The sequence below is a fragment of the Lutra lutra genome, chromosome 2 (genome assembly GCF_902655055.1).
Source record: "Lutra lutra chromosome 2, mLutLut1.2, whole genome shotgun sequence".
Lineage (NCBI taxonomy): Eukaryota > Metazoa > Chordata > Mammalia > Carnivora > Mustelidae > Lutra > Lutra lutra.
Genome location: NC_062279.1, coordinates 52,380,290 through 52,452,378, shown reverse-complemented (window position 1 = coordinate 52,452,378; position 72,089 = coordinate 52,380,290). Strand labels below are relative to the sequence as shown.

The window sequence follows — 72,089 nt, the reverse complement described above, 5'->3', positions numbered from 1 at the left end:
CCAAAGTCAAGGAACCACTTATACTGGGATTCCCTGTATAAAAAAAAAAATTCCTCAGTATGGGGCACCTGGGTGGCTCAGTGGGTTAAAGCCTCTGCCTTCGACTCAGGTCATGATCCCAGAGTCCTGGGATCAAGCCCCACATCGGGCTCTGTTCAGCAGGGGGCCTGCTTCCTCCTCTCTCTCTGCCTGCCTCTCTGCCTATTTGTGATCTCTGTCAAAAATGTTAAAAAAAAAAAAAAAATTCCTCAGTATAAATACTTGTCAGAGTCACTGGACTCCTAAAGCAATGGAGAAAGATGTAGGTGACTGCAATGCAGGGGCTGTTGTAAGAAACCCATTTTAACTTATCAGTAGGATTTTTCTGCCTTGTAAAGTACTCACTGTGTCTGAGAATTTACACCAGAACTGAAGTCATTTTTGATAAACAGAGCAAGATCAGTGAGTTTGTCCCACTGGAAAGTAACACAGGGAGCAGGATTGCCAATGTCAGTATGAAATGATTACATGAGTTCAAGTTTGAGGATTAAGAATGAATGCAGGTCTCAGTAGGGGTCGTGACCAGGAGACAATGAGTATTTGTCAACTGAACAAACCACTACTAGAACAACTTGGATCTCTTTTCTAGGGCAACAGGACCAGTAGCTAATTAGCAGAGAACCAAGAGAGCACTACAGAACAGGGCCTACCGTCAAGGAGCTGAAGACCAACTAGGAAAGCAGCTATGTGCTAAAGAGTATTACACTCATTTATAGTCCTGTCCCATAATGACGAATCTATCTGAGACTGGAGAGATCCAAGTGGACTCAAGTACTTAAGGAAAGCTTCAGAGAGGCTAAACCTGGATAGACCTTGAAGGATGGTATGATTTAGACCGTTGGATGAGGCCATGCCAACCGTGAACACATAAGTAACAGTCTAGTGGCAGAATTCAGCAGGTCCAGGCAGTTAAAGCCTTCCTCTGACACAGGTGCACCTACCCACAAAGCATGAACCAGTAACATCACTCAAATAGCTCCCTTACTTTGATTCAGCTATCAGCCAACCATTCTCTCAGGATGCTGAAGCTCTTTACAGACCCAATCGGTGACCAGGTCAATTTGGGAAAGATGAGCTTAAAAAAAAAAATCTTAAAATTTTATTTCCTGCAGGACTTTTCAGGGCTTCTAGCATACTTATGTGCCCTGTGGATCTCTGAGGGGGTGATAGGACATGCAACATTTTGCAACCTTACCAGCCCAAGAACCCTTTGTAACGGAACTCCCTTGGTTCACAGAGCACGGTGGTGGTACTGAATCCAGCCTGAGAGAGTGGGCTCTACTGCCAGCCTGGGTTTGAACTCTGGCCAGGTGACAGACAAGGCACTGAACTTTCCTAAGCCACAAGGTTTCTCATCTATAAAATGTCAGAAGGCTAAATTGAGAATTTAAACACACCTAGCAGAGGGCATAGCAAGAATTCAATAAAAGTTCCTTATTAGTATTTGTTCAATATTCACACTAGAATTCTGCTCCCACAGTGCTGACCTATTATGTTGCTATATACACGTTTAAACAAACAGAAGGTGTGTGCTTAAAAGAAGATTCAAGGAAAATAAAAAGCACAGTGACATAGTGAAGTCCAACAACACAATGACTAAAAAGAAAGGGCATAATTTTCATCTTTAAATATGAAAATGGAACACAATATTTAAGAAAAATCCAGGAATGGCTGAGTTGAATTTGCAAGAAGAAAACTTGTTTTTCACAACACAGAGACAAAAGGAACAAAGTTAATAAAATCAAGAAAACAATGTATTTGCCACACCTCATAATTAACCCGATGGCAGTGACTTGGCTTTCTTAATACTTACTCACTAAGCAGAAGTTTAAAAGCTCTGGAATGTTCCACAACCACAACTCAACATTAAGTTGGGGACTAGGCTTCTGGGAAAAAGAAGGAAGAGTGAAAATAAGTAGCTTCAATAGTTGCTCTCCCAGTTTTGTTCTCCCTCAAATCACTTGTTTTACTCCATTTAATGGGTACGTCAGCCAGAGGTACCCAAAATTATTTTAAACAGCAAAACTTGGAGTCAGACCTATTTTTTTTTTTAAAGGGGCAGGTGGGAAAACAATTTTGCACATATGGTGTACACAACAATTTGGAATCTGTAATTCCAGCACACCAGTACTTTTTTTTTTCCTTCCTAAAATCCTCTTCCCTTAAACCAACTCCATGCCTAATCAACCAGACGCTAAAAGGTGAGTTTACAAGACAATGTAGGTCCTAAAAATAATATATAAATTAAGATATTTCTAGAATAAAATAGAAAAGGCAACCCACAAAGTCGTGTATATGTAGTCTAGGTCTACCCTTAAATTTGGACAAGAAATACAACAAACAGATTATAATTAGCTTTGAGTAAAATGAATTACAGGGGATTTAATTGTTTTTTACTTTTTAAAAAAAAAATTTATTTATTTATTTAACATTGAGAGAGAGAGAGAGAGAGAGATCCCAAGTAGGCAGAGAGAAAGGCAGAGAGAGAGGAAGGGAAGCAAGCTCCCCGCTGAGCAGAGAGCCCGACACAGGGCTTGATCCCAGGACCCTGAGATCATGACCTGAGCCTAAGGCAGAGGCTTAATCCACTGAGCCACCCAGGTGCCCCTGTTTTTTTACTTTTTAATATTTTCTACAATGAATACATATTTATATACAGGAAAAAAGTATATATTAAAATACGTTATTTATTTGAAAGAGTGAGATGGCACACATGAGCAGGGACAAAGGCAAAGAGAGAAGAGAGAATCAGAGTCCACCACAGAGCTCAATTCCAGGATCCTGAGACTATGACTTGAGCCAAAATGAAGAGTCAGCCACTTAACTGACTGAGCCACCCAGGCACCCTCCAAAAGAGTATATTTTTAAAGTAAACAAACAATAGCATTTTCCTTTTTCCCTATTTTAGAACATTGGTTCCTCGAAAAGACCTAACTTTTAAGGCAAAAGTCACAGTCTAGGAGAAAGACTCAGCCCCCTTCCATGAATTCATAACAAATTCGTGTATTTTTATTCTTTTAAGCACTCTTGAAACTATGTACAAATCATTCTACTCATCCAAGAATCAAGAGAAGGAAGGGGCGACAACAGGTGTAAAATTGGAAGTCAAATGCTTTCCTAGGAGCTCTGGTAACCTCACCCTAAGGCAAACACAGGAACAGTGCCTTATCTCCTTTACAGAAGAGGGAAAGGGGGCTCAGGGACGTCAAGTCACTAGGCCAAGCTCACTGAAGCTAGTAACAGTATTTATAACAGGACTCCAACTCCTGTCAGAGTCCATGTGGACTTTTACTACACAAGGACATCAGCTTTTTTTTTTTTTAATCCACCTTGTTCTTGAGGAGCTACATGCCACAAAGTAATTTTAAACATAATAAAATGTCCCCAGGATATTTCATTATTTATGGAGATTACTATTCAGTTATCAACCCGATTACTTTTTTAAAAGAAAAAAACAGGTATGTGGTTTAAATCCCTGTCTTTCCTACTCCCCACTGCCAACATGAATGATTGGTCCAAACCATGACCTTGTACTGTACAAGGCTCCTCCTCCCTTTAGACGGCACACCTTCCTTCCTCCCACACCTTCAAGCTCAAACTCCCTGCCCTTCCTAGTAAGGAATACTGTAAACAACTTGAATGTACCTTCTCTAGGAATCTTAATTATGGACTTACGCAGGCTTTTCAAAATCTCAATGAGACAGTGTCAAAAAAAACCACTAAAATATCAGATTATTCCAAAACCATGAGGTTGCTGAATCTCTCAAACCTAAACAGAGTTTCTGCCTCTTACTTGACTAGCAGGCAATTTACAGAACAACAAAAACTATCACAGTTCACGAAACAGCAAAATCAAAGATGGGCAGGCTCTAAGGCTCACTCAAGGGAATAAAAAACGTTCCCAGGCAGCAGATATGACCTCTGCTACTTCCTGATATCTGGCCTACAGGATGAAATTCTACATTGCGTATTCCTGAGCTCTAGCATATGCTAAATATCTGTGCATTTTAATTCATTACACTGCCTGAGACAGGAAGCACTGAAGTAATTTGTAAAATCATACAAATATAGTATCTGTATTCTTAGAAGATCAAGGAATTCTCTCAGTGAAGAAACCTGTAGTAATCCAGATCCAAGAGGACATTAGCTACCCCTCCCCAAAAGGAATTTTTTCCATTTTTTCTTATTGAGACTTACTCATCTTCACTCTTAGCAATAAATTAAGCATATAAGAGACACTGTCCTTTCAAGATTCCAGGTGCCACTAAGTGTACCAGTCACTCTCTAACATATTTCATGAAGGCATGCACACTGCCACATGCTTTCACAGAACAGGGAAGAGAATTCAGCCAATCTGCATCTTTTCTGGGCAAGGCAAAGGTGATTTCCAAGCAATGATAAGCAGACTGAAACACAGCAAATTTCTCATGCTTTCTGCTTCACCATAAACCAGCTAAAGCACGACAGTTTGGGCTATGTTTATTGTCTTACTTTTTTGAGTGTCAGCCATCTATTACAACTATCTTTAAGTGTTTTTATTTAAGATATCCCAAGAGTACAACTATGAATACCAGGACTGGCCCATGAATTTAGGAAACAAGTAAATCAAATCTGTATCTAAATGGAAGATACTAGAAATAAACAGGAACCTGACTTCATAAGGCACTGCATATTTTCTGATTTTTTTTTTTTAACCATTAAACTCTGACAAATGAACCAGTGTCTACAGTCACCGGACGAGAGATGGAAGGAATGGAAAGGAGGTGGAAACTTCAACTTTAGAACAGTAGCATTTCAAAATCTCAACATCACTATCCTAAATCTTTTTCCCAAAAACATTATCAGGAAGATGTTCTACACAATATTTTAAATTTGATTTGATCTTCATCACTGCATATAGGAGGCAATTTTAAATTAGGCCCATGCCAACCAAGGAAAAGCTGCAGTCTCTGACAGAAAGCAATCTCCTGCAAGAAAATCAAAACTCTAATTTTTCTTCCATTCCTAGTCTGTATTCACAGGATGTAACAGCTTCTTAGAGCATTTTCTTAAAGTGAGACGTATAAGAGGAGTTGTGGGTAGGGGTGTATAGAGATTACAGAAAGAGTACAAAGTTCTTTTTAAAAAAGTTAGTTTTATCTCTCTTTTAGCAATGAATTTTTTTTTTCATTAGTGCTGATTCACCACAAGAGTTACAGGTATGATAAAGGACTATGAAGGTTTAGTTGTCTTTAATGAAAAACAATGGGGTATATTCAGAAATGCAACCTCTGTGTTAGAAAATTGGGAGCAAGCTGCTGGCTTCACCATTCGGAGACAATGCACTTCGTGCCCAAACGGCAGTCGGTTCTTCCAGCTACCTTGAGGTCAATAAACTACATGGCTGACCTTTCTAACCTTGAAGGAATCATTCTCACATTTAGCACCCACTGGGACAAAAAGAAACTGACCAACTGCTTAACAAATGTCTCACAATCAACAAAAGGAATCCCAAGAAAGGAAAAAAAACAGATTTCAGTGTTTTTCATGATTTGAAAAAAATAGTAGGAATGTTATCACATTTCATTAGAAAGCACAAAACATATATATATACACACACACACACACACACACATATATGTAACACACATATGTGTGTGTATATACACACATTCTATATATACATTGCCTTTACTATTACTGTAAGTTTCTGATATTTTATACTAAAAATCTATTCCTTAATTTCCACTTACAATTTCCTTTAACTCTTTCATTTCATCAGCCCTTCTGAGTCATAAATCATTGTGCAAAACATACTTGCTTTTGAACACAAGCACCTATTTAAGCTAGAGAAGTAGAGGCAAATGAGTCCACATTTCAAGCCATTCACTTAATCTTCCAGAAGTGACTTTTTGTTGCCAAGGTGTAATAATGATTTTAACATTTACTTTTCTCTTTGTGTTACCAGTTAATTGAGCAGAGGTCAAGGAGGATACCTGCCTCTTATGAAACGTGACTGAACCACAGTGAAACTACTTATTAGATTCTCTGTCTGAGATTTTCTTCAGGTTAGTCACAGGAATAGGCTGCTCGAGCAAAACTCCTGCCGCGCTAATTCATGGAAAGTGAAATGAAGTCCCGGTTCATTGAAACCTTCCTCAGACGTCAAAGAGGACGCTGAAAAAAAAAAAAATAATCTGAGAATATCCATGTAGTACAGACGTATTTTGACCATACTGCAGATACCAGTTATTTTCTTAAACTAAGAGAAGAGCAGGACCTGGGAAGAGGTGCGGTGTTCGGGGCTCTACTATCTTTGCAGGTTTGACAGCACTTTTCAAAATTTTCAGTTAACAACTGTGATCACATGCACACTACATTTATTTTAAAATAGAAGTTATATGTGCCAGGATTTGCAGCCTAAATGTTAACCATGAAAAAAGAATAGAGTTCTCCTAATTTCATACAGAAAATGTACTTCTTTGAATACCAAGGCATTTGGAAATCACCGTATTTAGCACATTTTTAGAAGAGAGAATTTCGGAGAACTATTTGCTAGAAGTATTTTTCTCTTTGCCACCCACCAGGATCTCCCTGAACTGTATAAGCAAATTTATTTTAATTGACCATCACAATGCAACACTCTCCTCCAACCTTCTTTTACAAACAGTGGACTTCAAATTTCCTAAGGCCATCACACAGAGAGCAGCGGTAAATGAAACCACATGCCTGTATTTCTGCCTTCCACCAATCCTTTGCTTAAATGTTAAAATGTAATTATATATTTTAAATGATCAAAATTTCCAATTTTGACAGTGATCTTTTAGCTTAAACGAAACACTCAACAATAGGAGAAAAATCTGCATGTGCGAAGTAGTAAGATTTCAGTCATTTCCATTCCATTACTCTTAAAAGCACTTTGTAGTCATTTATTCCGTACCATAATTGGGAGCTTATTTGCCAAAAATCTAATGGATTTTTTATTCATTTTAAATCACGCTGGTAAGAGTTAGCAGACTTTTGAACAGACTTTTCTCCTGCTTTCTTTCAAAAGAAAAGATGTAAAACACTGCAAACAGATTGTAAAGGTAACAAATACTGACTTCCATGGAAGACACCTCACTGTATTAGAGATTAAAAGACTAATTTTGTCGGATTAAATTTTAAGAAGCATAATGATTAAATTGTCTAATAAGAATTACAAAGCAAAATATTCAATTGCCAGAGGAAATATTGGGGGAAGAGGTTTGGATTTAAGTTCTCCCAAGTAAGCATAATTGAAACCTATAGCTAATAAGTCAACTATTTCAGAAAATATCTTAAGACAGGTTTTAAAATGGCTATTTAAAGTGAATCTTTGATTTCATAGGTAAATGAGCTGTTGACAAAAAACTCCAGTTGGTATAATATACTGTATGGCAAATTTTTCTAGGTATGTGTCAAAGCTGCATTTAATAATCAACAAATAAAAATTTAATTGATTTAACCCTATTAGAAGTTTCCTGAGTCATTTTTGAAATGTTTATACAATTGACTAATAAACTACATATCTCAACAGAAATGGAGTCTACATTTCCTGCTACTTCCCAGTTTTCTGTATCTGAACATCTTTTTATCTATTATATCTGTCTTTGATCTAAGACTGGTAAAACTAAACTTACATGACTCACTTCAGTATACTGATCATTTGTTTTTTTCCAGGGTTTTAAGGGAACTATTTTTCCAATAACAGATGTTAAAAAAAATGCACATAAAATATTTACTTTAAAATTCAACAGGATAAAATTATTTAAAATGCAGAAATGCTGACAAATAAAGAACCCTTAGAGAACTTCAAATATCATGACTTAAGGACTATTTTTTATAATGTAAATTGCACCGTATTCTATTTTTTTCTCTTTAGCTTTTCTAGAGAATTAAAGAAATTCTCAGAAGCATAAAAATTATATTGAAATTACGATATTACTTCAACAAGTGTTAGTTCTTAAAATTCTATAAAACTGTGCAAAAGTGTCTCTTATACTCCACTGTGAACCTGAGCCTACTGTCTCACTTCAATAGCTAGCCTCAATGGCTTGGTTTGAAATCAAGGGTTCCAGCTGGAGGAGTTAGGCATTCACACAGTTGTAAAAGCTATTTGCAAACCATGCTCACATCAAAGAGTATTGTATCACAGAGTGTGTGTGTGTGTGTGTGTGTGTGTGTGTGGTATTTCTATTAAAAGGAAAATCAAGAGTCAAGGATAATTACAGACAGTCTAAAAAACAAATGCTGGCACACCCACCTTCTTGTAAGAGTGATTAAAAAAAAAAGCTTTTGCAATTTCTCAGTTAATGTCTATTTAAGACTTACTCTTATTTTATTTAAATTCAATTACCTAACATAGTATATTATTAGTTTCAAAGGTAGAGTTCAGTGATTCATCAGTTGTACAGAACACCCTGTGCTCTTAACTCTTCAACACCAATTCTTCTTACAAGGTGTACCCATTACTACTGAATATGCAGTAGCTTTCGAAGTACTTCAATACTGAAGTGCTAACACATATAGCAAAATATTTTATAAAGAACTACAAATGCTAAAATTACATTTAAGCCAGATAATCATTAAGCATGTAAGTTTACTATTAAAAAAAAAAGTAGATACCTCTTGAGGCCCAGATGTATTCTTAAACCCAGGGACTCAATAAGAGATTAAAGATTAAAAAATGATTAGGTCATTTATTTTATTCTCATACAGAACTGCTCCCACAAGTATGTGATTTAATTTTAATCCATCCAGTTTAAAATATTCTTGGTAATAACAAATTCCAATTGCTTTGCTTGGAAGCCTATTAGCAGACTAGTTGGTATTGATATTATACAGCAGTTAATTGTACCTTCTAGATTTGGGAAACCAGGCTGCTCTGTAGCAGTTCTATAAACCTAATTAGATAATGCAAAGTTAATTTTTTTCCTCAAGTTTCAGAGTACCAGTTCTTATATTCAGTGAACCAAATCAGGTCTCCCGGTTGGCATGTTTAAATGTTTCTTAGGAGTAACGCTTTAAAATGCTACCAAGCCCAGAAGGGAATTTATAATGGAGCAGAAATGAGAACATTTCTCATTTTGAAATATTCAGGACTCTTAGCAAAAGGAAGCACCTGGAAGGTAGTCCTTCCCTCTCCCAAACAGACTTAAGGCCTGGAAAACTGCAGTTCACGCTGCCTCAGCATTGCTTTCAGGATCCCAGGAAGGGATCTAGAGCTAGAATGAAACAGTGGACCCCACTGTCAAAAAACCAACATCACCTGAAATGCTGAGCAGACAATTTTGCTACTCTGGTTCTTCCTGTAATTACAGGTCAGGCAAATTAATGTGCTAAAAACTAAAAACTGCCTAATATTCTGCGGATAAAGTTTCTTTTCCAACTTCAAATATTAAAATGTTGTTCTGGTCACGGCTTCTTATAAGCTACTGGATTTCAGACCAAGAGAGCGCAAAAAAATGCCTGCCATGAATTCTAATCGTTTTAACAGAACGTATGTATAGCATATGAAGTATATATTACTACACTCACATGATTACGGTTTAGCTTAAAATGTACAGATGCGTCTATATACACACATGGGGGAAGGGTGCAGAGAGGCGCCTAATTAAGGCGGAACAGATAGAATCCAACATGTGTTAAGTTCCCCTTTGATAGTTAAGTTCTCTAAAACCCTTCCTCTTCTTGTATTTTTATCTGGTGAAGGTGATTATTCACCACTTGAACTTCTTTTTCTTCTAGCCGGTTCCACTGGGTCATCCCACTTACAGGGATGCCAGTGAAGATGCCACTATGTCCCTCCCAGGATCCAGGTGCTATGGGTTCATCTACCAGCAAGCTTCTGCAGCCACTTTCCAGATCCCTAATGGTGACCAACTCTTGCTCAAATGCTGGAACATCCAATACTGCTGATGGCCCTGCCCTTAAATTATCTTTGCCCACGTTTTCTACAGGGCAATAGGCTCCAAATCTTCTCCTTCTGCCTATGCTCCTTTCATCTCTCCCCTGCCCGGCACCTGAAAGGAGGCATTTTCCGAGTTTCAGTTTTCCTACCCACACTTTCCTCCTCTATCCATACAGAGTTCCTTCATTTACCAAGCCGGTCCTCAAGCTTCAGACATATTCCTGCCAATGATTTGCACACTTTGCATCCAGTACTGATTTGGTTATGAGCTCCACCTACCCAGTAGACACGGTCTATAAAATGTGACATGCCCCCCCCCCGACTAAAAAAAAAAAAAAAAGTCTACATGCCCAAGCCAAGCCAATGTTTTGTTTTACAGCCCCCAAATCTCCCCATCCCCCAAACCAGCACTTCTCAAAGTAGGATCCCTGGACCAGCAACCTGGGAACCAGTTATAAATGCCAATTCTCTGCCCCACCTCGGACCCACTGAATCAGAGATTCAAGGCATGAGGCTGGAGTACTTTGTTTTAACACACTCTCTAGGTGACTATGAGGCCTACTGAAGTTTGAGAACCTCAGCTTTAAACAGTTCTGTTCCTTCTAAGGCATCAGCATCCTCCCCTTCCAGTTCCATCCAGAGGGTTCCTCCACCTACACTCCACACCAGCTAATTCTACTTTCAAAATCTCGCTCTCCTCATATTCACAGTCTTGGTCCTCCTAGCTTTTAGGCCTCGTCATATCCTAGGAGGCATTTCTCTCCTCACTGAAATCCAGCCTGCACTGCTTCCAGATTATTCCTGATAGCCCAGCTCTGGCCATTCATAGTATTCAATCTTTCAGGGCTCAGACTCTGTCTTTCTAGGGTTTGTTCTCCCCTTCTTCCACTCCCCAATCCCACCTTCCAGCCATGCAGTCCCCGGGATTTGCTATAATCCTTCATGACTTTGCACATACCACTCTTCTGTCCTCACACACCTGTCCCTCCAATACATGTTTTCTAAAGAGCTCTTGATGGCACTCAGGCCCTACAGACTAGATGCTGCCTTCTCTGTCCCACAGGACCCAGTAGACTTAGCTAATACAGTTCTTGCCTCATCACTACGACAGGTCGTCAAAAAAAAAGTCATTACTCATTTTGTTTATCTTGGACCCTACATAGACGACTATACAATTTATCATCCAACCCAGGGCCCCATTTATATCTGCAAGCTTATCAAGTACTATATTTACTCCAAACTCATCAGGCTCTAGTCATCCCGGCCCTCTATTTTTCAAACATTATAGCCTTTCATTCCACATCAGGGGCTTTGCACTTTCTGTTCCCTCTGCCTGGAACACTTATCCTTCAGAATTGCATTACAAGGTTATACTCATTCTTTGGGTCTCAGCTCAACCACCGGCCCCCTGAACTTCCCTGCATGGTCCCCACTGCCCCTTTCTCCTTCATGTTACTCTGTACTGTCTTCAGTGTTAATATTTGAAATTACTGCTCTATTGTCTCTATGTTCCTTTCAATGTAGCCTGCTTGAGCACACCTACTTGTTAAAATCTATAGTGTTTGGTCAGCGCCAAGTTCAAGTCCAAATACAGGAGACAATTCTGGCTCTACCACTTAACTATAAGTAAATGACCTCAGGCAAAGAGTTCACCTCATCTATAAAGTGACAATTACATCAGACTTGCATTACAGGGTTGTTGTTACCATTAAACAACATACTATATGTAGAATGCTCTCGTGGCAAAGAAGAGTCAAGGTATTTTATCTCTTGCATGTTGTTATCATCGCTATTATTATTTACTGCTCTAGAGCATCTCCAATGCCTACAGCAATGGATGGTACTTAGTAGACACTCAATAAATATTTGAAATACTTGAGCAAATTACTGAATCAAGAGTTGATGATTAATGGATGTCACCACTCCCTCAACTCTACTTCAGAAGCTTCCAAAAATCTTCTCTAAGTGCTGACTTAATAAAACCCCAACCCAGTTCCTTGGCCTATCATTTAATTCCCTTCAAATTGTGGCCCAAGCTTACTTTCTCAATCTTAATTTCCAACAATTTGTTCTAGTAGAAAAAGACTTTTTCTGGTCTCACCTTATTCTGTTAGTGTAGACTGTTCTTCCTTGCATCCCTCCTGGATCCCACGGACACTCCAGGACTAGCCAAATGTCATGCTCTTGCCTCTGAACATCCACCTCCTACAGCTGTGCAAGAACCTCCTTTTTAGGGGTGCTTGGGGGGCTCCATCAGTTAAACATCTGCGTTTGGCTCAGGTCATGATTTCAGGGTCCCAGGATAGAGCCCCTCATTGGGCTCCTTGCTTAGCGGGGAGCCTGCTTCTCCCTCTGCCCCTGCTGGTGCTCTCTCAAGTAATTAAATGAAATCTAAACAAACGAACAAAAAAAAAAAACAAAACTCCTCCTTTTTACAACCGTTCCTATTGCCAAACAGATCATCTCACTTACAAAAGGAGCTCCAAGTCTGTGTCCTTGCCATCTCTGCATCTCCAGTGCCCAGCCCAGTGTCTTGCGGAAAGCAAGCCTCGATATGTTAGTTGGAGCAAATGGAAGGTTGGAGGTTGGGAGGTATTATAAAAAGGGCCAGCTTTATATATCAAAGAAATCTGCAATATGGACACAACACCTACTGTGCAGTTGTTAGGTAGAAACCTGAGTAACACATTATGTCAACAGTTTTTATCTCTTCCACTGTCCAGTACAGCATCTCCAATGCCTAGAGCCACGGATAGCATAGTAGTAAACACTCATCTGACACCTGTTGAGTAAACATTTCATGCCTTTTTTTTTTCCTTTTTAAAGATTTTATTTATTTTTGAGAGAGAGAGACACAGCAAGAAAAGGAATCAAGCTGGGGGAGTGGGAGAGGGAGAACAGGCTTTCTATTAGCAGGGAGCCTGACGCAGGCCTCAATCCGGGGACTCTGGGATCATGACCTGAACCAAAGACAGACACTTAATGACTGAACCACCCAGGCACCCAATGATTCATGCTTTTAATAAAAATATATCTCCAAATTCTTACAAAGAATTCTGTTCACATTGTTAAGGCATAGTTCACCCTCACACCCCTCTCCCTTTTCCACCATGCAAAACCCAACAATAAAAATCACTCCTTTCATAGACTCAAGCTATGTCCATTTTACTCTAGAGATTATAAATTCTTAATCACTTCTCCTTCTGTCAGATTGTACATTCATTCTTCAGGGATGAAAATTAGAATTCAAAACACGAGCAAAGACAATGATCTAGGTTGAAGTCAGATAATCACAATCATTTTCCTACATTCAAGAGCCGCTCAAATCTTGCTGACCAACTCTTTTTTTTAGAACTCTGGAGTTAGAATTTACAAATGTTCTGTTTACAAATGGTCCACACTCAGAATTCTGATTTTCATTCATGTTGCATTATTTTCTCTCTCCTCCTGTCTCCAAGTTAGGACTGATTGATCTAACGCAGCTTATACTAAAACCAAATTGTTACAGCCTACGCCTTATCTCCTATTCCACGCAGCCAGCCTCGATCACAAAATAGGTATCCAAATTCAACCTGCTCTTGAACAGTTTTCGTTCCTTCCTTATGAATAATTGTGCATTCCCTGAATGGCTGTTCTCCACCTTCTCCACCTCTGGATTTGGCTCTTGACAAAACATTCTGTGACAGCTCAGTGTTTCCTTATTGCTATGTGGATTAAGGAAGAAAGGAACGAACCCCATGCCCTGTGAGTATTGCATCTCTTCAACTAGGATGAGATCCCTTTAAAGCGGGGACTTCTACTTGAGGTTTTCTTAGTACTCTACAATGGGGTCTTCCTGGGAGGGACGTGAAGAGGCATGGTTGTAACAAGTTTGATGCCTTTGACCTTTGACCACTGGCTGGGCAACACTTCTGCAAAATCCACAGATTTTGAATTCTTAGGAACATTTGCATTTCTGGGGTGTCCAGACCTAAGGGGGCGACATGAATGAATGCTTCAGCACCCTGGTAGATGGGGGGGATAGTCCATGAGCTACTCCAAGAAACCTAAATCCTGCCTTCAAAGGACTCAGTCAGTGGCTTACAGTGAAATGAGAAAGCTTCTGATTCTCTCCCCCCAAGAAAGCACATTACATAGAAGTCTGCATTAATTTCAGGAGGTCTGTAATGCCCGGAGTTCATAGACTTGGAGTTTTTCATTACAGGTGTGAGGGAGGACAGCAATACATAACAAAAACAAATCCCAAGGCATTTCAACTGGGGAAGTGAGACAATCTTAAGTGACCAATCTTAAGTGACCACTTAAGACACTACGCTTTTGATAAGTGATAGCTCTATTCCTAATATCAATGGAGCTTCCATTTGAAATAAAGTATTAAGGTCAAGGGCAAAGTCCTTCAGGTTGCAGTCAATCATCACAGAGATAAAAGGTTTGGTAAGCTGGAATTTGACTGTGACAGGGTAATAATTCAGTCACTCAGCCTCATTTAAGCAATATTCCTTTCAACTGGTCTTAGTTTATCACTTAAAACCTCTCTGCCTAGGACCCTGATTCCTGAGTTAGCCCTGCTATGTATGCTCTAAACCTAAGGGGCATTAATGGCTTGACTAAGATAGTATCTGCACATACAAAGAATCATCCATTTACCAGCAGCTTCTCATCAGTACTGGATTAGCTATAATAAAACCATTGAAGACCTCAACATTTCCATTACAAACCTTTATTGTCAGGAGCTTATGGTTCAATTTTAAATTCAGGGCTAGGGGCGCCTGGGTGGCTCCGTTGTTAAGAGTCTGCCTTTGGCTCAATTCATGATCTCAGGGTCCAGGGATAGAGCTCCCACATCTGGCTCCCTGCTCAGTGGGGAGCCTGCTTCTCCCTTTCCTACTCCCCCTTCTGTTTCCTCTCACTGTCTCTAATAAGTAAAATCTTTAAAAAATTTAAAAATTTTAAAACTCAAGGCTGAAACTTGGAATGCATGGTTTGGAAGATACTATTTAATTAAAGGAACTTTCTGCACTTCGCAAGTACTAAACAGATGGTCTTAATAAATGCTGACCTCAAAATATCCAGAGGACAAAGCCTAAAAAAGTAAGCCTTCCCATAAGCATATAGAACAGAAAATGTATGTTTGTCTTCAGAACTTTCAGTGTGACAAATAATCCATCATCCTAAACCTCCTGACACCTTCTCTACTCCCACATCCAATCACTAGTTTGTGATACCTTTGCATCTTTAATAGCTCTTGAATCAATTCTTTACTTCTATTGTTACTCTGCAATATCATGTCCCACCTGAACCATTATAATCTCCAACAGGACTCCTACACTCTGCTCTTGCTCTAAATCGATTCATACCTCCTGCAGGCAATCAGAATCCTTCCAAAAGACAAATCTAATCAACAAATCTAATCAAGCCCCCCCCCCCCCCCCGCCAAAAATCCTTCCACGGTTTCTGCTGCTCTAAAGACCTCATCTTTAGCCTGGTCTACAAACATTTACATCCTCACTCTACCTCTCCTCTCATTCTCCATGTTCTAATTATATTGGTCTTCTTCCAGTTCCTCAGTTCACCATACTATCTCCTACCTCAGGACCATTGCACATACTTCTCCCTCTCAGGAGTGCCTTCCTCCCACATCCATATCAACTATCTGTATTCAGATCTTCAGATTTCAACTCACTATGTCATTTCTTCAGGGGTTTTTATGACCAAATTTCTGTTCTCTTACCCTATGGCTTTTCTTCAAAGCATGTAGCATAATTTTTATTTGCAGATTTGTGGAGTTTTGATTAAAGTGGGGTGCTTTTTCCCCCTCACAAAGCTGTAAGATCCAGGGTTAGTGGTAAGGAGTACTTCCTCGATAACTAGCATTAGTATATGGTAGGCACTCAAAAATGTTTATTGATTAAATCACATCATATACCACAGAGTACAATTTGAACAGTAAGATCATCTTTCACATCATTTACCTAAGAAAAAGAGTGAAAGGCCCTGAATGAGGAAAGAGACAAGAAATGTGTTTCTCATCTTGACCATGGGTATTATGTTTTGTAATAGTGACCTCCACAGCTGGGCAGATATAAAGAAGTAGTCCGGGTTTTTAAAAACAAAAAACAAAACAAACAAAAAAAAACACCGAGGTTGCTACAGACTTTATTGCCTGGCAGGCACACTGAAAGTGCAAGACAAACAATGGCACAGGGTGGAACCACAAGTACAAGCTTGCCAGAGTAGAGGCAGAACCTTTATTTGGTAGATTGTTCTAGCCTATTTCAAGACATTTACAGGGATTTAGAGAGATCAAAAAAAGCCTACAGGTGGATCAGTATTAAAGAAAAGGCAGGTGCGTCACAATGTGGGGAGGTGTCTACCATGATAATCAAAGGAAAAGAACTAGAAGGCAGAAGGGAAACTCAGGAGTCAGAATCTGTGTGCTGGTCAGAACCTTCCCTAAATTAGGAAATGTTCTTCTAGTGCCAGATCTCAGACGTGCTCAGACTAGTTTTTAGTAAAAGGAGGCAAAAGTCCCTTATTTATGCTCGTAATGATTCACAAGCTATGCCTTAAATTGCAGTTACCAACTGCCTGTATTTTGTTTTCCTGATACAGAAGGATTCTTTTCAGTGTTAATTTACATTTAAAAGTCTTAAAAAGCTAGCTTCTGTCTTTGGCAAATGATAGCAAGGACAGTGGACCCAGTGACTATCAAATAAGTTGAGCCAAAAATCAAGATATTACCTGCTATTGAATGACTAGCCTTGTGGCTGGGTAGTTATTATAGAACCACTTTAATAAAGACTTATTACAGAAGAGATGGGTATCAGTGTGGATGTTCCATCTAATAGACTTGTCATGTGAACTACAGGGCATTCTGAATATGGCTAGTTTTGTCAGACTTTCCTCAGTTTCTCTCCCAGAAAATGGGGTTTTAACATTCCTAGCTCTCTGTGAGAGGCCATTTAATGACTTAAACACTCTCGATTGCGATATTCAGTTATCCTTTGTCAATCATCTTGAAAGCAAAAATCATAAAGAGGTCACCATCAGCCCACGAGATCTGAGAGGCTTAAAATCACAAACACACTAAAAGGAAAACTTGGGACTTTTTATTATTAGTACTCAGATGACTTAGATGGGAACCCACCCCAGTATTATAAAGAAATTCCACTTCAATCGAGACTTCAAATTCTAAAACGTAAGAGTAATCTAATTTAACCATATAGACGGCAACTGCTAAGGAAGTCTCTAGGATTCTCATTCTTAAAATGAAGCCTAGTCATTCAACTTCCTGATGCTAAGTTAATGCTAAGGAAAGTTAATAAAGGAGATCACAGACGCAGTGTGGGTAATATTTGCAAAAGGCACTTTACTAGAGAGCCTAACTCCTCCCAAGGCCCCTGGGCCACTCCGTGGCCCTGAACTCCTCACGCCCTCTGTCACCCTCAAGGGCAGCGGGCCCAGCGGGCTACCCCGGGCTCCTGGATGAGGACGGAGAGGGGTGCGGCGGCTCATTTTCGGGGAGCGGACTCCGGGCACGGGGTTTGGGAGAAGCCGGTATGCAGCCAACCAACTGGGTCAGCGAAGCCGCAGTCGCGGCGGCCCCTTCCCGGCGCGGCTCACGGTAACTAACGTTCGGAGGCGCCTGACTAAACCCTCAAAAGCAAGGGAGTGTCAAAGCTAACACTCGCGCCTGGGGCGGCAGACAAATGCGTCCCAGCGGAGCCCCGGGGAGCTCCGCTCCGCGGCGCCCCTCGGCGTCTGGCTGGGCGAGCTGGCGGCCAAAACCAAGCGGCGGGGCGCCGGTACAAGTTAGTTTTCCGGCCCGAGCAGCCCTGCCACAGCCGGGTTAGAGGAACCAGCCCCACATCCCCCCGGACAGAGCCACTGGGAGCAGGCGGGCGGGCGAGCGACGCGGCTCTGGAAGAAGGGACTTCCCCCTAGCTGTGCGGACTGCGGCTGAGGGGCTCGCGAGTCGGGCGGGGACGCCCCTCCGCCACCTCGGGCCAACCGCCCCTCCCCTCACCAGGGAAGGGAGGAAGGGCCGGTCCAGGGCGAGGCCGCGGCCGCACATCGCACCCTGTCTCCCGGCCACCAGAGCTGGGGGTGGGGGGGGCGGGCAGGGAGGCGGCGCTCTCCGTACGAGCCGGAGGCGGGGCGCCATCTCCCTCCCACTCCCGGCAGGCAAGCGGGCCGGGGGAGCCGGGGGCTGCGAGCATCCCCGGACGGGTGGTGGCGGGAGGGAAGGCTGCACCGAGGGGCCTGGTCCCGAACGGCGGTGATGGCAGCGGCAGCATCTCGCCTCCTTCAGGCCTGCACGCGCCACAGGCCGCAGCCTGGACCAACCCCGCGGCCCCCGGCCGCGACCGCGGCGGTCCCGGCACGGAGGAGTCGGGGAGCTGGGCGGCCGCGACCCCGGCTCTCCTCCCGCTCCGCCCCGCAGTCCCGGCGTGGAGCGCGGCCGCCGGCAGCGGCGGCGGAGGCAGCGGAGCCCCAGGAGGGGAAGCGCGGGAGGGAGGGGAAGCGCGGGAGGAAGGGGAGGCGAGGGGGCGGGCCGGTGGCTGGTGGCCGGGACCCGGTGCTCGGGGCTCGGCGCCCCCGATCGGCCAGCGCTCCGCCAGCACCACCTGCGGAGCTGCGGCGCAACGCCGCGCCCAGACCCCACCGCCCCTGCTCCCGCCACGCGCGCGCGCAAACAAAACAAGTTGCAGGTCGCCGCCGCCGGAGGGTGCGGGCGGGTCACTCACCCTCATCCTGCTCAGCGGGCTTGGGTCGTCCGGCCGCGGGGACAGGGAAGACCAGAGGACTACTAGCCCCAGGAAGCTTCCCACCACCAGTAAACTGCGTAAGATGAACCCAATCTTCAGCCTCATCTTCCTCCGGCGGCGAGAGACACAGAGCCCGGCGCAGCCGCCGCCACAGCTCTCCCCTCCCTCCTTCCCCCTCCTCCGGCTCTCCACCTCCTCCCTCCCCCACCCCTACCGCTTCGGCTGCCGCCCTCTTCGCAGCCTGCCCTTTCCAGCTCCAGATCCGGAACTCCCCTTGGCTCTACCTTCCCCCGGGCTCTTCCCTCCGCCCCCCTCCCCGCGGCTCGTCGGCTCGGACTGCGCTTCGCCGCCGCGCCCCCCCCCTCCACCGTCGGCCTCCGCAGAGCTCCAACCGACCCGTGTGCCTCGCTCTTCCAAGCTTCCTCTCTTATGTCCCTACCCTTTTCCCGGCCCGCAGCCCTCTTCTTCTCTCTCCACTCTGTCCAAGAATCCTCTTGGCAATTCCCTGTTACCTTGTAACTAACTTACACTTTCCCCGGGTCTGGTCCTTAGCCTTTGCCCCACTGCTCAGCTCTGAAAGCTTCCAGATTCCCAAACTTTTGTTTTAATTATGGGCCATAACTCTGTCCTTAACTCCCGTACCCTCCGGGATCCCCCGGCCCGCCGCCGCCCTCCCCGCGGACCTAGAGCGGTTCCTGGCTGCCCCTCCCTTTCTTACACCCACTACCCGGAGCCCCCAGCGCAAGGCTTGCTGGAAGCAAACCAGGAAGTCAGGGCTACCGCTGCCGCAGCAGCAGCTCCACGTGGCTGATTTATAGCTGGGAGGATTTTTTCTTATTGATTGTTCTTGCTTTTTCACACGGCTCCTTAAGGAGGTGAATTTGTAACTGAAGGGCCCAGGTGTGATGTGCACGTATCACTGGACTGGAGGGGTTCACCTGCAAAGCCAATATTCACTTTCTCTGGAGCTAATTAGAAGAATGCTTGTCTCGTGCTAATAATATCAACCTTGTTCATGAGCTGTTTCTGTTTGGAGGACCGAGGATTGGGGATTTATTAAACAATGCTCTACCTTCATTGCCTCCCTCAGACCTAATTTTTACCACTTGATGGACGTTCCTTGATTTCTGTTTTTCAACCCTTTTCTGCCTGTGAGACCTAAATTATACACGAAAGGATATCGACAAACGTGTACCAAATGCCTCACCCTGAGGGAGTAATTTTAACGTCCATATCTCCCAATAAAGGTGACAGTCACTTTATTGCCAAGCGTATGTGATTACGTTATCAGTGGACCATATCTTAAACTGCCTAATTTAAGTTAAACAGAATGTTTAATATCTTATCCTAATATTTAGGATGGTGAAAGTTCATCCTTTTTCCTAATGTCTCATATCTAAAAGGACTTTTTAAAAAGTAAAAACTGGTTATTTAAATTTAAAAAAAATGAAATAAGGAATTTGAATCATCCAGATAAAGAACTATACCAAACTAACTTCATGTACTTCCTAATTTGGGTTACAATACCTATATATGAGGAATTCCGTAGATGCCATAATTTCAGAATTTCCACAAAATATTTGAAGTGGTGTCCTTGTGAACAACATAGGGAAATGTAGAATGGATGACAATATAGTTAGGCATATTCTTGTTTGGCTGAATGGATAATTGTACACAGTTGCAATATAAGCCATTATAATACACAAATCACTTAGAGAAGGGGTATCAGGTGTTGAACACAAATCACTACCCAACCCAGCATTTTTATCAGTCACTTAAGAGCTAGTTGTTTTTAGTATAAGATGAGGGAGTTTTTTTTTTAAAGGTTTTATTTATTTATTTGACAGAGAGAGAGATCACAAGTAGGCGGAGAGAGGCAGAGAAAGGAAGGGAAGCAGGCTCCTTACCTAGCAGAGAGCCCGATGTGGGGCTCGATCCCAGGACCCTGGGATCATGACCTAAGCTGAAGGCAGGGGTTTTAACCCACTGAGCCACCCAGGTGCCCCTAAGATAGGGAGATTTTGCTGAAGACTTTCTTGGTGAAAAAGACCTGAATATTTAATTGCTTAAGTATGAACCTGCTGGGTAATATAGAAAAATAATGCCCCACTGTTGGGTCAATTCAGGTCCATGTTGGGACCTGCTAGTAAGTGCCCAGGTGATTCGGACCCAGATAAGTTGTGCACCACCTTTGGAAAAACAGTGACAGGGAAGGGGTGCTTGGGGAAATATTTATTTAGGTATTCTTGGGAGGCAGGAATAGGATCATTTGTGGACTCAACTTGAGCTGCTCAGAAGGGAGGAAGACACCTTTGGGAAGACAGTTCCCTAGACAAAGACAGGGCTTAGAATAGGTGACCTTCAAGGGATCTTATTCTGATCACATGAGGGAATAATTCTGTTTGAAATCAGCTGCTAAAGTTGAATCTCTCATTTGTGCTCTCACTTTCACAGAGAAGACAGCTTTTTATTATTAAGAAAATAGGAAGCTTTATTTTTACTATTAGCATAGTTGCACAGGTATGCAAATTTTAAGTGGTACTTATTACTCACTAAAGTAATGGGAATGATTCTTGTGCAGAAATAGGATTCAGAGATCAGCCATCTCCCTTTAGTTTTGCACAGAGAGAACTTAAAATTTGCCTGAAAAGATACAAAGTTAGAAATTGACAAATGGGTGTAGAGTTGTAAAACCCCATGTTTCTCTGAGTCCTCACAGTGTTTAAAAGAAACGACAAGTATGCTTTAAAAATATATGCCCATTGCAATATTTGCTGGGAGGCAGCCTGGGAGACACAACTCTGTTTAGAACATGAGCTACATGCAAAACTTACATCAATGTTAGCCACTTAACCGCTCCGAACCCAGGGCTCTTACCTGCCAAATAATGATTTCAATACTCATTTCACAATATTATCAAAGGAATAATGGAGATTAAGGACATAAGCCATAAAGCGTATGTAAAGATATAAAATGTAAATATATGGTTGTAGAACAAGACTCAGTTGTGTAAGGGCATATATATATATATATTTTTAATGGATGCTACTTTTATATGACAGGGATTTGTGTAACCTTTCCGGTTTGTCTAATCCTGGGTTCACCGAGGAAGAGGGTAGGGACTAGAACTGCATTGGGGGGACACAGAGGATCACCAAGGGAGCACTGCCCTCTGTCAGGCATGCAGTCGAGGTGGTGCGCCATGACACGGTGTCTTTGGCTAGGAGGCCGGCAGAGGGCTAAGAAGCAAGGTAATGGGATGGGATGGAAGAGAAAAATTTTGAATGCCTAGTGTGCAAGATGTGTGCAAGATGCCTCACATTTGTTAACTTCACTTAATCTTGACACAACCTGAGTGAGGGTGGTAATTCTGCTGTTCTCAAGCTGGGATTCAAAGCAGATCTTTCTAGCCTTGGATTCTTGCCACCACATGCATACTCCTCACCAAGCCATGCTAGCCTTCTGGGCCTAGAATATAAATAAGTGTTCTCTAAGGGGATGCAAAAGGTCAAGGCCTAAAGATCCGTTAGGTTTTTAAATTCTTTCTGGTGCCTGCTCTTTTAAAGGAGAACCCACCGAAAGGAATTGTGGTCAAGCTTGGGTTGCAGCTTAAAGGTGTAGTGCATTCCCTGGGGCTCTCACCACTCCTTTCTTTTCTTTTTTTCTTTTTAAGATTTATTTATTGAGAGAGAGAGAGCTAGAACGAGTGGGAGGGGCAGAGGGAGAGGGAGAGTCTTACCACTCCTTTCTGTTTTATGGTGCAACCAAGCTGAACCCGAGAGTCTCTAAGTGTATCTTGATCTCCCTTGCCTTCAGGCCTTTGTAAAGGGTGTTCTTTTGGCCTGAAACAATACCTTAACAACAACAACAACAAAAAGCTTTTCCACACTCCTGCTCACATCCCTCCCCACCCCCTCAGCCACCACCCCACCTCCCACCCCCCATCTCTGCCCAACTAATATCCTCCCTAGGTACCCTCCCTAGGTGCTACCACTGCACCCCACACTTTTCCTTCTCTACTAATTACCACTACATTGTAATTGCTTAATTTCTTTTTCCACTCCCAGATAAAGAGGTACAGGAGAGTGGAGTTTGGTCTACCTGGTTCATCATTACATTCCTGTGTCTAGAGTGTAGGAAGGGTTCGGTAACTATTTTTTTGATAAAATGTTGAATGAATAATCGGATGGAGACTGTACAGTGAAGACGAAAGGTAGATGAGGGGTCAGAGCTTCCTTACCTGGAGGCTCTCCTTCTGAGGAAAAAACTTTAGAGGTTTCATCTAATTAGAAAAGTGATTATTTTGCAAGTTGTCGTCAACAGCGGCAGCTGGCAGACTATTGTTTCCCCTTTACTCTGCATCCTACTAGGGCAACTCAAGACAAGAGGAAAGGGATAGTTTTAATTAAAATTGAGACTTTTGTATCTACTGAGAATCCACTCCACCACCACCACCACCACCACCACCCCCCTGCCCCCGCCCCAGCAAAGAAAGAGATTAAGTTGTATTGAAATGGGAACATGTAGCCATGGGCAATTACTATCTGCAACGAAATTTCAATTTTAACTATATTTGGCTGCCAAGAACTCAAGTTAAGTCAGAATCAGTGACCTATAAATTACTGGGTAAATCTCCTATTACCTATTCTGTAAACATTTAATCACCACTTTTCAAAGAACCCCAGTGGTAATACTTTCAAGTCAAAAATGTGTTTTACCTTTTAGAAAAGAACTACTATTTAGATATGTTTAAAGTGTTGATAGTTTGTTAAGAATATGTTAATTTGTGGGGCGCCTGGGTGGTTCAGTGGATTATAGCCTCTGCCTTCAGCTCGGGTCATGATCCCAGGGTCCTGGGATCCAGCCTCATTGCATTTGGCTCTCTGCTCAGCAGGGAGCCTGCTTCCCCCCTCTCTCTCTCTGCCTGCCTCTCTGCCTACTTGTGATCTCTGTCTGTCAAATAAATAAATAAAATATTTTTAAAAAGAATATATTAATTTGTGCAGTGTTTATTAGTTATCTCTTACTGCATAACAAACTACCCCCAAATTTAGCATTTTAAAACAACAAACTGAACTCACACAGTTTCTGAGGGTCAGGAATTCAGGAGTGGTTTAGTTGGGTGGTTCTGGCTCAAGGTCTTTCACCAAGTTGTTGCCAGGCCACAAGCTGGGGCGATAATCATCTCATGGTTCTTCTGGACTTAGAGGATCTGCTTCCGAGTTCACTCATAAAGCCAACAGGCAGGCCTCACTTCCTCACAGGCTTTGGGTGGGAAACTTTAGTTCCTCATCACAAGGGCTTCTCCAGAGAGCTGCTTATGACATGGCAGCTGTCTTCCTCCAGAAGAAAAGATCTGAGGGCAAGAGAAAGCCCAAGCTGAAGTCATAGTTTGGTACAGTGTGGGGGCAGACTAGACAAGGGTGTGGATACTAAGAGGTAGGGGACCTTGGGAGCTTAAGAACAACACTGGGAATCAAGTATCTGGGTCAGAATACTAGTTTTTCATTTATTGTTTGTGTTAACTCAGTTGTGTAGTATTCATTATCATATGCCGAAATTGTTCAGAAAGAATCCAGATCTTAATTACTTATTTCTGGTTATCTCGCAAAGAAATACTCTGTGTACTGCTGTCAACTATAAAACGAAGGAATTAGACCAAATGATCTTAATTCCTTTCAATACTGAAATTCTAAGACTGCCCTGTGATGTTGATGCGTGGTTGACACTTTTAAATTTATACTGTAGCATGGAATCTGGTAAACTGAAATTCTGCCTTTATACTTTTCTTCCTGACTTGGATTACTGTTTCTAGCATAAGTTTACGAGCCGGATAATTCCTAAATTGTGCTCATCTGGAATAAAAGCCTCTTGTCCCTAGGACTTCCATTTGATGAGGTTAATCGTCTCCTACAGTGTTTTGAAGGCAAAAATGCTTATTTATTTATTTATTTGTTTATTTAAAAGCCCTCTTAGATTTAACACTGTAGAGCACTACCTCCTCATAGTTCGGCGCTATTTTCGGACTCCCACAATTCAGAAGTACTCTTCTGATTTTTTTTTTTTTAAAGATTTTATTTATTTGACAGAGAGAGATCACAAGTGGGCAGAGAGGCAAGCAGAGAGAGAGAGAGCGGAGGAAGCAGGCTCCTTACAGAGCAGAGAGCCCGATGTGGGACTCGATCCCAGGACCCTGAGATCATGACCTGAGCTGAAGGCTGAGGCTTAACCCACTGAGCCACCCAGGTGCCCCAGTACTCTTCTGATTTTAACCGTTTACTTAAGAGGTGATTGAAGCAAATTTTATCTCTTACCACTCTTGCATGGAACCTGTTTCCCAGTGTCCCACTGCTTTTAGCATTAAATCCAAATTTCTCAATGTATTACAGAGACTTTTGTGAGCTTGCTTCTGCTTTCCTCCACAGCTTCACGGCTGGTCCATGAGCTCTTCCAACTCAAACTATACCTACACTGACCTCTCCGTTTCTGGAACAGGCCATGGTCTCTTGCTTCTAGGCCTTCTTGCATGGTATTCCCTTACCTGGGACACTGTTTCAGCACTAAATCCCTTCTGCCAAACTCCTGATCATCTCCAGTTCAATTTATACATCAGTTCTTTCAGAAACCTCTCAAATGTTCTCTTCCGACCCCATCCTTGGCGAGGTTAAGAGCCTCTGCTTCATGCTCTCAGAGCACCCTGTGCCCTCTCCATTGTACCACATAGCGTTCTACATTTGTTACTGCTTCTTCAGTGGTCTGTCACCCCCACTGGACCAAATTTCTTAAGGGTAAGGGCCACATTCTTGTCATTTGTGATTGTATTCCTAGATGTCCATCGTGCCTGGCTCGCAGGAGATGGTCAGTGTTTGAGAGTAAACGAGGGCAAGTAGCTTTCATATGTTCACTGCACCATATGTTCACTCTGTGTTTTAAGCACAGAGAAGTTTGGAAGCGTTGTGTAGTAAAAGACCTATTGCATGCATGCCCATAAAGAAAAAATATACTTGTTTATTGTTCAGTTGTTAGAAAACAACAGAAGAAAAGATGAAATTTCTAGGCCTCAGCAAGATGCAGTAAGGCACAGTGGGGAAATGTAAGGTCTGGAGTTAATTACTGGGAAGGGAGTCTTGTCCAGCCTCTCATTCCTGCATCATTTCCGGTGATGTCTCTGCATAATCTCTCTGCAGGCTGTACCTCAGTTTCTTCTTTAGTGTGTGTAACTCTGCTTATCTCCTCCAGGATGTCTGAAAAGGCTTCTAGATATAGACCATCACTAAAAATAACCTAATCTTACTTATAACTAATTTAAAAATGTGTCAGGTAGTTCTGTCACTAAAAAATAAAAATCTTAGGAACCAAAGCTCCCTTCTTGCTACACACTGCCTCCACTCCACCTCAGCGATGAAGTTCTTTACCTCAGTTTTCTGTCATCTCTATGAGCTTCAGTGTCTTTCTATAGCTTGATAATGTGTATAGAAATCTCCATTTTCTTCCCCCATGCTTTAATAATTTCTAATTAACAGATCTTAAGAGGGGATAATAGCTAAATGTTTTGCATAAGTATTTTAGAGTTGAGTGGCTTTGCCCTTTTTTAGGAGCTGGGATAGGAGGGTACACTGCTCTACGTTTTTATCTGACAAAAATGAGTACTTTGACTCCTAGATAATAAACTGATAGCCATTTGAAACTACCCATCTGCTCGCTGATGCAGAGGTTTATATGCACAAACTGTAATAGGACTTAGAGTAATTCCTTGACAAATTTCAGTTTTAAAGACTTTTCATGTCTTTTAACCACACTCGGCTGAGAACTTGAGTCTTCAGTGGATTTCGTATTTTAATTTCATGAAATTTTAGCACTTCAAGGGAAATTAGAATCTAGCCAAATCTCTCATTTTACATTTGACAGGTGGGGTTCTCTGTCCCTCTTCTGACACCATTTCTTTTCATTACACCCCTGTTGCCATCAAACTGATGCTCTGAGAGATTATCAGTATGACAAAAACAGAGGCTCGTTTGTCTTGAAGATATCAGATTCCCACATTAAAGAAGGTGAGATTCTGGGCGATATGTTTTGCTGAATCTCTCTGGCCTGACCATGGTAGGTGTAGCTGGATAAACAGGATCTCTAGAAGGATGTGAAGACGTGTAGACCAGGAGGAAGGAACATTTTGGTGCTTGTCCAAGGCAAACTACAGCCTAAAAGGCACATGACGGGAACCACAAAGAAGTTTTCCGCACTGTTTTCTGAATGTGTTTTGGATTAATTATAAATGGGTTATTTTTAGTAATGGACTGTGCCTCGAAGCTGTTTCAGACATTTCAAAGGAAATAAACCAAATTGCATGCAAATAAAGAAATTGAGGTATAGATTCCCACATGTGCAGGGAGATTATCCTGAATGATCCAGGAATCAGGGGCCAGGCAGGGAGTAATTCCAAACCTTCTATTTCCCCACTGGGCCATACTACATCTTGCTGAGACCTGATAACTTTCTCTTTCCTTCACTTATTTTCTAACAACTGAGCAATGAACAGGTGCATTTTCTTTTTATCTGGATGTGTGGTCCTATGTTAAATGAGTATTTGGAGAACTACACCAGGGAGATGTGAGCCGAGAGTGCTGATCTTCGGAGAAGCTCAAAATACTGTCACTTAGATAAATGTACCTTTTGGCTATTGCAAAGAGTTTTGAAATTTGAATTTTAGTTATATTTCTTTTTGGAGAATGGTCTTTGAGGACTTGGTCTCATAGGATGTCATCTATTTCTCAGACTGTGTAAAATGATTTTTAACAAATTGAATCATCTTCTATAATCTTTTATTGTATATACATAACTATTTCTATTCAACTTTTTTAAAGCATGTATCATGCGAGGCATTGTTCTAGATGATGGGATATAACAGTAAACTAAAAGAACAGATATCTCTGTTCTTGTGGAATCAGACAATAAATGAGATATGTAAAGCATTATCTATTATTACCAAATAAACTGGAATATCATGGGCCAAGCATTGGTCTAAGAGTTTACAAGCTTAACTCATTTATTTACATAGTATATCAGAAGATAAATGCCAGGGAGAAAAATAAAGCAGGGAAGTGGGATTTGGAATGCTGGGTGGGAGTGAGGGAAGGTTTCAATATGCAGTAGTCTGAGGTCTCATTGAGAAGACAATACTGGAACAAGACCTGAAGGGATGAAGGAACAAGGCAAATGGATATCTGAGGGAGATGCCTCCAGGCCTAAAAAGCAGCAAGTGCAAAGTCCCTTAGGCAAGACCATTCCTTCTTGGTTTAGGAAAAGCAAGGACAAAAGGAGAGTTACAGCTGAGAAAGTAAGAGGAGAGTGTGAGGGCACAGTAGTGACCATGGCTTTAATTTAGAGTGAGATGGGAAGCCATTGACTGTGCAGAGGGGTGGTGAGATCTAATTTATATCTAAATAGGATCACAGCCTCTTTCTTCTGGATTTAATATGGCAAGCAACAAAGATAAAAGCAAGGATCAGTGAGGGGGTTGTTTTTAATAATCCAGATGGGCGATCATGGTAGCATGAACTAGGATTAGGACAGCGGGATTGGTGAAAATAGGTCAGAATATGAATATATTTTGATTATTCTTCAACTATTATGGTTCCATATAATCGAACTTGTTGTTTTGCTTCCAGACTCTCTGTAAGTAGTTAAATTAATTGTCTGTGAAACAAACTGTTTAAATGTTCTGGCAGCACGCATTATTTTAAGAAGCTATGTAAGCAATTACTTGGCAATTTGTTCTAGATTTTCATATATGCAGTATATTTTCAAATGGAACAACTTCTATTTGGAAATAAAATCTTCCATGCAACAATGCCAGAATCAACTGATCTGATGAGTAAAATATTTTTTAAATCTTTCTAAATGCATCCATGGGTAACAAGAAAATAGAGAACACTAAGACCATACATGGAGTAGAGAGGGTCAGTTAAACACCAACGCTGACTTTTTGCCTTAAGGGCTTTGTCCAAACCCGGTACGAGTATCACTTATATCCTGAGTTCAAGGAACAAATTTAGGAGCAGAAAACAAATTCAGGATGCACCCAAAAAAGGAAAGTCTAATAGTACCTCAAAAACTAGGATTCCCAGGGGAGCCTGGGTGGCTCAGTTGGTTAAGTGTCTACCGTCGGCTCTGGTCATGATCTCAGGGTGCTGGGATCCAGCACCGCATCAGGCTCTCCACTTAACGGTGAGTCTGTTTCTCCCTCTTCCTCTGTGATCTCTCTCACGTTCGCTCTCTCAAATAAATAAATAAGTGTAAAAAAAACAAAAAACAAAAAACTAGGATCCCCAAAATGTTTCATCCCCAAGGTGAAAGAGAACTAAAATTAAACCCATTCCCCTCATCCCCTAAAGAGAAACCTTCCTCTGCACAAACCCCACACCATCTATCTAAGAAATTAGTCATTATAAATTGGCCATCATGCTGATTTGCAACCAGAATCCACACACCCGGACGGCTAGAAAACCTTCAAACCAAGAACTTAGTTTAAAGTGGTCGCAGACGAATCATCTGACAAGGCATCTGAAAAGTAAATAGACTCCTTTTTGGTTTTCACTTTTTGTTTTTTGTTTTTTTTTTTTTTTAAGATTTTATTTATTTATTTGAGAGAGAGAGAGAGAGTGTGTATGAGCGGGGGAGGGGCAGAGGGAGAGGGAGAAGCAGACACCCTGCTGACCAGGGAGCCTGATGTGGGTCTCAATCCCAGGACACTGAGATCATACCTGAGCCAAAGGTAGATGTCTAACTGAGCCACCCAGGTGCCCCATTTTTTTTTTAAACAAATCCTTTTTGAAAGAACCCTTTGTACTTCATGCTTTGAAAAACATTCTGTTCCTGTGGCCCCTAAGAAAATGAGTGGCTCACAGTAGAAAATCACTGAATATCCAAGGCCCCGTGAGGGCAGTTTAGCAGAAAAAATACACTGCAAAATACACTGTTAATAAATTTAGCAGTTGGAATCATTGTACACTATAAAGTAATCATATTTAATATATTCAGACATGAAAAGAGCTCTGAAAATATGAGTAAAATTGAGAAGAGATCTAATTTCCAGAAACAAAAAAATATAGATAAAAAATTTTAAGTTAATGGATGGATTAAAGTGCATATTAGAATTGTTATTGACATTCTCTCATCCCTTGGTTTCTGGGCTCTTAGTTCTCTTTCCATCTTTCAGCCACTCATTCTCAGTCTTGGTCACTAATTCTATAATCTAAATTAAAGGCAGCATCACTTATTTATTTAAAAAAATTTTTTAAGATTTTTTAATCTATTTGTTAAAGATCATAAGTGGGGGGAGGGGCAGAGGGATAAGCAGACTCCCCGCTGAGCAAGGAGCCTGATGTGGGGCTCCATCCCAGGACCCCAGGATCATTACCTGAGCTAAAGACAGATGCTTAACTGACTGAACCACATAGGTATCCCAGCAGCGTCACTTAGAACTCCATTCTAGTTTGCTTTCTTTTCCTTCATTTTTAATATTTGCATAGACTGACCCATTCACAAGGTTTCATTTATGTCAATAATTGTCACACCTAGACTTTCAGCACAGCCTTGTTTTCTGAGCATTAGACCACAGGACACTTCCTACTTGGAACTTTCAAGTCAGCATTTCCAGAGCACACTTCATGTCTTATAGGTTGAAGTCATTCACAGCAATCTACTCTTTCTGCTTGGATTTGAGAAGTGGCAGAAAGTGAAATGAAGTACATTCACAACCAGCTGACCACTAGACAGTTGACTTCACCTGGGATTAAGTAAACTGCAAAAGTCAAGATAAGGCCCATAGAAAAAAGTGCCACAAAATGAGAAACACGAGTTTGGAAGTCTTTAAGGGGGGGGGGAATACACACACACACACACACACACACATATGTATATATAGATACACATATATAAAAATATAATATATACACACGTATATTTTTATATATTAAAATATATATTTATATATATATATTTTTTAATATTTTTTAAAGGAAGTTTTCAAGAGTTAGAGGAAGAACATAAATGAATTAGGGCAGGCTGATTACTATGACAAACAATTTCAAAGTTTCAGGGGTTCCATGCAATCAAAATGTACCCTGCTCTCTGTGCACTGGTTGAGGGGCAGGAAAAGGACTCTGTCCCCAAGCAGATCTCCCTTCTAGAGGCATGCTGTTCCCATTCAGTTTCTCTACCATCCCCTGAGCAATCCAAGTTCTCTACTATGTTCTTTGCATCGAGCTGGTGATTTTGGAAAAAAAAAGAGCACATACAGGATGCCCAGGAGGTGTTTCTAACAGTCAGGTTTGGGGTGGTGAACAGTCATTCTGCCCGATTTTATTGACTAAAACTCAGTCACATGTCTACTGGTAGATGAATAGTATACCTGATCCTTCAAGCCATGTTTTAGAAAATATTTGGTAACATGGGAAAATGGAAAAAATAGAAAATAAAGTGGGGAAAAAAACATAAGATAAAAGTAAGTGTACTCTAGTTCTAACTCTTTTAATAAGAGATATATTATATTTTCACTTTTGAAAGACTATAAGGAGGGCATCTTGGTGGCTCAGTTGGTTAAGCACCTGCCTTTGGCTAGGGTAGTGACCCCAGGGTCCTGGGATCGAGCTCTGCATCAGGCTCCCTGCTGAGTGGGGAGTCTGCTTCTCCCTCTCCATTAGCCCTTTCCCACCCCAACCCCCAGCTTGTGCTCTCTCTCTCACTCAAATAAATAAACAAAATCTTTAAAAAAAAGATAATATAATATATAAGCAGAAAAGTCATTAGCATTTTTATCTCTATCTGAATAGAGGGATTGTTGGTAATCTTCTCAACATTTTTCTGTCTTATCTAAATTATTAATAGTAAAAGTGTTACTTTATTTATTTTTAATTAGCATATAATATATTATTTGCCCCGGGGTACAGGTCTGTGAATCATCAAGCTTACACACTTCACAGCACTCACCATAGCACATACCCTCCCCAATATCCATAACCCAACCACACTCTCCCTACAAAAGAAATATTAATTTCTCCTTTTAAAAGAAACATTATCAAAAATATTTAAAGAAGGAAAATGGTAACAATTTCTTTTTTCCTCAAAATTGCCTATCAGAAGTCTTGTACATAGTACATACTTAATACATATTTATTGATTGAACCAGTACAACTGAGTAGAATAATTAAATGTAAGTCTAAGAACAAAATGTTAAGAGCAGTTATTTCCCTAATGATGCTATTTAAATGTGGCAACTGATTAGCCAAATTGTCACACTTTTTTTTTAGGATAGCTTGACTTTAGTTTTATGACTTAAATCATATACTAGGTGTAATACCAATACTAGGAAATAACCTGTGTTAGTGTTTCATGAACCTTATTCATCTTGGTACTTTTTACACTATTCTTAATCATACCTGGAGTAACACATATATTATTGCTTTAATATTTTTCACTAAAATTATATACTTTTATAAACCTAAATTTAGTTTCATACTAAGCAATACCAGTAAAATCACAGGATTGTGGTATTAGTTTTTCTATGCATATTAAAATAAATACATAGTTTTAAAAATTAAAAATATATGGGGCACATGACTGGCTCAATCCAGTAGAGCATATGACTCTTAATCGCAGGGTTGTGGGTTCAAGCCCCGTGTTGGGTATAGAGATTACTTAAAAATGAAATCTTTAAAAAAAAAAAATTGTGTTCTACTTAATCATCTCTTTTACCCCCAAGCTTACTACCCTTCAGAAATAACTGATCTATCATATGTTATATTTACCAGTTGCATGTTTTAGTTTCAAGCTTCTATGTGTTTGAGGACCATGACTAACACAGGTTTTTCCCACCAGGTAGACTATCTAGTTTTATGATTTATGACCTAATTTTGTGACTCTGTTCATAGATAAGTACCAAAAAGCAAATGTTTAATAAATCATATATATTAGTTAACTTTTTTAAACATTTTTTTTAAAGATATTATTTTTATTTATTTGACAGACAGAAATCACAAGTAGGCAGAGAGGCAGGCAGAGAGAGAAGGGGAAGGCAGGCTCCCCGCTGAGCAGAGAGCCCTATGTGGGGCTCGATCCCAGGACCCTGAGATCATGACCTGAGCTGAAGGCAGAGGCTTTAACCCACTGAGCCACCCAGACGCCCAACAATTTTTTTAAACAGTGAATACTCTCTCTTCCATACACCCACCCCATTTTCAGTGGATGCCCACTGATATAACATAGAATATTTCTTTTATCTTTTTCCTGGGATCATGAACTGAGTTGAAGGCAGATGTCAACCAACCAAGGCACCCAGGCATCCCATGGCAAACAGAATAAGTTAGTTAATATATAGAATAATTTTAAGTATTTATTTAAGTAATCTCTACGGCCAACCTGGAGCTCACACCCACTACCCCAAGATCAAGAGTCACTCGTTCTACCAACTGAGCCAGCCAGGCACCCTCCCTAGGGAACATTTTGCACCTAGCCAAAATGAGTAAAATAAAGAGATATTTACTGTTTCTTGAGGTCATAATCCTACTCTCAGAGATGATAAGTAACAACAACAAGGGCCACAAAAGCTGGTCGTTAATTTTTACACTTTATATGAGGTTTCCTTTTGAATGACAAAGAAAAGACAAGCTGGGAGTTTTGACACTTAAATAAAAAATACAGATGGAATTGTAGAATCGATGTCTGGGGAAATCCTTACCATAGAGACCTACCTGGAATGTTTTATGTGTTGTCCAAAAGTAAGGATGTGGTCTCTGTTATTTCTGGCTTTGTGGTCGTTATTACTAAGTCTCAGTTTTGGGAAGTTTTTTGTGTTTTTTGCCTTGTTTTGTTTTGTTTTTGAAGCCAAGTGTTAAGAAATGGATGGGATCAAGTCAAGGCAGGGCAAAGTCAGGAAAATTATAGTTGAGATGCATAGCCAAGCAGAATGACTTTATAGGTTACATTAGGTGAGTTAAGGTGAAAATTCTACAATATTTTCTTTTCCTGTGTTTTTAAAGGAAAATGAGAATCTTCAGCAAAAATCCCACCTACAAAGACTTTGGAGGATTTTGTAGAACAGCTGACTGATGAACATTAGCATTCTTGTGAAGCACAGACTTTTGGAATAAGCGCTTTCCTGAATATTGATGGCCATAAACACACTAGCTGGGCTATTTGTTATTATTACGAATTAGATGTGACAGAGTTTCTATTATACATAACTTATTCCATCATGTGATTTGACCATTGGGTGTATTTTAATTATTGAGCCAAGAAGTGAATAATTGGAAAGGAGGACACCTAAGAAGAAATACCAATTCTTCTGGATTGTCCTGCCAGTGAGGAGCTATAAATTGTTTATTTCCCCTCTTGTTATCTTAAAAAAAAAAATCATACATCTATAAGACAAAGGTAAAGAGCAAGAACCTGGAGGGATGACACACTCTGGATTGAGGGTCCACAGTAAATTTCCCATGTACCCCATGTGTTACATGCTTGGACCCTCACTCCTATTCTATATAGATAACTCCAGTGATCACATGTCCTGGTGTACCGTTCTCCCTCTTTTCTAATAGTATCTCACCTTTTCTGTCCTTACGGCATCATTTAAACAGCCTGTTTCATGTGTTGCTCTGAATTGCTTTGTCTTTTTTTTTTTTTTTGAAATTGGATGTAGATTGTAAATAATAAATGATTTGGCTTTCGTGTTGACTGGCCTCATTCGACTTGAGATGGGAATCACAGAGGCCTACAAATGTACATTTCAGTTGTTTGGTGCCGGGGAGTAATTCCCAGGACACGGAGCTGCGGACCCGCCGCTAACATCAAGCAGGTCCAACTGCATAACTGAGGGCAGTCCTCACACTGCCCTGTGGGAAAAACTACTATTTGACTGTTGGTCTCTGTAGCCGCATTGCACTGAAGTACCTCCCCTCCACTCATCATGGTGCAAGATTCTCCTAGCTTCATGAACCGTGATGTGAGCAAATAAACTAAGCTCTTTTACTTGCTTTGTTGGAAGAGGGGGCCCAGGGTCACAGTGGCCCTGAGAGCACATTGGGCTGGTAATAAGGATTTGATCCCATTTCTACAAATTTCCAGCCCAGGGTTCCCTTTTCTCAAGTTGGACACATGATTCATTTGTTCAATTTCATTAAGTAGCTGAAAACTGAACTTGGATGCTGGAGATAAAATGGTGGACAGAATAGAAAAAAATCCCCGGCTCTCCCCAAGCTTATGTGCCCAGAGCAAAGGTACGCTTTAAATTGTATAATGTGCATTATGATAAGAAATGCTTCAGACCCAGTACCTGCTTCCACGGAGGCACTTCCATTAGTACCTAATCCAATGTATCCAGAAAGGCCTCCTGAAAGACGAGCTGTTTAAGAGAAGGCTGACAGGCGAACGGGTGCTGCCCAGTCAACGGAGGTGATGTGGGACGGAGCACATCCGGAATGCCTAAGATGAGGTAAAGGAAGGTAAGTCTTCACAGCTGCTGTGAGTGTTCCAGGATAGGCAATAGCTAAATCAGACCAAGGATTCTAGAAGCAATCCTGAAGGCAATGGGAAAGGGAGGGAAACCAATTACCAGTGAGTATGGAGGGAGAGTCACAGAGAGCCTTAGCATCATTAGCTCAATACCTAGAATATACTTCAGCCTAGAGTCCCTGCCTCATCTTACCGATAATGTGAAGAATGCGCAGATATTTATTTTCCTAAGCGTGGACTGGAGGAAAGAGAAGCCAGTGCTCTCCTACTTGATGCTATCCTTCAGTTTATTCAATAAATGTCCATGAATAACTGCTGTATTCGAAGGCACACACACCTGTTGTACCAGAGTCAGTGGGCACGGGAATATGAGTTGAGTGTCTGCCCGCACGTGACACTCTCAGATTTGTGGCTGTGGGAGGGCTTGTTTAGAGTAATCTGATAGGATAAAAAGGAAAAACAGAATGAGATGGCCTACTGGCAGACATTATACAGATGGCTTAATGTTTTTAATAAATGACCAAGTTGATCTTGGGATTATATCCAAGGATAAGAGAATTTTGGAGTTTCAGTTTCTAAAAAAGGATTAACCACAAATTTTAGTTTTTATGCTACCAAATTACTTTCTGTTGAAAGATCTGAGTGCAAACCATATGCCAGGCCATATACAGGGATACAGATGGAGGTCCTTGTGTCTGGCTGGTGGGGAGATTACAGACTAGTGGGACCTATAGACAGATGAACAAATAGATTATAGTTAGGTAATAACTCCTACTAAAAAGGACATGGAAATGGACAACTTTGTACCAAAGTAACTTGTTTCTTCACTCTGCAAAAATGAGAAGGATGCCTTTCTAGAATTTTTTCTATTAACACAATTTTAAGTAAAATGGTTGAAATTGAACACATTCCTGTTTTCTTCTAAAGTCTTCTGAAGAGAATAAGATGTATAATAAAATTATAAAAGTGATAAACCATTTCCTGTTTGGGGAATTAATGTTTTGTTAATCAGAGAAGGAACAGGTAGTAAATTGCACTCTACAAATGAAATTGTTTTAGTCACAAGGAGACATTTTCAGTGTGATGAGACAGATTTCTTTCAGTACAGACTAAAGAAAATCAACCAATGGATGAAGGCCCAGAAAACTTTATAAGAATGCCCAGTTTGCTTTTCTTTTTAAAAAGATTTAATAACTTGGGACGCCTGGGTGGCTCAGTTGGTTAAGCAGCTGCCTTCGGCTCAGGTCATGATCCCAGCGTCCTGGGATCGAGTCCTGCATCGGGCTCCTTGCTCAGCAGGGAGCCTGCTTCTCCCTCTGCCTCTGCCTGCCATTCTGTCTGCCTGTGCTCGCTCTCTCTCCCTCTCTCTCTGACAAATAAATAAAATCTTTAAAAAAAAAAGATTTAATAACCTATTCATATTATTAAGTAAATTTGTAGAGCTTTCTTCTTACATGCTATACACCAGTTTTCATATCTCAACATGAACAGATTTCTGGTTGTATTTGAAACATTCAAAGATAACATGTCTTACCATTCATATATGATTTCATTGACATATTCATTATAAATATTGAGTGCCTAGATGAGATGTACCAGACTGAGGATACAAAGGCCTGCTCTCAAGAAGTTTGCAGCTGGGGCGCCTGGGTGGCTCGGTGGATTAAAGCCTCTGCCTTCAGCTCAGGTCATGATTACAGGGTCCTGGGATCGAGCCCCGTATCGAGCCCCGAATCGGGCTCTCTCCTCAACAGGGAGCCTGTTTCCTTTCCTCTCTCTCTGCCTGCCTCTCTGCCTACTTGTGATCTCTGTCTGTCAGATAAATAAATAAAATCTTTAAAAAAAAAAAAAAAGAAGTTTGCAGCCTGGAAAATCTGAATGAAATGATTAATGGCTAAAAAAAAAAAAAAAAGAAAAAAGCATTTTTAGCCATTCTTCTCAATACTATCTTTAATAAACAATTTAAGGTTATATTTAATATACATTTTCACATCTCTCTTTTTTTCTGTTAGGACTGTGTGAAAATGCTCTTTTTCTGGGCATTATTTAGTGTTGTGCCATAAAAGCTCACATCATTAATTTATCAAGGAGATTGATACACTGCCATGATTCACATTTGTTAATACCTTATATTTAAAAAGAGAGGAAGGGAGGAAGGGGGGAGGAAGGAAAGGTGCAAAAGAAAGAAACTGCAAAATAAAGAGAAAGAAAGAAAGGAAAAGAAAAGAAGGAAGGAAGGAAGAAAAAGAAAGAATAAGAAGGAAAGAAGGAAGAAGGAAGGAGGGAGAGTGGGAGGAAAGAAGGAAGGAAGGAAGGAAAGAAGGAAGAAAAAAAGCTAATGCTAGTAAGCATAGCCATCCATGATGCCCTTTATAGGTAACGGACAACAAGAAAAGGAAAAAAAAAATTAAGCACATTTTGGGGGGAACAGCAATTTGGGAGCATAGAAAGGAGGACAAATGAAATGTAATAAGTGGAATTGTACAACAAATCAGGGTTATTGTTAACCAAAGTTGGGAAAACAGGTGGTTAAAAATCTGTCAATATAATCTAAAGAAAATTTTCAACTACATAAGTTATGGAGTGAGAAGATCTTAAATCAGATGTCATCAAGAGGAAACAACTTGTTGCAATTCCTTGACTCAGCATTAAATAATATTTCAGCCACCAATTGCCCTTGTGAAATCTACCAAGTGACTAGAACTATATCTCTTGCCTAGAAATAGGTCAATTGAATAACTCATTGCAAACGAATACACGATGTCTGATTTTGTAAGTCATTTAATGCTTGATAACACAAGCAAATCAATCAAGGGAAAAATAGTTCAAATCTATTGAAGTTTTAGATTTTATTTACTGCTTTACTTTTGAAATCTCAGCATTACAAATCAGAATTTTTCATTACTTTTGTTTTTCTTTTCTTCATTCTCAAGTACCAGTTTATTGAAATCATTGTATTACATATATAAATGTTAAAGTGCAAATTGTTTTACTTCATAGGCTTTTAAAAACGTTGATTGCACAGATAGAAAGTGCTATGAATAAGAATTCATACCTGTATACAAGGAGGCATTTTTAAAAACTGTATGTTATTTTAAATATGCATCCACATACTTCAGGATTAGTGCATTAAAAGAGGAACTTTACCATGTAGAGTTTCCATAAACTTGCATTTACTGATCACCCAGAGTTTAAGCACAAGTGATACCACAACCCCACTCAGTAAGACAGTGGCTCCAAACTAGTCCTTTGCCTCCATTTGGAACCTCTCGTCCATTACCCAGCTCAGAGCTTATTATAGTTTTAACCAAGATTCAGCAAAGTCCTTCTTATTTCTATAAATTTGAAGAATAATTGTTTCAAATCCTAAAATACAAGACAAGTATAAATCAAGGGGCTGAATACTCGAGTTTTGTGGGGAGTTTCATCAAAGCACACATTCACATCCCGCAGAGAGGCTAAAGGCAGTGCTACACAGAGACCACTCCATCCGCTTTTCCTACTGGGTGCACAGCTTTAGCACATTTCCCAGATTCTCTTGTCCAGGGGATGTATAATACAGCTGGTAAAAGGGAGGTAGTGGGTAGGAGATGAGAAAACAAATATCCTTGCTTTATAGTTTGTCACTCTATTGCTAGTAGAAGTGAATAAAGTAATAGCAAACTACATGATACAAGCACCAGCCACAAACAAAAAGTTACCAAGCCAAGATATTAAGGTTCAAATATAGTTGAACGTCTTGCTGTCATCTGTTTTTTGTTTTTTTTCCCCTTCAACCAAGTTCTGCATATCTGCGTCACATCTCCCCAAACATATTATAGCTGCTAACTTGCCCTTGGGAACCGGTCGTTCATTTTTTTCCACTCACGACATTCCCCCCTTGATTATGGAACTTCATTACCCTGCATTCCTTTTCCAAGTTGCTCAAATTATTTTGTTTTTCATAAATTGTTGATAACTGCTTTTTTGAAATTCATGAACTCATAAGGGGGGAAGATAGAATCAGTTATTTCAGTGTAGAAATAAAAGCCAGTTTTTAAAAAATCGTAATTTTTTATTGTTAAAAATTAACATTTCCTTCTGTTTGTTTGTTTATTTGTTTTTTTCCTACCAGAAATTTCAGTGTGTTACAATGCTATGGTATCAAAACCGGAACAGTGATGATGGGGCAACAGACAGATCAATAGATTGAAGTCGAAGACCCAGAGGCATATTCAAGGATATATAAATGTCACTCTTCTATATACTGTATATATACAAAAACATATATATGTGTGTGTATGTTTCTGAGCCTTCTGAGTGAACATCTCTTGTTCCCTATCTTCTGTTTTATTCTCTTTTGTACAGATATATTTTAAAACCACAGTGCCATGGCAAAGTCTCCAGAAAGGCTTCCAGCATTCCCCACCTCCCAATTCACACTCTGGGCTTTGGATCACTTGTACTGGGGAAGGAGGCTGTAGCAGGAGAGGATGCTGGGAGCAGCCTCTGGAGAAGCCCACATGACTAGGAACTGAGAACCCTAGCTGACAGCCAGCACATCAGTGAGGACTGCCAGCAAACGTGTGAGTGAGCTTGGAAGTGGATCTTCCCGCAGCTGAGTCTTCAGAGGGCCTCAGTTCAAGCGACCCAGAACCGCTCAGCTCTGCCATTCCCACAGGCCTGACTCCCAGAAACCCTGTGAGATTAGTGTTTGTTGTTTTAAGCTGCTCTGCTAAGTTTTGGGTTAAGTCATTACTCAATAGATAATTAAAACACATGGCGAATAAATAAAATCAGTAAGAACAATGCGGGTCAATGATTAGCGAGTTAGGTGCTTTGACAGGTTCTGACATGTTCTGTTTCATCTTAATTGTTTTGCCTCAAAAGTAATCCCTTCGGGCAAAACATGTTAAGAGTGGTTCCCAACAGGATGTTAGAAAAATTAACTGTTAGCTTTGGGAACTAAAGTGTAACCACAGCATTATTTTCCATTTTATTTAACTCATTAAATGGTATTGCAGTATATTTATTTCTGTTAAAAAACATGATATTAGAGTCTGGGAGAAAACCTCTTGCAAATCAGTCTGAAACTATCGTTTCTTTCTAGCAGTGTATAATAATATTATAATTGCTTAGCGGAACATCCTAAGAGATGGACTGACTTTAACACATATTTAAGCCTAATATTTAGACAAAAAAGTTCCTTTACAGTATTTGAAGACAGCTTTCTCCTGTGTACCCCCTCCTTTCTACAACTAAGATGGTTTGCAATCTCTGTCATTATTCTTGGTAGAAGATGAAACTTCAGTAGAGTACCTATGTGAATTCTAACAATTTCTGAACTAGTGAAGCCCCACATAATGAAGATTTATCATGTCTAAGGGAACTGGAAAACGCTAAAATCCCAAGTTATGACTCAAGGCAATTGTTCCAAGCAGCCTGTGTCCCTGCCAGGATTACGCCACGAGCGTTCTCCATGCTCCACTAAGGTTGGAATTCAGCTTTTGGTACTAACTTGTCTCAGTCTTGGACACAACGGTAATTTCATTTTCCTATTTGTTCTCCATCAACTAGAATGACTAGTAGTAATTGATTTTTCCATGTAGAAAAAGAAGCAAATTGGGGGCGCCTGGGTGGCTCAGTGGGTTAAGCCTCTGCCTTCAGCTCAGGTCATGATCTCAGGGTCCTGGGATCAAGCCCTGCATTGGGCTGTCTGCTCAGAGGGGAGCCTGCTTCCCCCTCTCCCCTGCCTGCCTCTCTGCCTACTTGTGATCTCTGTCTGTCAAATAAATAAAATCTTAAAAAAAAAAAAAAGAAGCAGCAGCAGATTGGATCCCTACTTCACAATCTAAAAAAAAAAAAAAAAAATTTCCACATGAATAGAGGACTTATATATGAAAGGCAGAACCTTAAGAATTTTAAAAGCAAATGTAAAAGTTATCTTCATGACCCTTGAAAAATTTCTTCATCAAAAAAAAATTGCAAATCACAGAGGAAAAGATTAGAAAATTTACATCACGAACTATTCTCTCTATTTTTTACTTTTAAATATTATATTACTCACAAGAATTTTTAGGGGGAGCAAAGTGATTTAATATGTGTCATAATTTATGCAATTTGTAATAATTTGCAATTAGTAATACAGAGTTAGGGATTAGGCTCCAAGATCAATTTGCATGCGTGTCTGTGTGTGTGTGTGTGTGTGAGAGAGAGAGAGAGAGAGAGAAAGAGAGAGAGAGAGAAATTCTTAGTTGCTATGACGGCTCTGGCCTTATTTTCCTCATTCATATTTTTCTCAATTATTTTCTGAATTTTCTTAATTACTGTTTTATTTTTGTGCCATAATATCTTTGTAAGTTACATCAAAACTAATAATAAGTACAGAATAAATAACTAAGTTGAACAAATCATCATCAGATTCAATTTATGCTCCCAACAAATACATTTATAACTCAAGCCCTCAAAAAATTATAACAATTTCATAATGAACAATGGATAATTTTGGAGACTTTATGGCAGCAGTGAACACGATTATGGGTAAATTGTCTCCAACAAACTGAATTCTGGACTATCCGAATTCCCTGTAATCTCAGAAATGGAATACCAAAGCTATCTGTAAGAAATATTTTCTAATCGTCTAAGGATTCAACTTGTTAGGTTATCTCATTAATTGTATCAGATTGTGTCTTCTATTGCATTTTCTAAATGGAATAGTAACTACTCGGGCCTCACCTGAGGTTCCTGTAAGCCTTCTCAGAATACAGAGAAGGATGAGGGACCAACTTTTGTTCTTCACAATTCAGTTTTGTTAGACGATGCAGAAGTCGCAAAGCTTTCATCAACAATTACTGACTACTTTCATTGTCATCCCCATGTGGGAGTTCTGAAAGACTGTTTGAAATCCGTTCAAGTAACAGAGGAGAGTGCACAGAGCAGCCTTCTGTATTAAACAAAGAATAAGAGAAAAATATTCACTTTCATCAAAGGTGCAAGCAAAAGTGCATCAACACAAACAAAGCAGGCATAAGCCAGAAAGCCTACAGGAAACCATGGAAGGAAGATCAAAATCAGATTCTTTAGAAGGTGAGTGGTACAAAGAAAATGCAGTGTTATTTGCAAAAGCATTTTTATAAAAGAAAGACAAGTCTGAATAGACTATTATTAGCAAGACACTTCTTCACAAACTGAGTTTCAGATAGTGGTTCAAGTTGTAAGGACGCCAGCGGTACCACAGGCAATGATGGGCAGAAGAGTTCACAAGAATATTCTGCTGCTGGCACATTCAGACCAAAGCAAATCATCCTCAATCAGTCAATTCCTGAAACTTAATGTATTGGAAACTCATGAGCATCTCATACTTTCTTCTAAAAAATTATGGTTGAGATGGATTATGGATGAAGGCGTATTAGGAAAAAAATCCACACTTTGCTTAATAACCACTTGTTGTAGTTAGTTAATCAATGTCCTTATAGCAGTTGAGCAAATCCCAACCCCAGGGTGAAAAGTCCACATCATTCTAGACTTATTTACACCTCTCAGAGGCCTAAGTATTTTTTATCAATATCATCCTATTTTAAATGTATAAAATGATTTACTTCTTTGACACTGAAAAAGTGAAATGTCTAATTAGAGACTATATTCAAGATTTATGATGACAGCTGACAGATAATACAAGAACTTCCTAAATTTAATGCACTATTATAAATTGTATCAATTGATCATATTAGCATAACTGTCAAAGTAAGATTCTGAATACCTGAAAGCAATTTTACCCTGGGAGGGAAGAATATAATTAATAAATAGCACCCCTGTGATCATCATGGCGGTGGTTTGCATATAACAGTTTGTCTCTCTTTCACAACACATGGTAGGGCTGTTATTTCCCTGTGTGCTCAGAATTAGGTGTGCCAAGGGATTTCTCTGGCTAGAGAAAGTACAAGAGGCAGTGTCTCCTTCACCACATCCGTTTTTCCCTCCGGCTCTGTGACTGACAATATTTAAGAGAGCAGCTCCTCCATGAGCTGGGAGACCTGAGAGTATATCAAAGGCAGAGTCCTACTTTCAGCCAGCAATAGGAATAGAGCAAAAGCAAGAAATAAGTAAAATGTATGCTTTAAGCCACAATGATTTTGGAGTTTTCACTGTGTCACAACCTAACCAATATTGATACGATACCATAAACAAAAGCCTACAAGAGCATCATTATCAAGAGTGAAATAAAGAGGACTTGGCCTTCATTCTGTTGGAAGACTGACTAGGAGTTGTGAGGAGAAAGAGATTCCAAAGCGTGTCAATTTGTTGGAAGATAACAAAGATGTGGCTGGAGGAGCAGGGGACAGATGGTGCATATTGTGAGACACAATAGAAGGAAAATAATTAGCCATGTCAGGCAGGCTCTTGTGCATTCTTTTGCCTTTATTTTATTAAATGAATAGGAAAAAAATATGAAGAGTTTACTTTTTAAAGGAATGATTTCCATTCCTTTTGGGCTCTGATATTTATCCTTCTGACTAGAAATGAGCCAGGGTAGCAATTTGGGAGTCTATTTATCTATTTATGGTTGTCAAATGATCCTTTATTGAAATAATTTCCTTTGTAGTTCATAACTAGCTGGGTATTCCCCTGCACCACTGTTGATGTCATCCATGATATCATGAGGATGGTCACCACCAACATCGCAGCCCACAGACTGGGAAGCTCCCACAATCTCTCTCTTTCTCTCTCTTTTTAAAGATTTTATTTATTTGAGAGAAAGAGAGAGAGAGAGAGAGTGCATGAGCAGAGAGGGGAGAGGCAGAGAGAGAAGCAGGCTCCATATTGAGCACAGAGCCTGATGTGAGGTTCCATCCCAGGACCCTGAGATCATGACTTGAGCTGAAGGCAGAGGCTTAACCAACTAAGCCACCCAGGTGCCCCCCTCTTTTAAAAGATTTTATTTATTTGAAAGAGCATGCCAGCATGAGTGGGAGGGAGGGGCAGAGGGAGAGGGAGAAGCAGACTCCCTCGCGCTGAGCAGGGAGCCGGACTTGGAGCTTGATCCGTTGTCCCTGAGATCAGGATCTGAGCCAAAGGCAAAGCTTAACCAACTGAGCCACCCAGCACCCCCCTTCCTAATCTCTTCAATGATTCCAGAGGGTTCTCTGGATAAAGATCAGTCCCACATCTGTCGGGCAGTGTTGGTAATTTCATCAAAAGTGATATTTCCAGGGACACTTGGGTGACTCAGTTGGCTGGGCTGCTGCCTTTGGCTCAGATCATGATCCCAGGGTCCTGGAATCAAGTCCTACATGGGGCTCCTTGCTCAACGGAGAGCCTGCTTCTTCCTCTGCCTGTTCTACCTGCCGCTCCCCTGCTTGTGCGCTCTCTCTCTAATAAATAAATAAAATCTTTTAAAAAAGTGATATTTCCACTGTTGTTAATGTTTTTCTGTTTCTTTCTGTGTCTTGGCAGTTCCTTGAGGGCTTTGATAATCAGGGCAGAGGCAGAAGGTACCACTTCAATCTGGACCAGTCTGTTCCAAATGGTCAGTTCACTGTCATCCACAGACCCTTCCCATCACTGGTTACCTTGGCAATATCATCATCAAACATTTTTGGAGACAGACCCAGCCCGCCCATCTTTGGGGCCAAGGCAGACATAGCACCGAGCTCCGCAGTGGTGCACCTCAGGCATTAGACTTTGATCTCATTGGGGGTGGAACTTACGGCATGGCAGAGGCGGCGGCTGTCCAACGACCCCCGACTGGATGAACCCAGACGACTGAAGACCGTTGCACCATCGCCTCCTCCGAGCTGAAAGCCAAAAGCACTTACTTATTTTTAAAACTCAAACCATGTTGTAGATACCATTGACTTTAAGGTTTCTTTATTATGTTAATTTCATGAGGGAAGGAACCTTGTTATCCTGTTCAAAACTCTGTCCCCAGTATCTAGAGTAGTACACAAACTAGACTAAAAATATTTTTTGAATGAATGAATGAATCTGTATTTTTGCTAGCAGTTTTTATGAACTGCAAGGTCAATGTTAGATAACAGTCGAAGTGGCTCTTCCCAAACCCAAATGCCATTTTAAACTTCAAGCAAAGAAGTACAGGAATCCTCTGCTTTTTGAAAGTTCGTGTTCCACTACTTCTCCTTTATGAAATACCTCCATTAATAGTACCATATGCGGAAAAAAGAAATAGTACCGGGTGTGTTTTCAGTAACTGAAGGAATCCTGAAGATTTTACAAAAACTTCGGAAAGCAAAGACAGTGTTGGGCATTTGTTTTGCCACGAGCTATTAAAGAGGCTGCAAGCAGTCAGAGCTAGGAGAGTACCACCCCGCCACCCCCCACTCCCAGCTCCTTCCCGGGGCTCTACACTCTGCACCCGCACCACAGCATCCACTGGCAATATCTTTGAACTCTGTCTGGGGGCATCTGAGTTTTTTCTCGATTTATTTTGGGCATCCATTAGCAATGTGTGTCCTAAGGAATCAGAAAACCTTGGGGACCTGGGTGGTTGAGTTGATTAAGCGTCTGCCTTTGGCTCAGGTCATGATCCAGCCCCATATCAGATTCCCTGCTCAGCAGGGAGCCTGCTTCTCCCTCTCTCCCTCTGCCTGCTGCTCCCCCTACTTGTGCTGTATCTTTCTCTGTCAAATAAATAAAAACCTTACAACAACAAAACCCTAAGAAAGATTATTTTTTGGATCTGGGAGTGCTCAAAAAACATTATCCATATAAATTAATGGCAATTGCTTCTCCACTTTCTGTCATTTCAGATAATGAAAGGTTTCAGGGGTATGCTCTACTTTTGTAGAGCAGAGGAACGTGGATTGTGTCTAGAACAAATGAAGACTATAATTCATCCTACTCTTCTTAGCCTTCTGGAGTATAACGTTGAGTTAAATTTGAGTACCACACACCAAGACAACATTAATAAACACCACTGTGGTCTTGCCCTAACTTTTTTACACCACGCTGACCCCAGAAAATGATAACATTTGTAGGATACAGGTGGAGGGGGGAAAGCCTTGCTGGGTCACACTTAAGACTGAAAGACTAATACATGTCAAGAACTAACCTATTTTCTTAGAGAATCTTTTATTTCTAGCAAAAGTTGCTGTTCAAATGCTGATCATGAAAGAATATTTACAGCGCGAGGGAGAGAGACTTTTTTTTAAAGGACAAAATTTTTTTTTTTTACAGATTTTATTTTATTTATTTATTTGACAGAGAGAGAAACAGCGAGAGAGGGAACACAAGCAGGGAGAGTGGGAGAGGAGGAAGCAGGCTCCCACTGAGCAGGGAGCCCGATGCGGGGCTTCATCCCTGGACCCTGGGATCATGACCTGAGCCAAGATAGCTGCTTAATGACTAGATTACTCCGGTAGGGGGAAGAACATAAAAACGAATAGGGTGCTTCTCTCACCTACACCCCAAGGCTAGGGCACCCACAGAAAAATGATAATATTTTGGCACACCTGTGATACAGTGTCTGCAAAGGTCTGTTCTGTTGCATTAGGAGAGAAAATGGGGTAGAAGGAGAGGATTTGAGGCCACAGTATTAATAATTATACTAGCCACAACTAATTAAGTACCACTAATAAAAGGCACTCTGCATACATTAGTTTATTTAACGCACTTAACCACTAACTACATGAGCTGGGTGTTACTTCTTCTCCTTTCCATTAAAGAATGTTGAGGTTTAGTGTTTTTTTTTTTTTTTTTTAAAGATTTATTTTACAGAGAGAGAGAGAGACAGTGAGAGAGGGAACACAGTAGGGGGAGTGGGAGAGGGAAAAGCAGGCTTCCCACTGAACAGGGAGCCCGATACGGGCCTTGATCCCAGGACCCTAGGATTGTGACCTGAGCTGAAGGCAGATGCTTAAGCACTGAGTCATCCAAGCACCCTGAAGTTTGGAGACATTTAATGTCATATCCAAGTCCTTGTAAGTGGTAAATTTTAGGGCCAGGTTTTGAATCTAGGACCCTAGATCCCATGTTCTGTTCTCTATAAACAGCAAGACACAAGAGCTTATGTGTATGTAACTGTCTTCAAATGTTAGCAGACTCTTTCTTATGTGACAGAAAGAATATAAATTCCTAATACTCTAAGAGGTAAAGCTAGAGCCTATGAGTGGAATTATGAAGACAGGCTTTACTTCAGAATAAGGAAAAAATGATAATCTCGTGAAGGTAGAACTTGTCACCTCAGATGGTATTTAGCAAGTGATTACTTCTTAGGGAATTTATGGGAGACTACCACATCGATGACCTCTACTTTCTTCAGCTTCAAGAGTATGATATTATAGTAAGTAAAAAGCATGAGAAGATTCTGTTACAAATATTGTTCCTCTTACATGAACTTTCTAAGGAGAGATTTGTATTTTAGACTAAGTACATATGGATCAAGAGCTCAGATGAGCTCATTTGAGCTCTTGATCCAAGAGAGAAGGATCGATAATTCTCCGAAGAGCTTATAAGTATCTTTCTTAGAAGACTGCCCTCTTATCTGGAAGCTTCTAGGTCTGGTTAGAAATACGCTCGTTCTGAAAAATCAAAATACAGTCTGAAACCTCCACCACTGGCAGGATTGGAATAGAGTAGAGCGAAGAGGATCTAAGACCTTCCACAAACCTTCCTGAAAAAGGGAATGGACATCGATGAACAAAGAAATCCTGAAATCCATTGATTGTCCTATGTTGAGGAATGGTTTAAGCAATTCTCTGTGTGATCTTGTTGATATGCATAAGAGAAAGCCCTTTACTTATTTCCAGATTTTCTCTTATTTTTTAAGGATTTTATTTGTTTATTTATTTGAGAGAGAGTGAGTGAGAGACAGAAAGAGAGAATGAGCAGGGAGCAGGGGACAGAGGAGGGGCAGAGGGAGAGGGAGAAGCAGGCTCCCCACTGAGCAGGGGAACCTAAGATCATGACCTGACCTGAAGGCAGACACTTAACCCACTAAGCCTCCCAGGCACCTCTCTCTCTCTCTCTCTCTTTTTTTCTTACCACTTTTCTAGAGGGAATAATATTTTTGTCATTTCCCCACCATTTCTTTTCATAAACACACTACCAGTTTTTGCTTTAGAATAGCAGCTACTCTAATAAATCAAGGATTCTCTGAGAAGAATATTTTCATCCTTGAGAGAGCACATGGGATTAAAATAAAGTATTTGCCACTGACTGGGGTAAAGAAAATGGAGGGCAAGACAGCATCCCTTCTCTGTGACTTTGTCCCATCTCTCCCTCCTCTTGACTTCCTTTAGGCAAGGATGCTTGGTGCCCCATAGAACCTCCAGTCCCACGAAGAGTCTGAAATGATTTTGGAACCGCAGAAGTTATCCCCTTGATTCTTCATTCTCCCAAACCGCAGGCGATTAAGAGACAAATCTAAATCATCCTGGGGAAAGAAATTCTCAATAAAAATATGACTGCGATTTCAGACAATTTTGTCATTAAAAGCATTTGTTAGTCATTTCTTAAGTGACAGTGAGTGCAAAAATATCAATAAAATTTGCTGAATGATGTCTACCTAGATAAAATATGTGCATAATTTATTTCTTGTCCCAATCTTCCTACTATTTTTAAAAAGCCAGGCACATTGTAGGTGATCAAAAAAATGATTATTGAATAAAAAATGATATAGTGTGTTTGGGAGATAATGCTACAGGTAATTGTAATTATACACATCATTACGATTTCATAATCCTTGATATTCATATTTACAATAACTTCCTGGTTAAAACTGAAAGTCCTTTCAGTTCAACAGATCCATTAGTAGGGATCCAAGACACACTCAAAATACCTAATTTTGCTTCAAAACAATAGGGCCAGTGATCATTTCTTCTTTTTTTTAATATTTATTTATTTATTTATTTTTAGGATTTTATTGACTTATTTGGCAGACAGAGACAGAGCAAGAGAGAGAACACAAGCAGGGGAGTGGGAGAGGGAGAAGCAGGCTTCCCGCTGAGCAGGGAACCCCACATGCGGCTCAATCCCAGGGCACTGGGATCATAACCTAAGCCGAAAGCAGATGCTTACCAACTGAGCCACCCAGGTGCCCCTCTTCTTTTCTTAAAGATTTATTTATTTATTTATTTGAGAGAGAGAGAGAGAGAGAGAGAGAGAGCAGGGGGAGGGGCAGAAAGAGAGAGAGAGAGAAAATATCCTAAGCAGACTCCCTGCTGAGCACAGAACCCAAGATGGGTTTTGATCTCAGGACCCTGAGATCATGACCTGAGTCAAAATCAGGAGTCCAGTGCTTAACCGACTGAGCCACCCAGGCTTGCTGACCATTTCTTCTATGATGAACCCAGAAAAGAACACAGTGTTTAAGAGGATGCATATTCAGTATAGAGACTGCTGGAATCCAGCTCCATCATTTACTAGCTTTATCTCACTGCCCGAGTTTCTTATCTAGGTTCCCTCATCTGTTAACTGTGGATAACTCAGAGGCCTATTAGGAGGACTGAATGGGATAAATCTTGCAAAGTACTTAGCGTAGTGTCTGACATATAGTAAATTTTAAATGAATGTTAAACATTATTTTTATCATCATTAATCTATCAGTATGAAGAATAAAAGGAAACAGGGAAGTTTAACACTAATAAATAAAAAGGTAATTTGGCTGCCTCTCATATCTAGGAATTAAATTTTAGGAGTTTGAATTACTGTATATTATTATCCTATATTTGTACATGCTTCATTACTTATGGAAAAATAAACTATCAAACCCTGCCGTGCTACAGGAATATATACAAAAATGGTTGAGTGCTTTGTAAAGTATTCTCAAATCTAAGGCTGTTGAATTTTTTTTCTCCTTCAAAGAAACTTTTATGTTTTAAACACATATACTATTTCTGAAAAGTATCATCAGAGGTTGCTGGCTGGCTCAGTCAATAGAGTATGAGACTCTTGGTCTCAAGGTTATGAGTTCAAGCCCCACATTGAGTGTAGAGATGATTAAAAAAAAGAAGAAGAAGAAAGAAAGAAAAGAAAAAGTGCAGTCACTATCTTTTATTCAGCACCAGAACCTTTGTTATTCTGAAGTCTGGGGACTTAAAACCATTGAAGTTTGTAAATGGATTGACAAGTGCTTCTAAGAAAGCATGGGCAGAGTTCAGAATATTATCTTAGAAGGTGAAGAATACTATGTAAATAGAGTTGCAAATCTCTTTGTATTGAGCTGAGCTCACAGTTCAGTACCTTAATAATCTTACAGACACTAAAGTTCCTCAAGTTTAAGACAATCCCTGATGAATTAGTTCGATTACTATGATGTGGGCCAAAGAGCAAGGTTACATATATCCTCATGGAGAGAAAGATACCATTTTATATTCATTTTCAGACACCTTCAGTTAGATTTCCACTGGGTTTTTTGATGTGTGTGTGTGTGTTTTAACAACATTTATTTTTATTTTATTTTTTTAAAGATTTTATTTATTTATTTGACAGAGAGAGACCACAAGTAGACAGAGAGGCAGGCAGAGAGAGAGAGGGAAGCAGGCTTCTTGCTGAGCAGAGAGCCCGATGTGGGACTCGATCCCAGGACCCTGAGATCATGACCTGAGCCGAAGGCAGCGGCTTAACCCACTGAACCACCCAGGCGCCCCTGTTTTAACAACATTTAAATTTAACTTCTTGTTCACCTTCCTTACTACTTGTTTTTGTCTAGCATGATTTTTATGCCTTCGGGTGCCTATGAATTATTTATGCACCCATATGATTTTCTTTCTACATCTCCTTGCTATGTTTTAAGTGAAAAGTTATGAAGGAATATTAAATAAGATGAGAGCAAAGCCAAGGGAAATGCAATATAGTTATGTGTGTGTACTGATAATGCCAGTTGTCAAGTATTACTGGACTCAGCTGAAAAAAAGAAAAAAAAAAAAACAAATATGTAACTGCCTTCACCAGTTGCTCATTTTATATCACCCAAGGCAAGATTATTTCCTAGAAGACATCGTTCTGTAATATAACCCTTTCTCACCTCTAAATCTCCCTAGCCTCCACTCCAAATACCAGGTAATTTTACTAAATCATAATACATTCTGTTAGCAGTACAGGGAAAGGGACTAAATGAACGTTGGATCATCTGTTATGCCGGCAGGTAAATTACAAAGTTCCATTTCTCTGGATCAAATGGCATTTGCAAATCAAACCCTGTAACAGCTACCAAAAAGGCAGACATTGCTAGACTCATATTTTACATTCATTTTAAGTCATAAATCTTTAGAGTGTCATTTAAGTCCCCAGACACAATTATGTATCTTTCTGTACTATTCACAGAGAGTAAGAAGAATTTGCTACACTTACACCGTCCATCCTAACAATTCATAGCCTTAACGGGTCTTTCCCGGAGACCCTTCTCTCCCTTAATCTTCTCCCAAAGCCGTAACACTCATGCATTTTTCTATGATGGAAAGACATTTTAGTCTGAAATCCCCAACTTTGCATTTTCATCTTCAAAATCTCCTCTCTGTAGGGAGTTAGCCCTTTTTTTGGCTTTCAACTAAAAAGAAAAAGAAAAAAAAAAAAGAAAAAAATGGAAACGGTGCTTCAAGTCAAACTTGATCTTCTGTGTCTATCACCTGACACCTGTTTCTTCTATCCTCACAGTTGGCCATACGATTTCTGTGTTAAAAAAATATACCTCATCCATCACAGAGTTAAGAGATCAGGAAAAGTGCCTATCAAAACTGTTGTGAAAGAAACCATCTGCTAACTTTCAACTGGCTTTCCAAGAAGGTGCTAAGTAGTATCTCTTAGTGGCTCTGTGGCACAGGGCGTTAAGTCAACAACACCACACAATAAATGGTTTTCTCTCTTTAATACCTAAACCTGTTCCAATATATCTAGTGGAATCTTGTATTTCCTTTTCTTTGGCGATGAAAGAAAACATGCTGTCACGTAAAAATCACCTCTAAAACAACCGTGCGGTAATGGGGTTCAAGTTATGTGTTTGGAGTCTAAAAAGCAAGTATGGCCTCGCTGTGTGACTTTTAACAATCTTTTATTCTCTTAGTGTCCTGTGAGTTGATTTCTCTTTCTGTAAGATATACACTGCCTTTTATTCAATACAGAAAGAATAGAAAAAAAAAAAATCTTGGGAAACTCTGCGCCTGGTGTTTTCTTTTATAAGAATTTTAAGTCTTTTGTTTGTTTGTTGTTTTTTGCTTTTTTTTTTTTTTAAGGATCACAAGTTCATTTACTTCCAAATATCAGTTGTGTTGTAGCTTCATGTGTGCAGTCCCTGTGCATCTGCGATTTTAGCTACTGACATCATTCCATATTATTTTTTGTGGCCCAAATAAAAAAAAAATTAGATCCTAAATGGCCACTGCAGGGCTTTATGTTCCTCTTTAATGTCATACCTCTATTAGACAGTTTATTTTAACTTCCTTCTTTTCCAGATTATTCATTTTGGAAGGTATACTTTCAAAACTCCCCTTTAGTGATGATAAAATGGACTAGACTTGATAAATCTTTCTGGGTATAGATTTTCAAAACTCCTGTTGATCCACTGTGCTTTCATGTTAAAGAAAGAATTGAGACATCAGCTCTAAGACAAAATAACTTCAGCTCCAGAGCAGAGAAGGCCAGCCAGCCCCTGGGTGGTTTTCATACAAGAAGATTTGAAACCTTCCCTCTGTAGATGGTCAGTTACACACCCACATCGAGGCATCAAAGCGAAGGTGGTGACCAGTGTGGGGTTGATGGAACTCTGCAGGCCCCGCAGGTCAGTTTGGCCAAAGGAAGTGCTGTCACCAGCCCCGCAGTCTGTGGCTGTACAGTGCCCAGCGGTCAGAGGGAAGGCATTTATGTCCCTCTGGAGATGCATGGGGGAAGAGAACTGAAAGTCGATTGTGTGTTGATCTCACAGCTATCTCCTGATACATATCTTTTTAATACTGTGATGTGAATGAGCTCCTCTGTGTTACCAGCAAAGAGTATTTTTGCCTTTGACAGCCCGGGCTCTATGGTTAGATCCCATAAACCTCCACTTCGATCAGTAGGAATCAAAATGTGGGTGTACATTTGCTGCATAAGTTCAGTTTAAACACATTCAGATAAGGACCAGTGTTTTTAGAGAAAGCTCAAGAATATGAAAAGGTGATTATTGGAGCGCCTGGGTGGCTCAGTCATTAAGCGTCTGCTTGCGGCTCAGGTCCTGATCCCAGCCAGGGTCCTGGGATGGAGCCCCACATCAAGCCCCACATCAGGCTCCCTGCTCAGGAAGCCTGCTTCTCCCTCTCCCACTCCCCCTGCTTGTGTTCCTTCTCTTGCTGTGTCTCTGTCTGTCAAATAAATAAATGAATAAATAATCTAAAAAAAAAAAAAGAAAGAAAGAAAGAAAGAAAAGAAAAGAAAAGAAAGAAAGAAAAGAAAGAAAGAAAGAAAGAAAGAAAGAAAGAAAGAAAGAAAGAAAGAAAGAAAGAAAGAAAAATGGTGATCATCCAAGGCCTTCTTTTTCCAAGCTGCCAGGTACATACGGGTGGATGAGATGAGTGGATGTGGGTAGGAAAGTGGCTCACTTCTGCTTCCAGCGGCCCCATTTTTATATGACTTTCAGCCGCCCTGTTCTAATCCTTTCATGGGCTATGAGTTTGAACTGGACGCAGGTTTGGCCACATAAGTAGTGTTGGAGGGCAGGCTTTTGAGGAGGTGTAGAAGGTGTGCAGTGGCTACGGAGGCAAATCCTCTTCCCCAACAAAAAATCAACCAAGCTGCTTTCTTCCCTTTTCAAGATTTTTATGTAATTGCTTGTGGATTAACTGCGTGATTTTCTTTGTTGTTGTTGTTTTGTTTCCTTTTGTTTTCACAATTTTTGACCTTCGGAGCTCAAACAGCTGGTCTCATCTGTACAACATTAAGAGATCGTTCCCATTGTGTTGTGTGCACGTTCAACAATGTTTTACAGCAAATGTGTATGTGCACTTGACAGAAGTAATAGTCTCATTTCACATTTGTGTTAAGTCTCAGAATACAACAGTAAATGCAAAACAGGTGCTAGAAAGAGCCTGCGGCAATTACAGCAGGGATGACACATCAGTAGTTGTCATAATGACTTAACAATTAAGGGTTAGCTGAAAATCTTGTTGAGCTCAGGAGACTGCTTAGTACCATCATCCTGTAGAAGCACAACAATTAAGGGGACTTGTCCTGCCATGTTGTTACTCAGAACTGAAAACGCCCTCTGGATTCATGTTTCCTCATTTCCCGGCCAGCTCATTCCACCAAATGACATGATTATGTGACTCTGGTGGGTTTTGACTTGCCTTCGGTGGAGAGGTTTCTTTTTCTGTGTTTTCTGTTAAATGCCCTTTGCTCTCAGCTTAAGCCGTGAATGAAATTTTACATTTTGGCAAACTATGCTCAAGTCACAGATGTCTTTATTTCATAAAGTTAAATTGACTTTTATCTAGCGTATTTCTTTTTCTTATCAGCACTGAAAAACTGTTTTGGGGGAGGTCAACAAAACATACTCATTTGAAAATCCTTTCACAGACCCCCCAATACTAACCAAAATTTTACTTATATCAATTTACAGAAGGGTATGTGCTAAGTCCGATTTCTTCTTCCAAAGCTAAAATTCCAGTTCACCTTTATTTCCTCTAAAAAATGTGTCTTGGATAAGATTTCGGTTCCATGTGTACTATTCCTGCTTTCATTTAAAGGCTATAATTAAGTCTTTCGTTTGTTCCAACTGCCATTCATTCCTGGCACTGGAATAAGAGCTAAGATGTTGCTTCCGCCCATTCTTCCCGCAATAAAAGTGGAGTTAACAGCACAATGATTACTAGCTTTTCTAATGTGAATTATAGTACACATGACAAAACAAATTTGCCTTAATATAAAAATGGAATGTAGAATTTTATTTCATCAGCTACCTGTCAAGCAAACCCACTTATAAGTCCTAGAATAATATTAATCTTTGCAATAATGTTTCTTTCTATTTTCATTTTCAAAAAACAGTCACATTTCAAATGACATGCCCATTCTTGGGTCAATGTGTACTTTTATTTTTTAAAAGCAATTAACAAGGGCACCTTGGGGGTGGCTCAGTGGTTAAGCGTCCAATACCTGATTTTGGCTCAGGTCAGGATCTCAGGGTCATGAGATCGAGCCCCATATCCTGCTCCCCACTCGGCATGGAGCCTGCTTAAGATTCTCTCTTTCCCTCTCCCTCTATCCCTGCTCACCCCACCGCCTGCATGTGCACTCTCTCTTTCTGTCTAAAAAAATAAAAAATAAATACAAGTAATTAACAGACTATGTTAAAATATTACTTTGTTTCTTCCAGTCTGGTTTTTTAAGGTCAGAGTTAAATTCAGCATGTTTTAGAACTAGGTGCTGGAAGAAACACCCTTCTTTCTGGTTCTTCTTATGCAATGTCTAGTCATTTTCTTTATTATGAGGGAACAAAGTGGGCACTTGGGAAAAATAAAACTGACCTTGTAAGTTTAGGCTTAGCAGACGATTAGGTATAGGATAAATATCTAAAAAATACTTAGCTATCTGAAAAACAACAAGTATCTTAACAATCTTCAGATGAATTTTACATATTATTAACTCCTCTGCAAGTAGGCAACTGAGACCTAAAATCTAAGAAACATTTTAAGGTTATAAAAATGGATTAGGAAATGGGAACGAAAGCCAGCCTTCAGACACTTTATTCTGTGTTTCATTGACTAGATAAGAAAAAAAGGGGGGAGGGTATAGCTTTAATCTTCTAAAGGATGTGGTCTCACCATTGAGTTTTTCTAGGATTGATCCCACAGACTTCACAGTTCTCTGCCTACTAAAGGCACTTTTCAATGTGACCTTTTCTTACTTATTTGAACCAATTTACCCATAAATGCCTCTACTTTAGTCAGACCTTCCATGAACACACTGTGTTTATTCCTGCTTCCTTGCTAATGCCCCACCCATTTGCTCACATAATACCGTCTGTGATTCTGCTCTCCACTGTTTGGCTCTCTGTCCCTTAAAGTTCAGCTCTGGTCTTACTTCCTTCATTAAGCCTTCCTTTCATGCCTGCAATTAACATCAATCTCTCTCTCCTCTGAGCTCTGCAACTAATACCTACAACATTTCATATCTTTATTTTGTTTATATATGGCTTTACATCACAGGTTCCTTATGAACTATATTTTATATTCTTATGTCCACTGGCAACATAGTTGTATACACCTTATTTAATTGGATTTAAGGGTTAAAATGGTCAATGGGCTCCTTTTTTTCCCCTGTCCATCTCCCAGTCCTGGCGATTTGAACTGGAGACTAGATGCTATAAGCTGAATGCTTGTGTAACATCCCCCACCCCCAAATTCAGATGTTGAAGCCCTAATCCCCAGTGTGATGGTGTTTGAAGGTGGGGCATTGGGAAGTAAGTAGGTCATGAGGGTAGAGCGTCATAAATGGTGTTAGTGCTCCTATGCAAGGAGACATGAGAGAGAGGGTATCTCCACCATGTGAAGACACAGCAAGAAGATGGCCATCAATAAGCCAGAAAGAGAGCTCTCACCAGGAACTGACCCCCCTAGCACCTTGATCTTAGACATGTAGCCTCTGGAACCTGAAGAAAGAAATGTTGTTTAAGTCACTCAGTCTATGGTATTTTTGTAATAGCATTCCAAAATTACTAAAATACTTAGCAAGTGAATCAGTAAACAAAGAATCCAAACCAGGTGGTTTAATTGGAAGGATTTAACCCAGGCAACTTCTTACAAAAGTGTTGGAAGAGCTAAAAAGGCAAACAGCAAATGATAAAGCCAGAGGTTAGGAATAGCAAGAAGCTGCCAGCACTTCCAGGCCTGGAGGGACAGAAAGAGGAGAAGCTTTCACCAGACTTTAGGAGTTGGGGCGGCTCAGCTGCTTCTCTTCTGACTTGTGCTCTCTCTCTGTCTCTGTCTGGGCCACCAAGAATAAGGGCTGCTTGCAGGAGGTTGGGACATGGAAGGGACACAAACACTGTCAGAAATACTGGCCAAAGCAAGGAAAGAAGGAGAGGCATACTCTGGCTTCTCCCCACCTTCTATACTCCAGACGCCTACTAATGACTTTTATTGGCCAAACTAACAGGAAGCCAATTGGCAAGAAGCCTGGGCAAGGAGTTTTGCAGAAACCAAACCTCTGTGGTACAAAGCACAGCAGGAGAAGCAGAGAAAAGAAATCTAAGAGCAAATAGGCAAATGATTAACAATTGCTGGGACAGAACTGAACAAATCCAAAGCTCTTCTACAGATGTGATGAAACCACAAAGAGTTCTAAATAACTCCTAGGTAACCTTATATCTTTATTAGAATTGCTACTTCTGGATGATCACAATTTATTAATTTAGACTTCTTAATAATTTATGATTCCTTTTGTTTTCTTATAAGTTGGAAAAGAAATACCAAGTCTTTCTATTTTTGGCCTATTTCAAAAGGGTCACGACTGTTCTGACATCTGTCACCTCTTAAGAAATAAGTTCCAAAATGCATCACTTAATTTAACTTATTTCTCTAAATTCTAGCTGCTCCCTCACTGATAAAATTTCCATCTGTTAACACATTGAAAGCTAATCTCATTCTTTCATTATTAGCTAAAACTTTTTCATTCGAAAGAAATAGAAATCCAACTCTAACTAGCTTCAGCAATGGAGGAAATGTATTGGCTTGATCTAATTGGAAAATTGGAATCTTGTATTTCAGGCATAGCTAGATCCAGGAACCTAAACGATAATCAGTTAAAATTTGTTTCTCTCTCACTCTCTGTCTCTGGTTTTCTGTCTCTTCTTACTCCACGCTGCTTGCCTTTGTTTAACTTTTTTTTGAAGTTTTTATTTAAATTCCAGTTAGTTAACATACAGTATATGGTTAGTTTCAGGTGTGCAGTGATTCAACACTTACAACACCCAGTGCTCATCACAAGTGTCCTCCTCAGTCCCTATCACCTATTTCACCCATTCTTCCACCCCTGCCTCTGCCTCCAGTAACTATCAGTTTATTCTCTAAAGTTAAGAGTCTGTTACTTGGTTTGCCTCTCTCTTTAAGTCTCAGTCAGGCTGGCTTTGTGTGTGACATAGGCATAATTTGGAAAGAACTCTCATTGGTTGGCTTGGATCACGTGCTCACTTAGAGAACCATTCAGTAGGGCCAACTCTGCGGTAGATCCTGATTTACTAGACCTAGATCCAAAGTACCACTTGTAGATGTTTTGGGAGTGTGATCTTTCCCATCCAAATGCCATTACAGTTTGAAGAATAGGTTGTTTCCAAAGAAAAGGATATGGAGAAAATAAAAACATATACTCAGGACACCTGGATGGCTCAGTTGGTTAAGCATCTGCCTTTCACTGGGGTCATGATTCCAGGATTCTGGGGTCATGATTCCAGGATTCTGGGATCAAGTCCCACATCAGGATCCTTGCTTAGTGGGAAGCCTGCTTCTCCCTCTGCCTCCTGCCCTCCTTGCTTGTGCTCCCTCTCTCTCTCTCTCTCTCTCTGACAAATAAATAAAATCTTAAAAAAAAAAACAAACAGGGGAACCTGGGTGGCTCAGTCAATTAGGCCTCTGCCTTCCGCTCAGGTCATGATCTCAGGGTCCTGGGATCGAGCCCTGCATTGGGCTCTCTGCTCAGCCGGGAGCCTGCTTCCCCCCTCTCTCTCTGCCTGCCTCCTGCCTACTTGTGATCTCTGCCAAATAAATAAATAAAATCTTTTAAAAAATACATTTATTATGGGCACCTGGGTGGCTCAGTGGGTTAAGCCTCTGCCTTCGGCTCAGGTCACGATCTCAGGGTCTTGGGATCAAGCCCCGCATCGGGCTCTCCGCTCAGCAAGGAGCCTGCTTCCTCCTCTCTCTCTGCCTGCCTCTCTACCTAGTTGTGATCTCTGTCTAATAAATAAATCTTTAAAAAAATACATTCATTATAAAACAAACAAACATATACTCATTACACTCTTCCATCCTCCTCCTACTAATTTCTTAAAAAAGTTTTGTTTTTGCTATTAGAATTTGCCAAGCATGTTTTAAACCACCTAGTCCCTATCTTTTGCCTCCAGACCCAGCCAATCATCAAGCTCTACCACTTCTCCCTTAAAAATAATTCTATTATCTGTCATTTGCTTTTATTTTCACGCTACTACTTTAATTTAGACCAAGTTTTCTCCTCCTTGGCGCTATTGACATTATGGGCCAGATACTCTTGGTTGTAGGTACTCCTGCGCATTCTAAGATGTTTAGCTGCAACCCTGGTCTCTACCCAATGGGTGCCAGAAGGACTCTGCACTGTGTGACAACCAGAAATGTCCCCAGACATCACAAATATCTCCTAGGGAGTAACATATGCCCTGATCAAGAACCCCTGATATAGAGTGTCTGTGTGGCTCAGTTGGTTGTATCTGCCTTTGGCTCCGGTCAGAATCCCGGGGTCCTGGGATGGAGTCCTGCATCGGGCTCCTTGATCTGCTCCTGCCAGTCCTCCTGCTTCTGTGTGCATGCTCTCTCTCTCAAATAAATAAAATCTTTAAAAAAAAAAAAAAAAGAAGAACCTTTGATATAGGTATTTGTTATCTTAGACTTGAGTTATTATGATAGTCTTTTAACTAGTGTTTCTCTTCCCAGTATGTATCCTTTTACCTTGTTTCCATACAGTATTACCACCATAGTATCGTTAAAGCACACCACTGATCACAAAAATCCTTGAATAAAATTTTTGTCAGTTTTTCTGTACTGTCCACTGAATAAAGACCAGATTCTTTAATTTGATATCTATCTTTGAACCCTTAACCTATTACTACTTAGCTCAACGTAAAGGAGTATTTGGCACTCCAACCAGACTACCCATTATTCCCTATCTCAGCTTGCGTTTGCCAAGTTGTTGGTCTTGCTGCTCTACAGGCCAGCAATGTAACCTGTCAAACCCTCAAACTTCTACACATTCCCCAAGGCCAATCTCCAGTGCCACCTTCTCTTTTCCTCTAGGAAATCTCCCTTGTGTCTTTCTCCTTTGTCCCCAGTATAGCCTTATCCTCCTCATCCGCTCTCACCTTTACAACACTCTTATTACATTTTGGCTCTTTTCACCCATTTGACTTATAGCACATATATCTTGCATTGTTATTTTTTATGTTACTATCTTATCATTCCAACTAGAGGGAAGAGATTGAAGTATGTGATACCCTGGTATCAGCACTTAGATGTTTCCTAGGGCATGTTATAAATTTTCTTGTGTTTCTGTTTCCTGATTAGCTTAATGAAAAAAGCCATGCCCTTCCTGCCCATTTCAGTTGTGGGGTTTTTTTGTTTGTTTGTTTTTTATTATTTATTTATTTATTTATTTTTTTTTGCAGAATAAAATAAATAAAATGAATTCATTTCATAGGGATACTGCAGAGGACAACACAGTTTTTATTAGAATCCTTGGAAGATTTATTATGACTTGTTATTGATGGGTAGCATACATTTGGGAATAAACGGGGAAGTGAGAATAGAATCTTTATTCTGGAGAAGAATTATTTGTGGATGTGAGTGGATTAGGGATCAACCCAGTGTTTTGTACTTTCACTTAGATATGAAGTTGGTTACCACTCTAATAGTTATGAGGGTAGTAGAAAAGATGAAGGAGTCATGGGAATGTAAACTGGTGCAGCCGTCTTGGAAAATGGTAGTTTCTGAATTAGTTAAGCATACAGTTACCATATAACTGAGCAATACCAGTCCTAGGTACGTACCCAGGAGAAATGAAAATATATATGTCCATACAAAAACTTGGATGTGAATGTTTATAGTATTATTCATCTTAGCCCAAATGTGGAAACAACCCAAATGTTCATCAACTGATGAATGGATAAGCAAAATATGGTATATCTTTTCAATATTTTGTCATGGAAAAGAATGAAGCACTAATACATGTTACAATGCAGATAAACCTTGAAAACCTTACGGTGAATGAAAGAAGATAGTCAGCAACAGATCTTCTATTATATCATTTCATTGACATGAATTGGCCTGAATTGGTAAATCCATACGGACAGAAAATAGATCAGTGTTTGTTTAGGGCTGGGGAGAGGAGAAGACAGGGACAAAGGAGTGATATGTGAAGGGTGTGGGGTTTCTTTCTGAGATGATAATAATGTTCTAAAATTGTGCTGATGGTTGCACATAAGAATGAATATACTAAAAAGAACCCCCACAGGACTGTACATTTGAAATTATATACTTGAAATGAATGGTATATGAATTGTATTTCAGTGAAGCTGTTATTAAAAAAAAAACAAACTTGCAAGCCACCAGCTATATTAAAAAAAAAAAAGTCCATAGCCTACCAATGTCTTAGTAAGTTTCTCGAATCAAAACAGGCAAGATAATGAAAGACTAAAATGCTAAGTCCAGAGATTATATCATGCATATTTTTGGTGTCAGTCCTTTGTTTGCTCCCAATTCATTTTTTAAAAAGATTTTATGTATTTATTTGACAGAGAGAGACACAGTGAGAGGGGGAATGCAAGCAAGGGGAGTAGGAGAGGGAGAAGCAGGCTCCCCACTGAGCAGGGAGCCCGATGCAGGGCTTGGGCTTGATGAGTCCCAGGACCCTGGGTTCCTGACCTGAGCAGAAGGCAGAGGCTTTAACCCACTGAGCCACCCAGGCGCCCCTCCCAATTCATATTTATTACCCTGGCAGAAACTGTGTGTTCTGCTGTCTCTGCATCTGCATTCTTACCTGACACTGAACACTAATTAGTGACTCATGGATCCATAGAATGCTATTAACTTGCCAATACTAATTCTCTGTTTTTCACTTAGCTATGTCAGGTTATCAAACAGGAAGTTTTACCATAAAGGATTATACTTGTGGTGGGATATAGGGAGGGAACCCTGTGCTTCCAAACCATCAAGAACACTTGAGTGGCATCGGTTTCTTTCAACACGTAAGTTGTGGCCCAACAGTTATATAACAGAAAGTGTAGGCAGACTATGACTTTTATTGTTGTCAGAGGTAACCTACGTTCTTCACTCTGTCAGACCCATGTTAAGATCAACACTGATTTGCTGAAGAGTTTTCATTTCTCTGTGTAATGTATAGATTGTCCTACTTAAACTCAATTTCATTTTGGGGTCTAGTTCCCCTTTTAAGTATAATAGGAATGTGTGGGCCTCCAAACCCTTTCCTGGGGGTGGATTTTTTAAATCTACATGAGCCAATTGGGAAGTTTGGCTTTGACATCTCCTTGCAGACATTTTCTCTGACGTTCTGGGTTTCTTGGTTGACACAATGGCATCTGTGTCTTAGCACAACTGGAGATGAGGTGACTCCTTCTCTTGGTGCCAGAGAGGGGATGGAGAAGACTTTTTTATTCTTCCCCTTGCTCCCTTGACCCTTTAGCCTCTTCAGTAGGAAAACATTAAATGGCATGCCATATATAATATTTAGCAAAACCCAGTGATAGTGATAAATGGAGGATTAATAGTCACATGTATTAAGCACTTACTATTTACCATCCACTATGTTGAATGCTTTACGGAATCTCTACAACTCCATGAATATGGAATATGAATATGAATATGAATACTACTATTGTGCCTATTTTATAGGTGGGTAAACCAAGTCTTAGAAGGGTGGAACAACTTGCCCCAGATCTAGGCAGTCTCACCAATGCTCTTAACCACTGCCAAGATTCAAGTTCTAAATACAGTTGACCTTTGAAAATGTGGGAGTGGGGGGGCGCCTGGGTGGCTCAGTGGGTTGGGCCGCTGCCTTCGGCTTGGGTCATGGTCTCAGGATCCTGGGATCGAGTCCCGCGTCGGGCTCTCTGCTCGGCGGGAAGCCTGCTTCCCTCTCTCTCTCTCTCTGCCTGCCTCTCCGTCTACTTGTGATCTCTCTCTGTCAAATAAATAAATGAAATCTTTAAAAAAAAAAAAAAAAAGAAAATGTGGGAGTGGAGGGACACCAGTCCTGCACCCCTGCGCAATCAAAAATACACGTATCCCCCCAAATATAACTACAAATAGCCTATTATTTACTGGAAGCCTTACTGATAACATGTGCAGTCTATTAGCACATATTTGGTATGTTATAGGTATTATATATTTTATTCTTACAATACAGCAAGCTAAAGAAAATAAATTATTTTTAAGAAAATCGTAAGCAAGAGAAAATACATACATTTTCAGTACTGTGCAGTATTTGTCAAAAAAAAAATTCACACGTAAGTACTTGACAGTTCAAACCTGTGTTGTTCAAGGGTCAACTGCAGTTTGGAATTTTCTTTTCTGATTTTAAGTAGGCTCTACGCCCATTGTGGGGCTTGAACTCATGACCCCGAAATCAAGAGTTGCATGCTCTATCATTAGCCAGCCAGGGACCTGGAGTTTGGAATTTCTTTGTGCATTTGAAGGAAATGACCACAAGATGCAGGCTTTCACAGTGTGAGTGTCCACCTGCTGGACACCTTCTGTTTGTCTTCCAGATCTTCTGTACATTTTCCCACTCTGTCTTGTGCATTGGGAGTTGACCCTGAATTATGTTGATGGCTCCCTTACCCTTTGGTCCCAAGAGGATCATTAGCAAGAGATTGGAAAGAGAAGAGCAGAGAGGTCAGCTCTCTCCTGCCTTGTTACTGTCCCCTGGCTGAGTCCTGTCACCATAGGTGTCAAGCTGTTGTCATATGGCTCTTTCCGCTCAGCATTTTCTGTCTCCAGGTTCTGGTAACCATTGTTCCACTTTGCCTAAGGGCGGTAACACCTGCAGTTCCAGCCCTAGGAGTCACACTAATCCCTTGTGGTTTCTCTACACCCTGCCCACACCTTTATAAATAGACCTTTCATCGAACTCTCTCTGGATTTCCTGTTGTGAGCGTGCCATTTGTTTCCTGCTGGGACCCTAACTGATCCAGTCTCAATGCGTGTTCCCATTTCCTTGACGTGGGTCTAGCTTCAGGTCACACCGGTGACTCCTGTTAGAGAAGGCTCAACTCCGGTTCTTTCCTGATGCTTGCAGGCTCAAGTAGTTGGGAGGGCAGTGGGCCTTGGGAGAAGGGGAAAGTGTAAATCTTTCCTCTAGTTCCGGTTCAGTCTCCCCACCTAGAACAGCTTCTGGGACTGCTGATGCCTTATTAACTAATTACATCTCACAAAAACTCAGCGTAATTATTTTGTCAGAGACACCATGGCCTAACCTAAGCTGAAGAAGACTATTTTTCTTACTAGCAGGGCTGTGGCCCAGACATGTGGAAATAGTGGGTCTTCATTATTGTCCCTAAAATCACTGGATTCAGATTCCTTTTTTAAAAAAAGATTTTTGAGTAATCTCTAACCCAACATGGGACTCGGACTTACAACCTGGAGATCAAGAGTCACCTGCTCTACTGCCTGAGCCAGCTGGGGACCCCTTGGTTTCAGATTCTCTTCTGCTCCACCTGGGGCCCTGGCAGCACACACAAAAACCCATGATAGCTTTTAGTGGCTTCCTGGAGAATGTTACCAACTGTGATAAAAATTACTTTGATTCAGAATTTGGGGGTGAGAGATGCTCACTGATTCTTCCTTGTGCGTTAAGTAATGGAGATAAGCAATCTTGCTTCTTTGAAAAAGAAGCCTTTCTACTTCACATTTTCCCTCTGAATATAAGAGTATATATAGAGTCCTCGGGAAGATCTTCAGAGATGTATTTAATTCAGTTTTTGAAGGGTCGGGAGGTCTTCTGGCAGGAAGTTACAGATGTTGCCTGGGGATTTTCTAGGTGGAGAGAACCATTTGTGCAAAGGCACAGAGGCAGGAGAAAAGGTGAGAAATTTAGGGAAACCAAATAAAGGACTGTATGATTCCCAGGGTTCACTTAATTCAAACATCCTCAGACGTCAAGGATGAGCAATCAGACAGAGCATCCACCAGCCCACACAGGTGGGTATAGCTGATGTCTGTTCAGGTTGGTTAGCGCCCTTGCCTAAGGTGACCAAATATCCTGGCTGCCCAGGGCTGTCCCAGGGTTAGTACCAGAAGTGCCATATCCCAGGAAACCCATTAGTTCTAAACAGACTGAGACAGTTGTTTGGAACTAACTGCTGCTAGAGTAGTTCAATATTTTGGACATCATCCCAGCATTAATATTTAAGCACATATATACATTCATGCAGCTACTGTTTTCTTTTTTAAGATTTTATTTGTCAGAGAGACAGAGAGCACAAGCAGGAGAAGCAGGCGGAGGGAGAGGAAAAAGCAGGCTCCCCGCTAAGCAGGGAGTGGGATGCGGGACTCGATCCCCAGGACCCTGGGATCGTGACCTGAGCTGAAGGCAGACGCTTCACTGACTAAGCCACCCAGGCGCCCCATAATATTTCCTGTATATGTATTTATGTTCTTGGGTCCTCACTTTCCAAGTTTAGGCCTTTGATAGCACTCTTGCTCTTTTAGTCTTGAGCAGGATGTCTAACCCAAGGCTGTATTAGGTATCATCAAACATGACCTCCTCCCGCCCTGACAGTCTAAAGAATTTCCCATGCCTGTAGTCTTCTGAGGCATCTTGAACTTTTCTTTCCTGCCATCAGAGTGAGTTTTCCTCAAGGATTTTTGAAGAACTCTTTTCAGACTTTTCTGCTTAGAGGAAATTCCTTTTGAGCCTCTGAAGATGGCTGGTTGTATTAAAAGAAGCACAGCTATGACGGGAATGTTTGAAGACTGTTCCAGACATTGTGGGCTCATTTTGGTTTTAATTTTAGTCCTTGAATTACGTATTTAATATAGAGCAATTTGCAAGAATAGCAGATATCCCAGCTGACTTCTGTGGCAGGCAGAGAGTTCTTCCTCTCTGCCATCCTCCGAGCCAAACAGCTGTGCTCTGAATCAGCTCAGCAGGCAGCTGCTGGGCGCCGCAGTCCTGCTGGAACATTCTCCCGCTTTGAGGCCACACCTGGGAGCCCAGAATGTCACCGGACAAGCCAAGCGAGGTGACTGGTGCTGCGGAAAAGTCTGTTACCACTCCTTCCCTTACATGCCCGAAACTCACAGACATCTGCAAACGATTTGCCGAAAAGTAAAGTCTATGTTGAGTGAGGGGTCTGAGAAGTGCCTGCTTGATGTAAAGACATATTCAGGTTTGGAAAAGCTTTTCTTTGTCAGAGGCGAAAGCATTCATCTATGACTCCGTGAGGACGGTAATTATCTCCAATCTTTCAGAGTTATCATCACCATCACTATTATTTTCCATTTGCTGGAAAACCAGCTTTGGAAACACAGCAGAAGGAACAACTGCCCAGGTTCGTGTCCCAAGGAGTGATTTCCGTGCTCCATTCTTGTTTCTGTGTCTTAGCTTTCACTAAATCCGTACCCATAGGAAAAAGCTGGAAGAGTGCCCTCTGCTTGGGCCTGTTCTGCCATCACTTAGTTACGTTTCAACACATATTTACTGAGCCCTTCCCATGTGCCAGATACTGGTGATGGGTCCCCCCTCTGTCGTCTAATCGTAGGTGGCAGTTTCAGACCAGCTTGGCAGGGATATTTTGGAGAAGGTGCTAGTCAACGCACATTACATGTTTGTAAGTTCTATCCCTATTTTTCAATGATTTGAGGAGGAAATGTGAACCGTATTTAAGATCATGAACCTATTAGTGACTTTCTTTCCACAAAGCTGTATACTTTCTGGGTTTGAAAGGGATTTGGCAGTCCCACGGTCGCGTAGTCTCAAGGCTGTCCCTCTGACTTTTCCGTATCTGTGTTTATTTGCCTTTCCGCCTCCCCCTGTCTCCAGGTGAGCTCCAGGAGAATGGGCCAGGTCATACTAATCATAGTATTCCCAACATTTTGGTTTGGTATCCAGTGTGTCCCAAGTGCTGCAAATTGATTGACAAATGGTTGCAGGAAGGGAGAGTTCCAGAGAGGCAAGTGACTTGGTCAGGGTAAAAAATGAGTGGCAGACCCAAGACTCAGATTCAGATTCCCCGCCTGATCGAATCCAGTGCTCTTCCTATTTCATTATTTGTATCCAGCTTTGAAACGGAGTACTGAGGTGAGGCTGAGCTGGTGTGAAAGCTTCCTCTCAAAAGAGTTCGGAGGCAAGCGGTATGGAGAGAAAGTGAAACAACAACAATAAAAGGATGTGTTTTCAAGTTAAAAGATGCCAATTTAGAAACTAGGCTTGATGGCCCCTAAGTTCCATTCCTTAACAAATCCATGGTTGGCTTCACCTATATGCCACACCCCATCAGCATTCTAGAGATGCCGCTTGTCATTTTCTTGTCATTGTTAGGAATTCCAAAGATGAGATATTTGTCCGAGTAGCTATGATTTTCTATTAATTAATTAGCTATTAAATAACTCTCTTCTGTATCCTTTTTTTTTTTCAAAGATTTTGTTTATTTATTTGACAGAGATCCCAAGTAGGTAGAAAGGCAAGCAGAGAGAGAGGGGGAAGCAGGCTCCCTGATGAGCAGAGAGCCCGATGCGGGGCTCGATCCCAGGAGCCTGGAATCATGACCCAAGCTGAAGGCAGAGGGCTTTAACCCACTGAGCCACCCAGGCACCCCTCTTATCTATCCTTCTATTGAAGGTCCCGGGGGCATGTTCTCAGGGTCCCAGCTCTATTTGGAGTACAGCTTGAAAATTCCTGATGTGGTCCATCCAATCTCTCACTGATCAAGAAACTGAAATCCAGAGATGTAGGGGACTGAAGATTCACTGTGACAAAAACTGCTGGAAGCAGAGCTCAAGAAGACCCTGGGTTTGCTCCCCAGCCAAGTTCTCTATCTGCAAAGCTTTAAGATATTTTTCAGGAGATAGTGGCTGCGTAATTTCTGTGTGTACCTCATTAAGACTTCATTAGGACCACTTAAACCTAGTAATGAGAAAGCCTAAAGGTCAGCCCAACTGAGGTTCTGAGATGGGGTGAGATGCGTGAGTCACACCGACAGAAAGGTCCAGAAAGATCAGCAGAATTGCTGTGAATTATTGCCTCCATCTCATGAAAGCACCTGGCAAATTGAGGATGTATGGGTGGAGCTGAATAAAATTGAAAGCAAATGCTTGTCTAATATGAGAAAGAAGCAAGAAGAAGGCTTAGGGAGAGCCTTAGGGAGAAGAATCTTGCTAATCTGATAAAAAATTTCCTTTTATGATGCCACTTTTATAGAACAATTAAGCACACATATAATAAATTGTGAAAGGGTATATATACTAAATTCTTAATAGAGGTTGCCTTGAGGGGTCGAAGTCAAATTGGGAGGCACTTTCATGCACTGTTTTTTATTTCTATCAATTCTTCTTTAATTAGTAGAAACAGGAATGCAAAAAATGATAGATTTATTTAATTTTTTATCTTGTTTGAGAAATTGTTCAAATAATTAAAAATTTAAAAGCCTTGTATTTAAGCAAACACTTATTGGAGCCTCTATTACGAGCATTACACTTAGCACTGTGTGTGTGGAGGAAGCTTGTCAAAAATGTTGATGTACAAAAAAGGTCTAAATATTGTACTGTGAGAATGTAAGGAAGGAGTGGGGGTGGGCTTAGTGCTAGCTTCCAGTGAAAGGGGACATTGGAGCAAAGACTTGAGGCATGAGGAGAATTTCCTTAAGAAGCAAATGTGGAAGATTTTTCCTTCCAGCTTGAGAGAACAGCATGAGCTCCATGAAAATGTGATAGCACACAGTCCTTTGGGAAAGGATAATAGATTTGTGTGACTAAAGCACATTCTCCTGAGGGAGGAAAAGGAGTGTTTGATGTAAAGAGCTTCAAATGTTATGCTAGAAAGTCAGGCTGTTCTGTAGCTATTAGAAAGCCATAGGACACTTTGTTACCGAGGAAATGATGCAATTTTACATTTATGTTTGAACATGAAAAAAAATTATATACTGTTTTATATATATATTCTTATATACTGTTTTGTAATAATTCCCCCCTCCTCCCATTTATTAACATTTTGTGAATGTCTTTTCATTATCAATAAATATAAACACATTATTTTTAAATGTAACATGTATGGAAGAACTGGAATTTATTTTACTAAATCACATGGATAGATGTTTAAATTAGTTCACATATTTGGATTTATTTATTATTATATTTTAAAAATTTCATTTATTTATTTGAGGGAGAGAGAGCACATGCACAAGCAGGGGAGCAGCAGAGGGAGAGGGACAAAACAGAGTCCCCGCAGAGCAGGGAGCCCGATGGGGGATATGGGGCTCAATCTCATGGCTTCAAGATCATGACCCGAACTGAAATCAAGAGTCGGGCACTTAACCCACCGAGCCACCCAGGCGTTCCTCATATATTTAGATTTATAAACAGTACTACCCCAACATCATTTTATATATACCCTTGTTTTCTTGTGTAATTATTTCCTTTGAATGACTTTTTGGAAGTGTACTTGCCTGTTCCTTTTGAGGTATCCAATTTTTCTCTCATGTTTCAGAATCTCCTTCCCCTCCTCCAAGATTTTAGCAGGGTATGCTTGTGTTATTGCTTAACATTGAATGTTTTAATTTGTATATATAAATCTTTACACCATTTTAGATTTATTTTGGAATACAGTATGAGATAGGGAATCTAACCTAATTAAAAAAGAGTTCACCAAAAAAAAAATAGTTTGCCAGTTTTCTTGTTGACTATTAAAAAATATGTGTCTGGGGCACCTGGCTGCTTGGTCAGTCAAGCAGTTGAGTCTTGATTTCAGCTCAGATCATGATCTCAGGGTCGTGAGATCCAGCCCAGTGCTGGTCTCCGGTGCTGGGCATGGAGCATGCTTAAGATTCTCTCTCTCCCTCTCCCTCTACTTCGACAACCTCCAGTCTTTCTCTTTGAAAAAAAAAAAAAAAAAAGACTATGTTTCATTCCTATTGTTTTGGAGTACTTTCCTAACTATATACTAAATTCTTACTTTGGATTGAATTTTAAACTGGATTTAATTTTTGGATATGGTATTGATTCCATCCATCTCTTCTGAATACAGTGCCACAATGCTTTCATTTTTATAGCTTTACAACAGAAAATACACAATAGGAAGATCTCCCCTTATTCTGGCTAGTTTTAAATAGTTTCCCATATGTGCTAGGGTAATTCCCCTCCATAAGCATCAACATTTAATGAGAATCTTCACACTTAACAGCCTTATGTCAATGATACTCCCAGGAATGATGAGATTAGGAGTGTCCACCCTTAAAGAAGGGGATACCGGAAGAGGGGACTATATGCAGAAGTGGATCATCAATGAAAGGGTGCAATGTTTAGAAAAATTAAAGATATTATTATTTTTTGAAAGGAAAGTGAATCCAGATGGCTGTAGATGATGAGAACCCAAAGTTTATGTGTATGTTATGTATCATATAATATATAAAATCATGTGTTTATCTTTTTAATAGAGTGGTGTCACGTTCTACTTACAATTTTATATTCTGCATGCTAAAAATATTCACATTGTTTTAGAGGCATTTTCTTTAAAGATTTTTTTCTTTTATGAACTTATTTTTATTGGTTGTATAATATCCCATCTGTCGGATGTCATAGGACGTCACGATGCTTTGTAAAGTTCAATAAGAATACTTCACTACCAACATCTCATAGAGGTCAACCACAGAGGAAGCATTCGAAGGTGTCAGAAAAAGAGGTATTTCTCTCCGTGCATCTGTCTCTCTGTGTTGACTTAAATTGCTGGACTTCATGGTTTTCAGATTCAGCCGGCTTTTTTGTAGATTCACTCTTGAGGATCATGTGCTTGAGTAGCTCTTGCTAATTTACAGATCCAGTCTAGTTATTTACCTTCTGTAATTATTTTTTTTTAACTATCAGTGTATTGTCAGTAGTGTTTGATTTCTTATTCTTTTACTTCAGAAATCTTGGCATTCCTTTCAAGTCGTAGGAGTGGACCTACAAGTGAGGAGGCACTTTAACTTTACACAAATGTTTATTTAAAACATTTAACTTTATGATCCATGATAAAAATATTATAACATAATCTTCCCCAGTCTCTAAAATCTTATTTTTCATGATTTATTTTTAAGTGGAAAGGGTGTTAAAGAGAAACATTACCATAGCTCAGATAGCCAAGTGGTTGGCCCGACCCAGGACTAGAAGGTAGTTCTGGCTCCACGCTTAATGATTATTTTTCTCACATTGCCCTTTCTGTTGTGAATCATCCTCACACTCTTTGTATAAACCACACTTGTGCATAGAATGATGGATTTTATATTCTAATACCTTATTTATTATTTTAATCTATATTTAGAAATTATATTGGCCTACGTTTTTATTTGTATTGTGTTTTCCAGCTTTGGTGTTAAAATTAACTGCCAATTGTTTTTATAATTTTCTATACTCTAGACTGCTTTATGTGATGTAAAATGATTTGTTCTCTGATGATTTAACATAGATTTTTTTTTAAAGATTTTATTTATTTATTTGACAAACAGAGATAACAAGTAGGCAGAGAGGCAGGTACAGAGAGAGGGGGAGGCACGCTCCCTGCCGAGCAGACAGCCAATGCGGGGCTCGATCCTAGGATTCTGGGATCATGACCTGAGCTGAAGGCAGAGGCTTTAACCCACTGAGCCACCCAGGTGCCCAGATTTAAAATAGATTTAAAAATAAAATAGAATATTTTAATAAAAATTGATTTTATAAAAACAAAATAGATTTAAAAATAAATAATTTTAAAAATAAAATAGGTTTATTTATTATTAAATTATTAAAATAATTTAAAAATAAAATAGATTTTAAAGTCTCCTAATCCAGCCATACTTTCAGGGGCATTTTTTGGTTTTTGTCTTTTATATTTTCTTATAGTTTTTGCTTTATAGTATTAATGTTTCTACCTGGTTTTAAATCAGTATTTCTGAGAAATTGTTTATGTGACATACATTTTTAGATTTATTGGTGCAAAATTACATTTTATCTTCTCTTATAATTAAAAGAATCTTTATA

The 72,089-nt window shown here is 40.4% G+C and overlaps 1 protein-coding gene, 1 long non-coding RNA gene and 1 pseudogene across 4 annotated transcripts in view; 1 reads left to right on the top strand and 2 right to left on the bottom strand.

Annotated features, from left to right (window-relative positions):
• GALNT7 (polypeptide N-acetylgalactosaminyltransferase 7) overlaps window positions 1–19,482 on the bottom strand; it is a 139,324-nt gene extending 119,842 nt beyond the window's left edge. The window contains exon 1 of one of the 3 annotated variants that reach the window (XM_047717406.1): window positions 19,401–19,482. Coding sequence is in view for 2 of the 3 variants with exons in the window: in XM_047717405.1 (XP_047573361.1) it covers window positions 18,697–18,822 (126 nt within the window). In the remaining variant the exon portion in view is untranslated. Of the gene's footprint in view, window positions 1–18,696; window positions 18,959–19,400 lie in introns of those variants that run through there. The other 2 variants (XM_047717405.1, XM_047717404.1) reach the window with 2 other exon arrangements.
• Window positions 19,483–34,481: 14,999 nt separating this feature from the next.
• On the top strand, window positions 34,482–40,808 carry LOC125092909 (uncharacterized). Its single transcript, XR_007125100.1, has 3 exons — window positions 34,482–34,988; window positions 39,338–39,471; window positions 39,571–40,808. It is a non-coding gene; the product is annotated as an uncharacterized LOC125092909 (long non-coding RNA).
• A 2,972-nt stretch (window positions 40,809–43,780) lies between these two features.
• Window positions 43,781–47,850, bottom strand: LOC125094051 (60S ribosomal protein L12-like; annotated as a pseudogene).
• Window positions 47,851–72,089: the final 24,239 nt, after the last annotated feature.